The 72,089-nt window shown below is 38.5% G+C and overlaps 2 protein-coding genes across 8 annotated transcripts in view; one reads left to right on the top strand and one right to left on the bottom strand.

Moving 5' to 3' along the window:
* Positions 1–1,229: 1,229 nt before the first annotated feature.
* rusc1 (RUN and SH3 domain containing 1) lies at positions 1,230–40,511 on the top strand. 7 transcript variants are annotated; one of them, XM_039767249.1, is made up of 12 exons: positions 1,230–1,274; positions 2,964–3,115; positions 5,385–8,553; positions 11,383–11,952; positions 17,308–17,421; positions 20,791–20,867; positions 20,961–21,135; positions 26,245–26,350; positions 28,328–28,374; positions 30,970–32,101; positions 35,646–35,792; positions 35,970–40,511. In XM_039767249.1, the coding sequence occupies exons 3-12, from the start codon at positions 6,207–6,209 to the stop codon at positions 36,133–36,135; spliced, it is 4,881 nt and encodes a 1,626-aa protein (XP_039623183.1). In that variant the 5' UTR covers positions 1,230–1,274; positions 2,964–3,115; positions 5,385–6,206; the 3' UTR covers positions 36,136–40,511. The 7 variants fall into 7 exon arrangements, with proteins under 7 accessions (XP_039623183.1, XP_039623174.1, XP_039623200.1 ...); XM_039767240.1 differs by lacking the exon at positions 1,230–1,274 and adding an exon at positions 1,443–1,527; XM_039767266.1 differs by lacking the exon at positions 1,230–1,274 and adding an exon at positions 1,443–1,527 and having other exon boundaries at positions 38,441–40,511.
* A 20,867-nt stretch (positions 40,512–61,378) lies between these two features.
* ash1l (ash1 (absent, small, or homeotic)-like (Drosophila)) overlaps positions 61,379–72,089 on the bottom strand; it is a 282,409-nt gene continuing 271,698 nt past the window's right edge. Inside the window, 10 exon segments of the mRNA XM_039767304.1 lie at positions 61,379–62,571; positions 63,097–63,449; positions 67,135–67,175; positions 67,467–67,633; positions 67,879–68,051; positions 68,362–68,500; positions 69,428–69,518; positions 69,631–69,717; positions 71,765–71,970; positions 71,973–72,015. Of these exon segments, the coding sequence (XP_039623238.1) occupies positions 62,477–62,571; positions 63,097–63,449; positions 67,135–67,175; positions 67,467–67,633; positions 67,879–68,051; positions 68,362–68,500; positions 69,428–69,518; positions 69,631–69,717; positions 71,765–71,970; positions 71,973–72,015 (1,395 nt within the window). The 3' untranslated portion in view covers positions 61,379–62,476.

Here is a 72,089-nt window from a genome sequence, read left to right on the forward strand (position 1 = left end):
CCAGGCCAAGTGTGCTTTCGCATTGACCAGTCGCGACTCAAACAGTAAATTCTGACGAGTGCTGAATGCTGAGCTCATTTTTATTCATTCCAATGAGTATTCTACTGTCTTTGATTATAAATACATTTTTATCGTAATATGTTTAACAATAAACAAGTGATCCAAGATAAGTGTTTGATTTGATCACTATTAAGAAACATATAAGAGAGCGATACATGCAAGCGTCTCGGCTGTAATTGATATCTGTTTTATGTTTTGTTACTTTCAAAGTGCTATATTAAACATTCATTTTAAAGTTGCTGAGTATCTCAAATAGCGGAAAGCCGCGTCTCCGAACACCCTATCTGTTGGATTCGTCACCCATTATAGGAGCTATCCAGCAATTCAGCATTTGCCTGGCAAAGACATGCACAAGGTCTTTGCCGTAAGCATCTAATGGTGAAGTGAGTAAACATGTACAGCTTAGTGTAGTGTCTATTTCTTATTTGATTAAAATTATATATTCAATATTCGGTTACCAAAAACAGACTTAACGGGTCGTTGGGTTAACGGATTCAGCGTTTTAACAGTCAGTTTGTGTGTATCTTCGAGCAAAGGTTTGAAAATTCTGTAGAACAGTTCTTAATGAATGTGGCACGTTGTCTGACACTCTGTCTGTCCTTAAAGCGTCTCCAACACCTTAAAGTAAATCCCAAACCTACTGCACTCTAAAAATGATTACATGTTTTCATTATTCGCTTGTGATTAATCTTGATTTTTTTATTTCCTTTTCTTTTCTTATAATTATTCTGAGCTTTATTCATTGATTACTGATCTACTTTAATATTCTGAATCATTCAAAAGATTATACTGTAGTTGCTAATATTATATTATGATAATGCAGTTACTTCATATCTACAATTTTATTTAAAACTATTTCAAATTATGCTCCTCTATCATTTTTAAACCATTAAAGTGCAGACCCAGAGACACGAACTTTTAGGGAAAGTGCAGAAAAATGTGTAAAGTTCATTCATTATTGGGCGGCGATCCGCTAAAGCAAAGCCCTGCATTGGACTCTTACCAACTGGTCCCCCGCCTTCAAGGTTGTTTTTAATCCTTCTCCTAACATAACTGAAGAAGCTTCTGGGGAGTTCCCCTCATGAAGCTGACGCAAGAACATAAGAGAAAGAAAGGGTGGGGAAGAGGAGAATGCGGTGTCGGGAATGCCAAAGGGTGGAGATAGACACTTGGTGGGAGGACGCCCGTCTTCTCCGTGGACTGGGCTAAGGAAGGTAAGCCCCCGTGCCTGTTCTTTTTAGGTTCTGCACACACAATCCATTACATGTGTAGAATTGTTTGGATGCGTGCACGGACGATGACATCCACGTCTATTATGATTGGACGGCGCGCTCCTGCAACTCTTTTCTATTCTCAGCAATGACGTAATGCGCGTCTCCGTGCGTTCACACACTGCGGTGCGGCAGCCGGCGTGTCTGAAGGAGCGGAGCGCGTCAGCTTGTGTCCAGCATGGCTTTGTACATTTCGGTAGGTTGATGTTTATTTTGCATTTGTTCTCGCCTTCATGGTGGAAGGGATTGGTGTGACGTGTTGTTGTTCGTTTCTGTTTTTAGGGTTTCCGCTCAGTAGACGGTTTCTGCAAAACATGTATATGGCCAACCACTAACCTGTATCAGACATATTGGCTATAAACTGAATGGCTGCCACCCAGTAACCACTGTCAGGTAGCGGCGATGGAAATGGGTACTGGTTTTTGACAGACCGTTTCCGACGCATATACAGATACTGTATGCTTGACAGTGGAGCCATGTTGAATAACGTAATTAACATTAGATTGTTAATATTAATACTAAAGACGATTCAAGTGTATTTTTCTGTGTAGTATGGAATGTGCCATTGCCATATTTTGTGGATTTGTTTGTGTTCTGGTTTGAGGCATCATGATTTCAATTTTGATAAGCAAAAAATTATTTAAACTGAATAATTAATGTTCTCTTTAAGTCAACAGCACAGTCTTGCTTATTTGGTGTTGCTGTTGAAATTGCAGTGTTAGTTAATTCGTCAGTTTGTTTATGACAACACTCAAAATGAAGAACACTGTAAAAATTAAGTCAAGCTTATGGGAGAAAATATAAAATGCAGATTGAATGAGTAATGCTAATTGTAAACAATGCATTATCTTATAAGTAAATATTGTATAGTTTTAGTTGATTGGCTATTAACCAAAATGTTTCAATCGAACAAATGTCTACTTTTTCACCAATCACAGCCGTTTTGTGTGTGTTTTCAAACGACTGTATAATTCATTTAGATGTTCTTAATACATATTTACTAATGACCAAGACTGTCTTTCTACTCAGAGATGAAAGTGTGTAATAATGACCTTGTAAATCAATGGTCAACATTTGTACAGTTTAACAATAATTTCTGTTCATCTGTACTTACCAGCAAGTTTGAAATGTGTTGCTTTTATTCAGACCCAAGAGGAGGACCTATATTGATCTGAACTCCTGGATGGTCAAACTAACTGGTCAGTTGTGAAATTCATGTGGTTAGTCTCTGCAGGCAGTCAGAGGGGAAAATCAAGGGTTAGGATTTCCACTGCTCACAAAAGCTGGTTTTATTACAGTGAGACTGACCGCACCCATTAGCTTCAGTGTAAGGAGAAATGTAGACAGATGAATAAGCCTGTGAACTAGAAATAAACACAGAATATTACAATACATACAATTATTATATGTTCATTTTGAAAATATACTGTCTATATATACACATTTACAGTATCTGCTTAAGTTTCCCCCAGAGACCCTGTTTTTATTTTGTTCACAGTCTGGGTATACCGTCATTCATCAGTAACAAATCTGCATTTGCCCTAACTGAGTATGAGTTCAGGAATTTGTGTGCCCTGCAATGAAGTGATGCCTGTTCAGGACTGTTTCCTAATTTACTTCCATTGCTTCTAGGATGTAGGTCTAATTCTTTGAGACTGTGCACTGGAGAAAGCAGGCCCAGAAAATGGAGATACAGATGGATGGGGATTAAAGATATGCCATTCTTAGAGTGACACTTTTGTAAAGCCCACTCTCCCAAGAGTCCTTTACATCAGAAGCTGGAGGTGTGCCATGTATTTGATCTTTTTTTAACATGCCAGTATATTGTGGAGATAGCAATAAAAGTTGTAGTAGTTAATGCTAAACTAGTAGGAGCCTATTTATTCCCTCTTTTTCATTGGTAAAGTCATTCCGTTTCTAATATTTCATGTGAGGGTCAGTCTGTATGAAGTGATCCAGTTGTTAAAATAATTAAAAAAAATGAAAATGCTTTTTTTTCTTAATTGTGTGTAAACCTCAAGCAAAAAGCTAAAAATCTTCTTTATGAATTCAGTATTATTAAAGATAAGCAGCGAAGCCTCCTTTAGTCAAAGTGAGTTTAAAACTGGCTGACATTTTATACCAGGGATTTCCAACTCTGATCTTGGAGGATCGCAGTGGCTGCAGGTTTTCCTTCCTGCCACTTTCATGATTAGTGACCAGTTTCTGCTAAGTGACTTCAGGTCTTGTTCAAAAAGCAGACACCAAAAGCCCTTACTACAAACCCTGAACTTAAGGTTAGTGGGGGTAAGGCCAGGTACACCAGGGTCCCTAATCTTAAAATTTAGATTAGGTGCCTAATCTTAAAATAAGTGTGCCTAATCTTAGAGTTGATCCCTGGTGTTTAACTGATGGTGTCTGCTTTTTGAATAAGATCCGTAACTTATTTTGTCTTGATTTTAATTGACTTGCTTTTTGAGACTCAAACCCCCTAATTGTTTCTTTATTCATTCACTAGCAGACAAACAAAAATGCCATGCAAAGCAAGGCAACAGATGACCGGTAAAGTCAGGAGCTCAAACTCCAGCCAATTTAACTCAAAGCCAATCCTTAATTAGAAACTGATTATTATTGTGAATTAAACCTGTTATTTAATTCCATGGCATGTTGGAGCTTTCATTTTTCCACAGCAGACATTTTCCTGAGGGCACTGTCAAAATATTTTGTGGACCAGAGTAGATTGATATTTCCCAGATCTTTCACTTTTCTTTATTTTCCAATATTGCTTAAGGGGCACAGGTTAACTGTTGGCTCACTTTGCATCTCTTTATTGTTTGATTGCTAATTAAGGAAAAAAACAATTAAGGGAGCTAAATCTTACAAAGCATATTAGATCAAATTAAAAAGAATTGGTTAGCATCAAAATTTGGGTTCTAATTAAGAAAATGGTTGAAATGAGAACATGTAGCCACTGCAATCCTCCAGGTGCTGAGTTGGACAAACTTTATACCAAAATACAACATGTTAGGGAGAGATTTAGTAGTCAATTAATCTCTTGTTTAGCTAATCTTTTTTTGAATTTGAAGTATAAGTCAGGCCTCTGAATTTATGGTTGGCGCCAAAAAGACGTTTCCATTTTTTTTTCAATTAAAGGCGGTGGGAAATTGAAGTACAACCTGGTAGCACTAATATATATATATATATATAAAATCTTTTTAAAAACCATGCTTATGTTAAGTTGAAAAGTGTACTAAAAAGTAAAAAATAAATCTCTCACACATCACTCTCCAAATAAAATTAATATAAGCGTGGTTTTTAAAAATATATTATTTTCAACTTTTTAGTCCTGGGTTTGTTTTAGTATAATTTTGTAATCAATATTTTAACACTTCCTTTAATATTTCTATCCGTTACTTGTGCTATCTATTGGTGAAATCTTTAATTATTCTTCATATGAAAATTTCATTTCTTAATTAACATGGATTAATTGATCAATTAGTGAAACTGATTATTGATTCAAGTATTGTCATCAGAAGTGAGTAAGTGTGCAAAATTTCAAGTCATTTGGACAATAGGAAGTGGGTTAAAGATCAGTTACAAGATTTGTACCAGACAACAAACAGGTGAAGTTAAAATAAGCTTGGTAATAATAATAATAAAATAATAATAAACAGGTGAATTTAAAATAAGCATAGTAAAAAAAAAAAGGCAGGAATGAGTCTTGAACAGGACACCTGTCTTTATAATGGAAACATGGCTTGCACGCCCAGTGAGCCAATTTAGGTTTACCAGTTAAATTCACATAAATATTTTTGGGATGTGTTAGTAAAGTAAAGCACCTACTGCAGACCTATCTAGTCATGAGAAAAACAAGTATAACACTTCACAGTGACAGAGTCAGGAATCAAACCCAGGTCTGTAATAGCAGTTGCACTCCCATTGACATGGAGCAGATCTTCCAATCATTGTAATCTCTTTTAGTAGCAGTTTCTCTATAAAATGCTTTAAAATAGTGCTAACTCTAAAAGGTATTATATAACCTAAAATTTAACTTTTTTATCTTCCTTTTGGCAGGTGGTGTGAAGGAAGACTACATTTGTTGATCCCTGCACCTTCGCTGGCATGTTAAGCCATTTATGATAATTTTTCTGCCAAAATAACAAAAAAGGAAGAGGCAGAATTTCACATTACATTGAACTGAGTATCACTGTGGCTCACAAAGCAAGTAGTTAAGCAGTATTCAAGTTTGTTCTGTTCAGAGGTCATTTCTAAAAACTATTACATCACCTAATTTGAAATGGCATGCATACGGATTTTAGAATACAGTATAACTCTATCCAGACTATGGCTTGCAGTGTAAGACACTTCAACCTACAAAATGCCATACTGTAATGTGAAGTGCTGAGCTCAGAATTGTGGAGAACCCCATTTACAGCATAGCATCCTGCCAGAGGTTGTCTAAAGCACATCTCTGTCAGTTCTGTAGCTTGTGAGATATTCCTGTTAATAGTATAGAATATTATTGTGTGCATTACCTTCCTGTTCACTCTGTTGTATTAACAGGCTATCCCCTATAATAAGTGGTGCGCACCCTTTCAAGCTAACAGTTTTTAGATATTAACGTACAGCACTACCTGGCTTTTGTATTGTACATAGTAATAGTATTAGTGTAGCATTCAAATTACACTTCAGACTTGAAAAGTAAAAGTTTCACCAAAAATAGTGTCCAGTGAACAGGGGTCTTTTTAAAATCTGCATTTGTCAGGTTATAATTTTAACCACCAACAATAAGCATCACTACGGTTATTTTCTAAAACAGTGGAGCAGATGCAGCTTCAGAAACTTTGCCACTGAATTTTTTTACAGTCCTTACAATTGTCTATTTTAGCATTCATCATGATCTCATCCCTGGCCAACCTTTTTTCTTCTACAAATTTAACTAAGTCACAAATACTGGACAATCATAAATGGGGAGAGATGGAAATGAGAAAGACTGCTGCAACTGGCATCCAGGGGGCTTCAGAAACAAACAAATCTGACAGCAGTGCTGCTCCGTCTCTGTGGCAAACACTAAACCCAGGTGCGTGCCAGGAAGACAAGAGTGATATGATGAATGGGGAGGCCCAGAAATGTGTGCAACTGCTTGTAGGTGAAAATGCCAAAAACCCCATCACACTAAGACAGAGTTGCTCCCACTGCCTGAATGATACAGGATGCATGGAGCGAGGTCAGTGCTTTCAGGACAGTAGGAATGATAATCAATTAGTTGACGTAGAAGGACAGGTAGCCGAAGAACTCGATGCAAATTGTAATGAACCGTCCAAGGCATGCTTATGTTGCCAAAAACATGATGTTGCAGACAATGGTAATTTTCACCTTAGCAAAGAGATAAAGGAAGATACTGAATTAGCAGAAGAGCATAGTCTGTCAAGGAAAAGAGGGCATCGAGGGTTGCCCCCCCCCTCAAGCACAGACAGACTGTTATCACCAATGGAATTCAGGCTTTCGGCATCCAGTTGTTCTTCTATTAGTAGTTGCTCTGACTTTGAGACAGATGTCAGTCCTGAATTACATCTGCATTGTTCCCAAGATAATGTCGGAATGATTAACATCCTTTCACCTGATGTACAGCAGCAGCCACATATTGTTCCACTAGATGATGAGATGAATACTGAATTTTTGGGAAGTCAAGTCAAGCAGATGAGAGATACTATGATGCCATGTTCCCCTGATGAAGGTTATCCATCTGGGCACTGCTCCCAGTCTTCATCATTTCCAGAGCTGGCAGAAGATGAGGCACTTGAGAATGGGGAATTATTGGATTCTTTGGCTGGCAGCCCAGAAGAAGTAAATGAGGTGAATATTCATTCATCCTCAGGAATGTCTTCAAGCGGAGCTTCACCCTGCTCAGACCAAGAGTGTTCTCCCAGGACCAGCAACAGCAAAATTCAGGTTCAATGTCCAGATTCCTCTAAATGTTTCTTTGATTATCAGACTCAAGTGCAACCACTTTCTGGTTTTCTGGACACTTCCAAGAACACTCCAAAAAATGTTACTGTAAAAAATTCAAGTTGTGAATTGCTGCAGTGGAACGATATTAGGTCAAAAATGGAGATGTTGGTTTCTGAGGACAAATCCGGGAACATGAGTCAGTCAGGAAGGACATCCTTGGATTTTTCCTCCTCTTCATGTACAGAAACAACATCTAAGACTAACAATGGTGCAGATCCTGGCACTGTCCAAAGCAAAAATATTCACAATTGGGAAAAAGAATTGGACCCAAATTCCAATATGGTTTCAAAGAATCACTCTTTAAGGAATGTGGACAGATCGGCATTGACCTTAGATTTTAATCCACAGCAACCTCAATGTATAGCAGCAGATGTGGATTCTGAAAGGAAATTAGCTGTAACTGATCCATGGGCCTGTTGGGCAGATGTCTTGGGTGGTAAAGAAGATGATAAGGATGAAGAGAAATCCAGTGTTCTGAAGCCCATCGGAGGTTATGTGGATCGTCTCTTAGGCCAACGACCACCATTGCTAGATTGCTGCACAGGCAGCTGTGAAAAACGCAAGAATGTGACCTCGTTCCATGAAATGGCTAGACGAAGGAAACGTGCTTCAAATCAGAACTCTCTGAATAATGAAAGAGCAGATTGGCTCATTATCTTTTCACCGGACACTGAATTTCCTCCAAAGTCATTTAGCACTGGCTTGGGGGGGTTTGACCAAGCAACAGTAGAAGAAAGTCTACAAAAATGCTCTGACCAAGGAGGTTCTAAGGTCACCACATTTAAAGAGCTACGATATAAAAGTAAGCAGCCCCATAGTACAGCAAACACTTCTGGGTTGACCTTGTCTGACAAAAATGAGAGGGAGAGCCTTGCACATCTGAATTCATCAAATCAAGGGTTAAACAGCCTACCACCCAATAACTGGATGTCCAGTCAGTCCAAAACAGAAAATGATAGTATTCCACTCTGCCTTGAACCAAAAACATGCACTAACTTCCAGAAGCCCCCTGCAGGATTGTATTCCCAAAGTCAGTCACAGTCGCCACTAGTTCGGAAGCCATCCCGGTCAACACTGCAGCCAATTGCTGAAGGTGTCGGAGAAGGAGATGTTAACCCAGTGAAGATAGGAACATCCACCAGCGAAAACAGTTTTCTGGCATCAGGATGTGACCCATTGGTGAACCGCGGGACTGCTGATGGTGCAAGGAGTAAGGACCATTCAGCTACAGGTAAGGCATTTAAACTTATCTTTCATTGTATTGTAATTGGCTCTTTCAGCCCTAGATTTATAGTCAACATGCTTAGAATGCAACTGATGGATGAATGTCTTGATCCAAACCTGTTATGTGGTACTTACTGCCACATTGCTTTGTTTTAGCTCTTGATGACATTATAAATTGCATTGAGTTGTCCACATTTGCATGGTTTGCAGGGCTGAGTGGCTTATAGTCCACATGAAAGGTTCTCAGAATCACTCAGATCCAATTTGTATGGCCCTGAGAGAATGACAGTATTATTTTCTCATTAAATGGATCTTTCATTTATTTGTTACAATGATATGCTGGTCTTTTTCTGTTCTGTTTCTTCATTTTACTTCTTTTTTGTGTAATGTATTTCTTACCATTTGTATCTCTAGTGCCCTTTTGTTTTTTCTTTATGCTGTATGGACATCTTCCCAAGGCAGACAGTGGTAATGGTAAATGTGCTGGGTTAGGGTCAATCTGAGACAGTCTGTTATAGATTTATAGGTTTATTGGATCATTATTGTGATTAGACTCCTTGTTTTTGATACTTTTAAATATTACAGTTAAGTTCAATTTATAATGCATTTTGTAAAACATCCATTGAATTATCCCAGGATTGTCTTAGGTAATGAACATAGTCTAACATATTTTAAAATCTCCAGAGCTACTGTAGATGGCACCCACTAGAAAAAGATTAAAAGCCCACAGCGATGGCAATATAGCTACAGAGGGGACAAAGAGTGATCCACCCTATGTAATAAGAGGTGGGCAATGTGCTGTAATGCATATTGTGTATGTTCCTGTATTGTATGTGTTTCCATGATTGTGTCATATGTGCATTTTTGCCTATTTTCATGGAATTTTTGAATGTTTCAAAGATTCCCCAGTCACATTCTGCATTTCAAATAACTGATTTATATTGTTTAAGTAGAAGTGCTTTGGGATGGATTTCAACATAAAAGTTAATACTTCAAAATGTTTGTTTGGCAGTCCTTCATTTTCATTGCCCAGGTAGTGAAATCATGTATGTGTTGTTTTTCTATACAATGGCCCATATCTATAGTGCTTTATTTTAATTTAGATAGAGTAGACAGATATACAGTACATATATATTAAAGTGCTTCAAATGATGTTTTAACTTTCACACAGCCCTCTTTTGTTAGGAAGTATATCCATGAAGAGACGTTTTGTGTTCTTGTTGTCCTGGAAACCATTTATTTGGAAGTCATAAGAGTAGTGGGAATAGTCCTACAGTCACCCCAGGGCAATCTTGTGAGACGCAATGCAGATACTGAAGCATTGCAAAATGCAAGGTAATATATACCAACTAGGTTGCTGAGCCGTTGTTATTTAGTAGAACCCAGAAAGGGTTCAGTGTTTCAGTTCATGAGACATCATATTTATCAGGAAGATCTGATCCATCTTTCACTCTTTCCTAAGTTTAGAGTTTTAATCTCCCCTGAAAAAAAAATCAGTTATGGCAAATAGATGAATATGAACAAAAATTTCAAAAGAACAGAGAACTTCTGTAATGGAAAACTTGACAACCTGACAAAGAGCAGTGAAGCCACAGGTATTGTTTGTGTGTCTTTGAATGCCTGTACTATCTCATCCGTGAAAGGATCTATAGGGAAGATGAGAGAGTTGTCATTAGAAAGAATGGCATTAATCTGTTTTATAAATCAAATGCCACAAGATCCATGTTAGCTGCCTGAAAATGTTGTGACAAGATACTTATCTTCGCATGAGGATATCACCCATAATGAACACAACTTATGAGAAGCAAAGAGCAGACCCTAGCCATTCTGTAAATGACATGCTTCATATCGACAGAAGGGAGGAGCTGTGGGTTGAATTGAGTAGATGTGGCAGAGGGCAATCTGGGGAGCTAGATACTGACTGACTGACTGATCCTTTAATCAGCAGAGAAAGTCGCTGACACAGCCGAGGTTCACAGTCTGCACTGCGCAACCTGCAGCGCTTGCTCATTACATTGCCTCCCGGGCAGGGACCCTTCCAGCCCTGCAGAGCTCATGTGGTACTTTCTCCCTCCCTCAGGATTGTGCTGCTGTTTGACTTTTGATGTGATGGACTTTAGAGTGTCTGCTTATTGTTGTCCTTGTTGACTTTCCTTCCTCTGTCAGGACTGCCATGGATACATATGCCAGAATCTCCATCTACCTCCCTTTTCTACAGTCCTCAATTCGGTAGATTCTAGTCAATGTTGGACTGCTGTGTATTGGCAAGACCACAGACATACTTTTTACAGGTCTTCTCAGCCAACTGTAATCCAAGTAAGCTATCGTAGTTCTACTCTGCAAGGCTGCATATGCAGGTGGGGAGACGGGAACACTGTCTTGTGTGAATACGCAGGTTTCAGGTATCATCTTTACAGCTGCAGCTTCCACGAGATCTTTTCACAGTCACTTTTGTGAATGTGCCATCTTTCTGTCATCTGTGTTAAGGTACTAACATAATCTTCCACTTTTTTTCACTCTCTCTCTCTGTATTTCTCTCGGTCTCTCTCTCTACATCCCTGACCCATTTTCCTGCTGTACACCTGCCTGTGTTCCTGTGTGATTGAATGTCTCCCCTGCTGTGCTGCACCATTTGCTTTTTTGTGAATGCTTCTTGAAATTTCTTCTTCTACCTACTTGCCAACTGCCATCCTTCTTTTTTTTTCTCCACTTCATTTTCCCCCTTTACTTCCATTTCATTCCTTTCCCCATCTTCTCCACCCGGTCCCCGTTTTCCATTTCTTTTTTATTCTTTTCCATCCCCTGCTTTTCTCATTACTCCTTGGGCTATCTGCAGGCACTGCTCCTATTCTGCCTCAGCAGCTTTCCCCTTACTTTCTGCACCAGTACCAGAGCAATGTCAGCCTGTCCTCTCTGCCATGTCGTCACCAGCGCCTGTTGTTTCGCCACCACTTGGCCTCCACAGGAAGTCAGCTATTGTTTGGCACTGACTCTGATCCAGAACTCCAAGTTCTGGGGCCCAGGCCTTTTCTCTACTATGGACAGCTTGGGGAAGCCCTTTTTGGGGCTACTACACCTCCCTTTGACCTGTTCTCTCCTGATGATCCTCTGTTCCTTCCCCCAACTCCCCCCCGACTCTCTCCTGTAGGTGCCTATTCCCCTCCTCTAAGGTCATCCTTGCCCATTCTAGGTTCTGACCTAGCTAGTCTCTGCCAACCAATGTTCCCTCGCAGTTGCACCCTTCCCAGCCTAAAAACTGTCCACCTTTCTTCCCCGGACCCCTCATCAGCTCAGGACAGGACTGTCTGTAGAGATGCCACAGAAGGTAGCCACCCAGAAATGAGCGGAGAAGGCCAAGGGACCTGGGCATCAGTGTCTCCTTCTTCTACTAGATCATGTAAACAGCGTAAGAGTCTCCTTTATTATTATCTACTATTTTCAAAGGTACTTAATTCGTAAGGATGAGAAGTATATATAACATCTTGATTCATGTGAGAATTGTCACATCACTAGCAGCACAGGTATGTCCATAAAAGTGGGTGTTTCATTTAATGTAATAAGTGAACAGAGGTTTATTTGAAGCAAAGCTTTGGTTCATATGATCTTTATGTTCTGAGTAGCTTTTGTTCACCAGTTTGCTTATTTATTTTCATTGCATGAACTGGAATGATTTAAAAACTAGAATGACTTGACGTGGTGGGGTTAAACTAAGGCCCACAATAACTAGGCATTGTGCAAAGTTTTGCATTTTACCAGTTGCTTTTGAGCAGGTCATTTAATCTGCCTTTGAGTCACTGTTAAATTGTTTATCAGCATCTGCCAAGAAATTTGTCTGCACAGCACATTACAACAAAGTGAGAAAATAGAATATAAACAGCTTAAATCTAAATAACTGACATTTACCTGTGACTGACTATTAAAAAGCCTGTTAGCACTAGGCGTAGAGTTTTTGTAAAACACTCTAAAATATGTCGATTTATGCCTAGGGAAAAAAAATGTAAAACATTAAAACTTTGTCAGTCCCAATCCACAGATGTTGAAGGTACTTTATGAATTATGGTATGGTTGGTAGTGTTGGAGATATTACAGGGGGAAATTGCAACCCAGATATTTTCTACAACACACAACTTTTCTGCTGTGATTTTTACAAAATATAAAAATATACATACTTACATAGTACAGAGTGATTCAAAAAGATGTATCCGATTTCAAAGTGCCATATTTTTACAACCGTGAGGCACCTAGGAGCCAATCACATACCAATTGAAAGAAGGTAGTCATAAAGTTTCTGACTGTCACTGGAAGATGGCTCCCTTCAGTCTGCATGTAGATTGCGACCCCTGAGCAGAAAGCGTTTTGTGTTCTCCACTTCAATAAGAGTGAATCTGTCATAACTGACTATCACGTTGATTTTGCCCGTACAGCTGCAGGAGGTCATATTGAGCACTTGTAAAATTACATAATAAACATTATGCTCACCTAAACCATTTACAATTTACAGCATTGTTCTGTAATGATTTACAAGTGAAATAAATCATTTTGAAATCGGATGAAACTTCTTGAATCACCCTGTACTTTATTGTCACAAGGTACAATTTTGCATTTACAGAAGTTTACGAAATCTAGAAATATTATAATATACCTTAACAACAACAGTGACCCTCAAACACACACAAAAATTTACAAAAAAAGAACACAAAACAAAACCTCTAACTTGGCTAAAGATAACAGAGCAGTCACAGTGAGCCAAGATAGAGGCATATTGCTATAGGTGTATGAAGGAGTCCCAGTAGCGATTCTTGACACACTTCTGATGAATACTTTGGCTGTAAGCACCCAATAATAGTTACTCTGAGAGAGGGTAAGCAGCACAATGGCCATCTGTTTTGTCTTCATTCTCTCCTTTGCCACAACCACCAGAGGTTTGAGACTATCTCATATTAATAAGCCTGCCTTTTTATTCATCTTGTTGATTCCATGGGCTTCTCTTGAAGTGATGTTACCAGCCAAGCACATTAAAGTGTAGAAAATTAAACTGGCAATCACGGAATTGTAGAATATGTATAGGATGTCACTACACACATTAAAGGAGCACAGTCTTCTGAGAACAAGGAGCCTGCTCTGCCCTTTCTATATAGTTAGTCTGTGTCAGTAGACCAGTCTAGTTTGTCACTGATTTGGACCCCTCAAGTACCTGTACTACTGTGCTACCTCCACGTCCACTCCCTGAATAGTGATCAAGTATTCAGGCTCTTTGGTGCTGCAAAAGTCAGTAACCAGTACCTTGGCTTTGTCTACCTGACTCATATATTCTGTCTCACCCTCCCTAGTCAATACACCCCATCAGTGCAAAGTCATTGGGGATTTCTGTAAATAACATGACCTGGTGTTATATTTATGGTCTAAGGTGTATTAGGGTAAACAGACTAAATGACCAGATATTTCCCTGTAGTACTCCAGTGTTGCTCACATCCACAATCCTTGAGCCTCAAACTGTGGTCTGCTAGAAGACAGTCTATTATCCAGGATAGCTTAAGCTCATTCCTAAACCTACTCCTTAACAGGGATAGCTTGATGGTATTAAAGGCACTGGAAAAGTCAAAAAACATAATCCTCACAGTGCTTGCAGCTTTGTCCAGATAACGGATAACACAATTAGGATAGTTTGTCAATATAGAAAAGACTCAGTTTTACAGAATTATATGACTGTCAATTGTTTGTCTGGTAGTAGTCAGGAAATAAAGAGGCATATTGTATAACTGAGGAAAATCTGTGACAGGGATTCATCAGTATGCCTTTTAAAAGCGGGTCAAAATACCTGCCTCAGGGACATTAGGATTGACAGAAATTATATATGGTGGGAACAAAAGAGTTGCATTGAACTGTCCGTGTAAAATGTCCACACATTATCAACACAATATGATAAAATATTGTATTTATATTAGAATGTCATTATGGGTCCATTTACTGTAGTTGCTAATCTGTGGCCCACTGCAATGACGACGCACTAACAGTTCCATTTGGTCTAGCTTATTTTTAGCTTTGACAGATGAATGGCAAGCAAAATTAAAAGAAAGCACACTTAAGTGCAATGTTAAGATGAAAATAGGTATGTAACAAACATTGCATGTTGAATATGGCAATATTGTAGTTCTTACATTTTTAAGATCATGTGGCAACAAAACAAAAATACTCTTTCCCTCCATTATCACACCTGTTTAATCCAGTTCAGGGTCATGAGAGTTGGAGCCTATCTTGGCAGCACTGAACAAAATACAAAAATAAACCCCATTTGTAATAATTAAATTAAATATGGACATTACAAGTTTTCTTAGCACATTTTACAACAGTCTAATTGAAACTGATGGAATGGGGGCAGGTGGATACTTTTGTTTTAAAATGTTAGTAATATGTTGTTCAGTCATTAGTGAATTGGTTATGAAAAGAGTTTTATACAGTAACCCAGTAATACCACTCAATGTATAATTTTATGATGTTTATATATTGTTATATAAATCCATAGCATCTATCAATGCATAGCAAACAATAACTAATGATTTTGATTTCATACTTAGTAGATTAGATATTGTAAATGAATAAAGAAGTTTAATTGTTTATGCATTATTACAGAGTTTAGTAGTTTGAACAGACATTATGAAGGAATTTTCAATACAGTGAACCTAGGGCGGATCTGCTATCAGGACGTTCTGGGTGCATACCCAGGGGCCTGTGACGGCAAATAGCCTCCACTCGATGAAACACTATACTGTAGTAAATGAGCATCAAAATGACTGTGACAGAGCCAAACCACCCCCCAGCCCAATGAAACAATCAAGTATCCAGGAGTCGGAATAGCCAAGGGAACCGGCTCAAAGATGCAACTCAGTCCTGCTCCAATGTCAAGAGTGAGAAATACCATACGCTGCATTGTTAAAAGAATGATCATCTCTCTGTTAAGCAGCTTAATCACCCAGTGTCCTGTGAGGTTCTTAATCCGGGCTTGAGTGAATCAGTGCAGTGGTAAACCTGAAATATTTGTTCCGTGCATACTTTCTCTTACATAGCATTTCAAGAGACTGTTATCTTCTTTATGCCATGGTGAATATCTTTAAATTTTAACTAGCCTTTTCTTAAGATCAGCTTCATTTATGCCTTGTGCCTGAAGTTCTCAGAAATATCAAGTCCCAATGGTATTAACACAGCATGTTGTACTGCTTCCTATATTCACTGGCGAAAACAAGCCCAGAGGAAAGGTAACTGAATAATTTATTTGAAACAGTTGAATATACTGGATATTTAAATCCTACCTGTAATAATGGTTGAAACAGTGCTAAGTCACAGTGAGTCACAACTATAAAGGTGCAGTTTTGCATCTCAGCTCCAGTTACTGTCTGCAAGGACATAGCATGGCCTCTCAATACCATCATGTGTTTTTCCTCCTGCACTCCAAGAAATATTAACTATCAACTCCGAACTGACCGTGAGTTTGTACCCTGTGATACACTGGCACCCTCTTCAGAGGTGCAAATAGGTGGAAGCAGAGGATGTATTCCATGGGGCTCCATAAAGAGGACTGCTTATTTTCAAATGACAATGGCTGTTTACCATTCCTGGCAGATTAAAGTACAGGGCTCAGTCTTCAAGGGGGATTGGTCATAACAGATATTGCTCAGCCTTTAAAGGGGATGACTAAGTATACAGTACTGCTGACTAAGATGCATCACTACAGGGCCAAAAAAACAAAAATCTTGGATACCCACTTCAAAACAACTTGTGTCTCTGACCCTCGGCATCATTTATTCCTACCTAGTGCTCAGTCATGCCAGTTTAGGCTCCACCTCCTCATAACATTGAACTGGATTAGCAGTGAATGCATACATGGGCATCTGATAATGATGATAATATGAGTGATTGTAGTTTGGAGCTGTCAAAACACAGGTTTAAAAAACTGCTGTGGGTGTCTGTCACAATGTTCAGAAATGTATAGTACAGTGTATAATGAATGGCCACTAGAGGGCCGGTTTAAGAATGCCACTCTGTCTTAAGTACAAGAAATATGTTGTGTGAGGCTTCATACTTTATTTTCTTTTGGCATCTAACTTGTTCGCCTCAAAATATCTAAAATCACTTTGCATTTAAAAGAGATGTGATTATTTATAAGAATCAATCCGAGCAATCTTCACAGATTTCCAGCGCCGCCACGCGTCGATAAGTGACACGGTCCTAGATGCAACCACCGAGACATTCAAAGCCAAAGTTGTAAACGACTGTAATATACGGACGGTCACTCTGGCGCCACGCCCCATTTTGAGTCAGGTGTGCACAAAGTGCGGGAAGTGGACACTCAGACTCTCGTTTGCACCGTTGGTAGACGCACATCAGGTACGCGCAGAGTCGTGGCATATTTAACGAATGGGATCGTGTAGATAACATTGAAGAAGCCTCGGTATTCAAAAGGCTGTGCTCCCAAGGTTATGAAGTTGCCTTGAGTGGTGTTTTAGTGTAAAACTCAGGGAGAAGCGAAAGTGAAAGCGCCGAACGCATACGTGTCAGCAGGCCGCTGAGCCTAGCCGCTGACAACCCCCTGGTGCGCTGGTGCAGAATGACTCAGCCTCACACAGCCACTCGTGTGCGGGGTCAAACCAGACTTTCGTGACTGCCCTCTTTGTGTCAGTTTGGGAGCTGATAGTTCAAGCAGGGGAAATGTAGGTACGCGACCATTTTTTGTGCATTAATCAAAATTTCCTTTTTCTGTCCTTAGCAGCAGTGCGCAGCCTTTCTTTCGCTGGCTCGCTACAAGCTGGAGATGCTTGGATGGCCCAGTACGCCGGGACCTCTCTGTTGGAGCAGGAGGTGTGCCTTCAGCAAAAGAGAGGTAAAGGGACTGAACCGAACAGCCTTGGGGGCACTCTACGAATGACCCTTGCCTAGCAGGGCGTGGGATACGAAAGCTCTCCCCTCACTAGTCTCCTGAAGCACGAGTGGCTGCTAGGGGAGAGGCAAACGGGGCTTAAGTGGAGTTTTAGGTCCCCAAAGAAGGATAATAATTTGCTCCCATTGCAGTATAAACAATAGCACTCATTGTACCAAAATAATACATACACTGCAAAAAATGAAATCTAAGTAAGTGGAAAAGTATTTATATCATGACATTAAATCTTGTTTTCCTTACTGTAAGAATTATTGACTTATAATAATCTGTATTTACAATTATTTAGCCTACTTTAAGAAATCTTGTCAAGTAAATTTTGCTTACCCCATTGTCAGATTTTTTTGCTACATAAAAGCAAAACAGCTCCCATTTAAAGTTTTTTTTGTCAGTTTTTGCATAAGAATTTTTTGCAGTGTACTTGAATCATCAAGTAAAGATCAGCATGGAATGGTCTATATAGTACTTCCATGCATAAATTTTAGTTTAAGATACCCCAAGATATCACTCAACAGAAGATTATACAATACCATACAACTGATTGTACTGCATAATAATACTGTGTTCCATTTACTTGGGATGTCAGAGCTAGGAATGACATCACACCTGAGTTGACTACGTTCTAATAAAACATTCGGAAAACCAATGCAGATGCATCCAGGAAAACCAATGTTGTGCTTAGTCTTTCGAAATACAGACAACTACCGAACCACATATTACGCATTATTTTATGCATCCAAACACCATATCAGCATGTCCACAGATAGAAGTTGGATGGTATTCTGTTTATATTGTGATTTAATGATACAGAAATAGACAAAAGTGCTAATAAACAGTACAACACTACAGCTTTCCCTTACTGTTGATGGGAAGTGCAGGCATCTTAGATTTTGAGGGCAGGGTTGGTGAGGCTGTTACGATTTTCCGAGTAGGAAATCTGACTTGTGGAGGTATTCCAATTGAAACTTCTTCCCAGTCCAAGTGTAACACAGTATAATATACAGTCAAGTACATTACGTTTTATATTTATTATGTACACAAATAAATGCAGGGGTTGAAGTGGGCTGGTCAGTTTTTAGCACTTGCATACTGGCAGTGTTTGCTTCATACTACTAGTGTTTTCCACCGTGCTAACTCACATTATGCATTTCAATGCCACAACCCCTCACCAAACTTTGATTAGTTGGCTTTCTCTTCCCGTGCTTGAAACTCCAAGTGGGAGTCCTTTCTGCCCTGTTCTTGGAATGACTGTCAGTCAGTGTTTAGCAGAAATAGAAACTCAAGCTTCCCAGTCTGGAATTTAATAAACTAGTCTGAAATTTAAAAGTGCCATCACTTATGTATATCCTCTTTAGGCACTGAATAAATGCACAGTAAAATAAACAGGGAATTGAATCAAGTAAACACCTTCAATTGTATTGAATTTGAAATTAATCACATTGGGTCAAATAAAGTAAACAAGTTGAATAGATAGATTGATACAAGGGTGGCTTAATGCTTCTGTCCACCTCCACCTTTATAGATCTAGTTCTCTGTGTGTGATTTTTTTGTTTATTCATTTATTTCTCTTCATAATTCAGCACTTTATCTAGTACAGCAAGCAAGCAGTCATTTATCTTCACTTTTAAAGTTCTTTGGGTGTGTAAGTGTGCTTGTATCAAGCATGTGCTTGTGTGTGCCACCCTTTGTACATACATGTATATTTAGAATATAATATGTACCTCAAAAACTGCTCATGCAAATCAACAAGCCTGGTCCCATGACTAAATGGAGCTGACTGCAAAAGAACAAATTCTATATTAATTAAACAATTTCCATAGCAGTTACTGTTGGACATAGATCAAACATTTTTGAAGTATATGGAGATAAGTACTGGGCCAAACTGGACAAAAACAATAGGTCTGGGGCTTAGTTGTTTGAATGCAAGTTATTTGAAAATTTTTTTCAAAAGTTATCATTGTTCACAAGTCTCAGAATTATGGACAGATATCTTGAAAACCACTCATTCTAAATTTTTATATCTTTGGTAGAATGTAGTCTTCTTGGAGCTCCACACAACATGAAACGTCTTCTGAAGAAAATTGCAATTCTAAATGGAAAATAAATTTCAGTTTTCCACAAACACCATGATAAAATCAACTTTTATCAACATTTTGAACATCGTAGAATCAGAATATGAGCTTAAATCTATATTGAATTTTTGACTCTACTGCCAAACTTTAATTTGTATGGAAGTTAAAAGGAATTAATAAATAACATAATTATGTTAACAGCTGGAGCTGAGGTGGTGCAAGAACAGTGAGTTGTGCCAGTTATATGTGCACAGGATAAACTATTAGGAAAAGCATTTTTTTTATCTTTTACTTACCTCTTGTTGTTTGTAGGGATGGAGAAAAACATTTTTTATTTCATGTTTTTAAAAAGAATGGAGATCAATAATTTTTGATGCAATGACAGGAGAGGCCAATATTTAATAATAAAAAACAAAATTAAAACATCCATAGAATATAATTGTAATTTGTTCACGTTACACATTCTGTGTCAGTTATCCAGTCATATGCTCACAGTATCCAAAATGCTTACAGTCTTTTGTTAAATATTGTTAAATAAATACAGAAAATCACAGCTGTGCAGTTCAAAATCTCAATCCCATTTGAGTGGGATCCTTAAATATAATTTTTGGATTATTTTTAATTTTATTTGCTAAATAGGAACTGCTGTCACTTTAGCAAATACTGGATGTGAATCCCTTCTGTGTATCATATACTGTATGGTCTATCTTCTAATGCACTGCAGTACATGGACAAAGTATTGGGACACACCTCTTAATTATTGAATTCAGTTATTTCAATCAGACCCATTGTCACAGGTGTATTAAATCAAGCACCTAGTCATGCAGTCTCCATTTATAAACACAAGTGAAACAAAATGGGTCACTCTGAAGAGTTCAGTGACTTCAAGTATGTACTGTACTGTGACAGGATGCCCCCTTTTCAATAAGACAGTTCGAGAAATTTCATCACTGCTGGATATTCCACAGTCAACTGTGAATTATATTATTGGAAAGTGGAAACATTTAGGAATAACAGCAACTCAAGGTCTATCATTTTCACAGTGCCTTCGTTCAAACTGTTGTGTTTTTCCATAGAATCCTTAAGCTCATGGTGTGAAAATCACAGAGGATATGAACTTCAGTGTGGAGTGTGACTTACTGTTAGTTCTTTTTGTTTTGTTCCCAGCTGTTGTTTTACTCTGTGGCAAAGTGTTGTCTTACTGATGTAACATTTCTAATTGACCTGTCATGTGCCTATACAGCTCTGGTTGGTGCAGTAAGTGCAGCAGTGGAGGAGATAGTGTCTCATTTCAGCTCTTCTCGGACACTCGTACAGAAGGTTGGTAAATGTTACATTGCAGCAAACAAAATACTAATTCTTGCGTTTTCTCCTCCTGCCCTCTGACTCTCTGAATGACTCTCTCTGTCTAAGGCCCAGTCTGGAGACAGCAGATTGAACCCGTCTTTGGCTCGTGTGGTCCTCCAGTCCTTATGTCCTGCTCTACGCTGCTTGTTGTCAGATGGCTTAAAGCCGTACCTGAGTGACATCATTGTGGGACGTAGAAAAAATTCACCATGGGGATTGGTTGAAGCTTCCACTCAGCCAGGTGATGTATCTGTGAATAAAAAACCTAGAATATTGCACAAATGTCTGTTATTCAATGAAATTCAAATTGCTGTTTTAGTCTTGAGTCACTAATAAATACAGTTTGTGGGTAATAGGCTATTATCACATCTTCTGTATTATAGTACATGTGGACTTTCTTCTGAATTGAAGATCCACCATTCCTGTTAATGTCCATGTCCTTATATTGTATTGTGCAGTTTATTTACTGTCAAGCAGTGATGTCATGTGTTTTTATCCATTCATCTATACTTCATTGAACCTTATTAATCCAGTTTAGAGTTATGGGGCTAAAGCTTGTCCCTGCAGCATTGTTTAAGAGTCTGGAATGGAGTACCAGTCCATTTCAAGGCATGTTTAAACACTGATATTGAGTCACCAGTTAACCTAACCAGCATTCACTAGGTGCATCTTGTCAGTGGTGGCCCTCCAGTGATTAGGTACCTTCTTTGTAATAAGAGTTTGATTTTAGTAAAGACCAAAAATAACAGGAAAAATGAATGTGTCTTATTTCAGTCACTTAGTATCTCATGCACAGAATCATAGAGCTTTTCAAAGTTCTTTTGTATTACTCAAACTCTGGTTTAACGCGTGGCTGGGGGTACTTTGTACAGTCTTGTATCCTTTAGGGATTTCAGTGTTCACATGCAGTACAAGTAAGTGCTCGATGTTTAAAATGTTTGATGCTGGAATAGGCTCCATTATCCAGTGTCTCTAAAATGCAAGACATGGAAATTAAATTAAATTATTAAAATATTTCTAAATAATTTCAAATAAAAATTAATCACACACATTTTCAATCAATATTTTATTTTATGATTTTGAATGCACATGTACTGCGCTGCATGTGGGAGCAACCCAGACTTTAAACTCTCATTACGGGCTTGATTTCTTTATACAGTATACCAATTACAATTAGGTCCATAAATATTTGGACAGAGACAACTTTTTTCTAATTTTGGTTCTGTACATTACCACAATGAATTTTAAATGAAACAACTCAGATGCAGTTGAAGTACAGACTTGCAGGTTTAATTCAGTGGAGTGAAAAAAATGTTTGCATAAAAATGTGAGGCAACTAAAGCATTTTTTTTCACAAAATCCCTTCATTTCAGGGGCTCAAAAGTAATTGGACAATTGACTCAAAGGCTAATTGACTCATGGGCAGGTGTGGGCAAGTATGTCGTTATGTCATTATCAATTAAGCAGATAAAAGGCCTGGGGCCTCATGTATAACACCGTGCATAGAACTCGCACTATAACAACAACAACATTTATTTATATAGCACATTTTCATACAAACAGTAGCTCAAAGTGCTTTACATAATAAAGAATAGAAAAATAAAAGACACAATAAGAAAACAAAATAAATCAGCATTAATTAACATCGAATAAGAGTATAGAGTATAACATGGTGTAAGCACAAAAGTCGAAATGTGCTTACGCACAGAAAAATCCAGATGCAGAAATCTGTGCGTACTTCAACTTCCACGTTCTTCCGCTACATAAATCCCGATCAGCGTGAAAAGTAACGCTTGTGCACACGCCTTCTGTCCTGCCGCAACTCCTCCCAGAATTACGCCTCTTTGAATATGCAAATCAATATAAATCGCCCTTAAGCTCAGCCTTCTGTGAAAAGACAATGGGAAAAGAACGGGGGAAAATATAAGGATTTCAGCGAATACCAAGTGGAGGCAAAGGAAAAACATACTATTTGTTTAATTAAACCGTGGTATAATCAACAAAAGGAAGTTGATCGAGTGACATAGCGTGTTGGAGAAACTTGAAAGCTCACGTTCACAAAGTCGCACAGTGCCGGAAATAAAAAAGAAGTCACATATCTAAGTCGCCATGTAAAGGCGAGTCGTAGCCCACTGTCTGAGTGTCATATGAAAGCTTATTAGGGTACAGAGCAAAAAAAAGGCACACAGTGGGGAAAAAGCACGAAATGTCAACTTCAGTCTCGAAATTTCCACTTTAATCATGTAGTTTATTTTGTCATTAAAGTAGAACACCATAAACTTCATCTTAAAATCGTTTAATTAACCAGCTTCTCAAATCACATCGTAATTAAAGTAGCACGTTAAATGCTTTGTTTTGTATGTGATCTTCTATGTGCTCTATGTGTGTGAATCACTACTTGCTTCTTAAACCGGCTCTCTTCCTCCGACAGGACACAGAATCCATTACATTCGTGATATTACAGCTCTGAATAACTAAAATACTGAGATGCATATGTGATATCATTTTCATGATGATAGGAGTTAAAACACGTTATTAAACATGGGTTTCACGGCGCAGTGATTGTGTGCGACCTTAGATAAAATAACTTATTGCAGCAGTACTCGGGGTGGCTCTAGGCTTGTGGTGGCCCTGGGCAGAGGAAGAATCGGTGGCCCCTTCGCCGGCCAATGTCAATAAGGTAGCTTATGCACAGTGGATGGCCATGTCTGTTGCGGACACTGCATAGCCGCCTGCATAGCATTTAACTTTTGCCGAAATTTGTTGTGCGATTTTAGCTGTGTTGTTATTTTCTCTTTCTGTTTTATATTCAATATATATTGGCGTGGCCGCCCCTGAAATCCTTGCTTTTCTTTCTCCAAGTAACCGATCGCCACACAATCAGTTCTGTAATAGACGTTAAGCCATCTGTAAGCTTAGAGCGCCGATTCTTCAAAATGTTTAAGGAACATTGAAATATCTTCGTAGTACATGTTTAATTATTCTATCCTTCACGACACTCCCAATGAAGAGTATAGATTATTTAAATGAAGTTAAAGTTTTATCTGTATAATATAATAAACATATTTTGCTGCATTTCATCTTAAAAATGATATCGTCATCATATGTAAATATGCGCTCTATAAAGTGGCGCAGGTTGTGTAATATTATAACTGTAGTGCAAGTTTACAGTGAGGTAATTGTACTTATAAGTACAAACAGTTCTACAAGGAGCAATTGATTAAGTGCGTTTCAAGTTCTTGGGATGAAACTGTTTCTGAACCGCGAGGTCTGTACAGGAAAGGCTTTGAAACGTTTTGCCATGGCTGAGACAGTGTCTGCTTGAAGCTGTATACCGATAATTCTCTTTCTGATCAGCTGCTGCTGTGATTCACACTCAGATACAGTTATATAAATACTCCGAGTGGTGCAGTGAGAGTAATATGGAAAAAGATGATCCACTGTGACAACCCTTAAAGGGAGCAGCTGAAAGAAGAAGGTGCAGTTAGAGTAACAACACTAAAGCAGTTATGGTATTTGGAATACTATGGCTATTCCCTGGACCATTATATTGTTACAAGTTAGTTACAATCAGATGCGTTACACTAATAAACAATATGCGGTTAGTTTCAGTGTATTTATAAAGCCACGTCAGGAAAATAAGGTGTAACCACACAGGAACAGTAGCATTGCTTTGACACTGGGTGCCGCCAGTCTGCAAAACTGAGCGGAGAACTTGCGTACAACAAGGTATGAGGTACCGTGGAAAAGTGCGTGGCTTTACGCCAAGTGTAGGTTTTATACATCGCGATTTGAACGTGGAAAAGTTCTTAGGCAGCATTTTTGTGCGTACGCATCATTTATACACGAGGCCCCTGGAGTTGATTTGAGGTGTGGTGCTTGCATGTGGAAGATTTTGCTGTGAATAGACAACATGCGGGCAAAGGAGCTCTCCATGCAGATGAAAGAAGCCATCCTTAAGCTGCAAAAACAAAAAACCCATCCGAGAAATTGCTACAATATTACGAGTGGAAAAATCTACAGTTTGGTACATCCTGAGAAAGAAAGCAAGCACTGTTGAACTCTGCAACGCAAAAAGACTTGGACGTCCACGGAAGACAACAGTGGTGGATGATCGCAGAATCATTTCCATGGTGAAGAGAAACCCCTTCACAATAGCCAACCAAGTGAACAGCACTCTCCAGGGGGTTGGTGTATCGATATCCAAGTCTACCATAAAGAGAAGACTGCATGAAAGTAAATACAGAGGGTGCACTGCAAGGTACAAGCCACTCATAAGCCTCAAGAATAGAAAGGCTAGATTGGACTTTGCTAAAGAACATTTAAAAAAGCTAGCACAGTTCTGGAAAAGCATTCTTTTGACAGATGAAACCAAGATCAACCTCTACCAGAATGATGGCAAGAAAAAAGTATGGAGAAGGCATGGAACAGCTCATTATCCAAAGCATTCCACATCATCTGTAAAACACGGTGGAGGCAGTGTGATGGCTTGGGCTTGCATGGCTGCCAGTGGCACTGGGACACTAGTGTTTATTGATGATGTGACACAGGACTGAAGCAGCCGAATGAATTCTGAGGTGTTCAGAGACATACTGTCTGCTCAAATCCAGCTAAATGCAGTCAAATTGATTGGCGTTTCATGATACAGATGGACAATGACCCAAAACATACAGCCAAAGCAACCCAGGAGTTTATTAAAGCAAAGAAGTGGAAAATTCTTGAATGGCCAAGTCAGTCATCTGATCTTAACCCAATTGAGCATGCATTTCACTTGTTGAAGACTAAACTTTGGACAGAAAGGCCCACAAACAAACAGCAACTGAAAGCCGCTGCAATAAAGGCCTAGCAGAGCATTATAAAGGAGGAAATCCAGTATCTGGTGATATCCATGAGTTCAAGACTTCAGGCTGTCATTGCCAGCAAAAGGGTTTTCAACCAAGTATTAGAAATGAACATTTTATTTCCATTTATTTAATTTGTCCAATTACTTTTGAGCCCCTGAAATGAAGGGATTGTGTTAACAAAATGCTTTAGTTGCTTTACATTTTTATGCAATCGTTTTGTTCACCCCACTGAATTAAAGCTGAAAGTCTCCACTTCAACTGCATCTGAGTTGTTTCATTTAAAATGCATTGTGGTAATGTACAGAACCAAAATGAGGAAAAAGTTGTCTTTGTCTAAATATTTATGGAACTGTATATATCAAGTACACAGGTATTGCTTAGCATCTAAATATGGGTCCTTAATAGTGATTACCATTGTACTGCAGGCCCAGTTATTTGAAATCAGTATTTCTTGCTGTTGTTAGGTTGATTGAATTGGCTTATGGTGTCTTCCTCTGCTCACACAGGTCCTTGTACACAAGCACTGTATTCTCTGTATTGTCGGCTTGGGCAGCTGCCTCAGCTTTGCAACTCTACAAAGAAGTTCAACGCTTTCATCTTTGGCCTACTCAAGTAAGCTCCATTCTCACCTTTCTAAATGCCTGTCATTGCAGTATTCGGTTGCTTTAGCTAGAGAAACTTGGAGATTTTTGTAAAGTTGCCCGATATTTCCTTTTGTGCAGGTTTTACATTTAGTCCAGGGGTGTCGAATTCCAGTCCTGGAGGGCCGCAGTGGCTGCAGGTTTTCATTCTAACCATCTTAATTAGTCACCAGGTTTTGATGCTAATTAACTTCTTTAGCCTTAGCTTTAATTAGCTTGACTTAGTTGTTTTTTCCTTAATTAGCAGCCGGATAGTAATGAGACATAAAACAAGCAGGACATGACCAGCTCACCTGTACCCATCAAACAAAATCTGAAAATAAAGATGAAGGTCTCTGTAAGGTTGATCCCTCAGGTTACCAAAACATTTTAGGGGTTCTTAGAAAAAAACAGAATATCAACAGTTTTGGAAATGTCTGCTGTGGCAAAAAGAGAGCAGCAACAAGCCATGTAATTGAATAACGGGTTTAATTAAGAGCAAGAATCAGCTTCTCATTAAAGAACTGGTTGGAGTTTGAAGCCCCAATTTAGCTGGTCATCTGTTGGCTTGTTTCACGTCTCATTTCTGTTTGGCTGTCATTTAATGAAGAAAAGAATCAATTCAGAAGACTTAATCCTTAAAAGCAGGGCTATTAAAATAGAGGGAAAAGAAGTTAATTAGCAGTGAAAACTGGACACTGATTAGGAAAAGGGTTAGAAAGAAAACCTGCACCCACTGTGGCCCTCCAGGCCTGGAGTTTGACACCCGTGATTTAGGCAGTCAACATGCTGAGACTCATTTGTGAAATAAGTAGTTTCTAATAATTAAGAAAGAACTGGAGATTTTCATTAGTGAGTTGTGGAAAATCAACTTAAATTTTCAAACCAGGCTGACCCTGTGTATCCCCCACATTTATATTGTCTTAACTTGAACTAGGTTTCATTAAATTCACCTACTCCTTTTAGATATGTGTTAAAGTGCAGCTGTTCAGAAATATTGATGTGTCAGTTTTAATCTACAGTTTTTGAACATTAATAATTTGTGCCTATAATGAAGGAAAACAACTGAATATATTTGCTAAAAAACAAAATATTACCTGAAAAAGTGGTGTTTTTTTACTCAGCAGGTCTGCCAGCATATTTCTTTCTATTCATTTTAGTAGGTTTGTGATTTTGATCCAGTACACCAAAATCTTCAGGATCCTTCTTTGAACATGATATTGGTTGAATAAACTTTTGTCTGTGTATTCTATGTATCAAAACACTCTTTCTCACTGTTCACCATAAACACAAACCCTGGCCTCTCCCTGAACTAGTGAGGCTTTCTAATAAAATCTCCCTTGCAATAATTTACTCTTTCTCACTGTGGCTCTAAGACCTTTCCTGGGGTCACTAATGGGGTCAGGGATAGCTAAAGCCACACCAGGCTAAATCTTCCTTTAGTGGCTCCTGATGTCCATACACCTTCTGTTTAGGGACTGTGTGCTGCCTCCCATCTAGAAGTTGACTAGTGTTTTGACAGTTTTCTTGGATTTCAGTTGTGAAAGGGTAATAAATAACGTGGTTTCATTTCTCTCAATTATGGGCCGTGTCAGGCTCTGAGTGGCACACTTGCTCTTTCATAGACTAAGGAAGCATGTCTGTTTGCTTTAAGGTTAATCTTCTGTCTCTTTGATTCTCTTGAGCTGTTGCCTTTCAAGGCAACACACGCAACAGGCTCTGCTTCACCTCTAGTAACACCTGACATGTATGCCAGTATAATTCTTTCTGGAAACCTGCAGCATGCCCCTTCTCAAGTACCCTGTATGATTTCATGATCAGGTGCTCTCTAAAATGGCACTGGCCTTAATTGCTTGCATTTTTAAGCTTTTTTTTTTTTGGAATTTGTGATATGCAGTATTTAATTGAATAGGTACATATTCCTGTATATTTTTCTCATTCTGTTTTCCTTTGTGTTCACTTTCTGCAGTCTAAAGCTCTTGGATTTCTGGATTTCACACCTCCAGGGATGTGAAGGTAGGAATTTCATCTTCCAGTTTTTTTGCAGATATTACTGTAATCTATGTTTTACATGACTTTCTTTAGAACTGTTAGTTGGTAAGATACTTGTACCGTAAGCTTTGAAAAAGCAGAGCTGGCAGAAATTCAGTCCCAGTGACCTGTGTGGTCCTGTAATACATCTAGACCACATTTCAAAAGTGAGCTGTCCACAGCCTGTGGGAGCCATGTGAGACATGGCTGGTCACAGTTTTCAAACAGAGGCAGATGTTCAAGCAAAAAAGTGTCAGTTTCACAGTCAGTCATTAGATAACTAGGAATAACTTGAATTGAGCCGAATAACGGCAAAGTCTAGTAGCAGTCAAATTTGTCTTTATATGTTTACTCTCAGAATAATTAGTACAGGTGTTTAACATATGTAAAATACAGATTCTATATACTGTATTGGCATTGAAATGTTTAATACTGTATATTCTAAATAAAAAGAGGCAGGTGTAATGTCTGTTTTCATAGTTATATTAATGCAGACAAGAGATTCGGTCATACTTTGGGTTTTTTTACTTAAATTTACTCAGCAAACGTGCATTTTCATTCTTCTTTCCTGCACCATTCTTTGTACATGAGGTAAAAAGCCAACATTGACATGATGCCATCACTGTCATTAATTTGTATTACATTATTTTCTTATTAATATTCATTGAATATTTACACTATTTGTTTATAACCTGTTTAAATCACTGAGTCTTCCATTTGTTTTTTTACCTACTTTATCCAGTTTTATTTCACATAGATATTAAAATTACGTTAATTTTACAATGATCCACATTTCATTTTTGTTTACATATCTTTATTAATTGGATTTACATATTCATTGGTTAATTTGTATTTCAAATTATCCAAACGGGCAGCACGGTGGCACAGTGGTAGCGCTGCTGCCTCGCAGTTAGGAGACCTGGGTTCTTCCCAGGTCCTCCCTGCGTGGAGTTTGCATGTTCTCCCCGTGTCTGCGTGGGTTTCCTCTGGGCGCTCCGGTTTCCTCCCACAGTCCAAAGACATGCAGGTTAGGTGGATTGGTGATTCTAAATTGGCCCTAGTGTGTACTTGGTGTGTGGGTGTGTTTGTGTGTGTCCTGCGGTGGGTTGGCACCCTGCCCAGGATTGGTTCCTGCCTTGTGCCCTGTGTTGGCTGGGATTGGCTCCAGCAGACCCCCGTGACCCTGTGTTCGGATTCAGCGGGTTGGATAATGGATGGATGGATGGAAATTATCCAAACACTGATCAAAGGTAATGGACAAAAACAAAGTGGAATAAAATATAAATTGCTCAGAATTTGATAAAACCAGATTTACCATGTGTCAAGTTATATATATGTTGCACCATCAGGATGGCTGACTTTTGTGGCAGCTTCTTGTGTCTATGCTACAGTAACCTCAATGGGTATTTGACCTGCAAAATTCACTCATTCTTAGAGCATTTTGACAGTGTTTTTCTATTCTTTTTTCCACTTTTTCTTGTGTTTTAGTTGTTCATCTTACACTGGCATTGCTCTAATTGTCTGAGATTTGGACTTCTGAAATGATAGACTAGGATCTTTATTTGCATTGAGTTTGATTGATCCTACAACCACGTACAAAAAATGGTTTACATTTATAAGGGAGGGTCATACATAAAGATAGACACTATGTTTTATGACTTTTGTTGGTCTCTCATGGTTGCATGGTAACAAATAAATATTTTAGTTCCCATTAAAGTCAGTTTGCCAAAGGTTGAGTTGCTTCTCATAAAAGAGAAGAGGAACAAAATCTTCAATTTTGTGCTTTCAGTAGTCATTTAGTGCAAAATGGTATTCCTTTGATGATATTGTTATTGCTTAAAAGATTTTATGTTACAATCATTGTGAAAATCCTTTCACTTTCAGCTGTATAATAAATATCTATAAAGGAGGGTAATGTTCATGCAATTGTAGTGCACAGACACAGGTGAAACAAAGTAAACCACATGTGATGTTTTTGTTAAACAGAAGTCAACACTGCTGCTTCATAGTCCAGTATCCATCCATCCATTATCCCACCCGCTATATCCTAACCACAGGGTCACGGGGGTCTGGTGGAGCCAATCACAGCCAACACAGGGCGCAAGGCAGGAAACAAACTCCAGGCAGGGGTGCCAGCCCACCGCAGATAGTCCAGTATACTGGGTTCAAATCTAAGGCCCAGCCATTTTGTGGATGGTGACTTCCACTTGGCTCAGTAGGTGTGAGCGAGTGTGCACCAGTATACTTGCCCAGTGGACTTATGTTACATGCAGAACTGGGCACAAGATTGAAACCAGCTCTGGTAGGATGGTTGTAGGTTCTTTGCAGCCCTGAAGTTCAGTGAAGCAAGTAACTCTGCCAGGGTTGCAAACCTCTCTTTTCAAGAGAGACTTTTACAATTGTATCTATTAAGATTTGCTAAATGAAGGGGTCATAGTTCCATTCCCTGTATTTTCTGAATTATTCTTATTTTATAATATTGTCTGTATTGTTATGTCTTAATATGCCATTTCATTGAGTTTAAAATTAAAGTAACATGTCTTAAATTTTGTCTGTTAACTGGACACTTTGATTTTTCAGATGTGCTGTCCATACACTACAACACCAGCTCTTTCCTGCGACTGTCATATTCGTCCTGTGAACACCTCTTTGAGGAGCTGCTTCTCCTACTGCAACCACTTTCTGTTCTGACCTTTCACCTTGACTTGCTCTTTGAACATCATCATCTAGAGACTGCAGCTTTGCCACCAGCCAATCAGAGTGTACAGAGAGCCATCTCTTCCAGTTGTCTTCCTAGCTCAGCAAATTCAGTCACACAAGTTCCAAATGGAAAGGCAGTCACCAAGCTGGAGTGTCACAATCTCAACGTAACCAATTTAGTGCCCTGCAGAGAACGATCATTAAATAAATCGGTCTTGCCTAATGTTGAGCACAAGAGAAACTGCATAGCCATTGGTAATTCTGCAGATGTGGTGGATCACATTTCCAGTGGTGCTGGGTTTGCAAAGCACCAGGAAAAAAAAGAGCACCCTGCCAATCAGTGCAATTCCACTGGAGAAGTAAACCAAATGCCAACTGGCTTAACTAATCAGGAAATTACTGAAAAGGAGAAAGTAAGTCAGATGCCTGCAAACATGGTAGAAAAAAGTGACTGGCAGCGTGCATCTTTCCAAACTGAGAAGCCGGTGTCAAACAAAGCTGGCCAGGCCATACAGCGTAGTTGGAATCAGTTAATGCAGTTGGGTGGTAAACTTGGCCAGAACTGGTCTGGAAAAAACCATGATGATAAAGCCACAACAGAGAAGGATGGAACAGAAAGAGAAGATAGCTGGTGGGGTCAGTTGAGCCAGAGTTCAAAAGTCTACTTGTCACCTGCACAAAATAATTCATTTTTAGCCAAATGGTCACGAGGGAAATGTAGCAGTAAGGTGTCTCAAACCATCTCAGTGGGTAATTCTTTAAACACCCATCCAAAACATGATGACATCTCAGTTACCCAGTTGTATAATAATACAGTGCCAGTGTCTGTGACTGACCAGAGTGGCTTTGGGCATAGTCAACCAACAGAAGCACCAGCTACAAATCTGGCTGATTCTAATAACTGCATCAGTGGTGAGAGTCCAGTTTGGAGGTTGGGGAGGTTGTTTGGTGCATCAGTGAGCTCCAAGGTGTTAACCCAGGTTGATCTTAAAGGTGCCCATCAGAAAATCAGGTAGGTTCAACCATCTCTCTGAAATACCCCTGTAAGGTGTAGCAATAAAAAGTATTGTTGGTGTCAGAGAATGCAGGTGATACAGGTTTAACAGCCAAAACTTGATGATTCTATCCATTTTATTTAATACTTTAACACAGTAATGTAAAGTGATACTTTGTTTTGTACCATCAAGTAATACTCATATCTCAGAGTCTTGAAACTTCTCCAAACTAGGATTAGTCTTACTGGCAGCATATATGTGCTTCCTGGTCCAAATCTATAGATAATTTAAATTAACATTGGAAGCCATTTGACTAAAGTAAACACATATCCATCAACTCAGGTTATTATTTCATCTATTAATGATTAAACTCAGTGGAAACAGTGGAAAACAAATAAAAATAAAAAAAAATTTAAACCTTTTAATTTCTTACAATTTTTATTTTAAATTTTTTTGGAAAAGTGAAATTTTAGAGTTACATGTAGTAAAACTTTTTATACAAGGAATAATGAAGTTACCCTGAAACAGATGTGCAAAAAAATTTCAAATTTTGTTTAGGGATGCCAGTAGTGTGCAAGTCCCTTTACAATACTACTACACAGAAAACATGCAAGGCAAAGCAAATAAAATGGTTTAAATAAAATCAAATATCATATATATGTGTAGATATAGATATGGCAAATGCCAATGATCACTTATTATTATTATTATTCTCTTAATAACAAGATAATAATAACATGCGTTTGTAAAACGAACATCATATGTGGAGTGGAATCATGACTGCTCACTATTAATAACACAGATCAGAAGCTTTAAGGAGCCCAATTATAAGACATTCACGTGCATATGCCATGTTAGTCCTGATCGCCACAATTTAGAACTTGTAGACATCAATTGTCATAAATAAAGACAGGGTTTCTACATCAGAAGGTAGTTGGTCCCAGACTGTCACAGTTCCTTTTGTGTATTCCATCTCTATCTTTACAAAACTGCCCTAAGGTATCAGGCCAGTTTATGATTTACCGTGGAATTTAAATTTGTCTTCTCAAATAAATTTTTTTTTTTTGTTTAATGAGTTTTTTCTGCTTGTGAGTGTTATAAATGCCACTAAACCTTTTTGTCTCCTGTTTACATTAATTGCTACCACAGTCTGTAAATTAATAGTTACCAATACCACTTTCTGGTGATTCTCAGGTCAAGTAATTCTACTTTATGCTCTACTTACTTACCTGCCACACACCCTTTCCCAAAATCAAGATTGTAATATCCATGGACTTTCAAGTCATATTTGCAGTTACTGCAGGTCATCATTTCTTGGTGATGCATCAGCTGTCTGTCTATATTGGAGCCCTAGTGGGAAGCTTACCAACATGTAGTTATTTTTTAATAGAGTGATGTCTTTTATTGAAAGTAAAATATATAATTGATCCTCTGCCCATCATAACCCTAACCTGTGAAGGCAAAGGCCTATATTTGGCTTCTGAATTCAAGTTTCTGAATTACTACCACTTCAGTAGGTCTATCAAGTTGACCGTGGACAAAGCTTTTGTCTAGATAAGCTCCAGATAACCAGTGTCTCCTGACGCTTTGAACCAGATAAGCACTTCCAGTCATTACAGTGCAGGCTTTTATTCTGGCCTGTTTATGTAGAGTTTTCCCATAATACCAGTTAGATATAGTCTAGAGTGGAGATGTAAAGGTCTTTTGCTGCATGGCAGGGTCTCTGCACACTGGTGCTGTTTACACACTGAAGGCTGGGGGATATATGGCAATATCGAGTATATAAAGATTATATTATAGAATATATTATTATATTATAACTAACCTCATCATTGTACTATAGGTATGCATTGTGTTAAAATATGTATTAATTAAAGCAAAGCATGGGCAGCTAAAGTGTGCACAGTTACGGCTCTTTCAGCTGGCCACAAAGATGGAAATGTTAGTTACAATACCTTGCACATTAATTTAAAAAAAAAGAAAACTTAAAACCTATTTGTAGCTGCTTCTGCTATATGGTATTTGCTGTTTCCTTTCCTCTTATTCATGGTAACTGTCTGTGGTATTGCAGTGCAGTTACAGTTGTTGTTTTCAGACAGAAAAAAATAAAAATTATTTAAGTACTATATCCTGGGTGTTCTTAGAAAGCCATTACTCAAGACCTTAAAATTTGTTTTAAAATCTCAACCTACTGGTTATATTTATTTTAAGTCCCCATTAGGAGATGGGAATGGTAGTTCAGCAAACTGTCTAGGTGTTGGTTATAATTCCTCCTTAAATGCCTGTTGCAGCCTCTCCTGGAAAGCGCTGTCATCTTAAGTTAAAGATCACTGAATTGTCCTATTACTCTTCCCCCTTTATATTCCATTATAAGAGCGCTGCTAACAGCAGTAGGAAATGTGAGTAGAATAATGTGACAGGTCAGAAAATGCCCAACTTTGGCTTCACATGTGTAGGTGCACTAAGACCTTCTTCACCAGACTTGCAGGCCAGTTGAAAAGAAGCCAAATCTCACAGCAGGGAGAAATAATATTGTAGTTTTTGTTTTATTCCATTGAGACACAGAGAGGTTAAAGATAAAAAAATATTTATTTAAATATCTAATCTAAAGGATGTTTGTATTAAATATTATAAGTAAACTGTCTTAAATATTATACTTAATATGTGGAATACATGCAGTATTGTGACTTTTAAAGATTTTTATTTTTACAATATGTTTTTTTTGTTTCAACAACTGTAACTCAAATACAACCCTTCATCAACACAGTTCTCTTACTGCATGCAAATTCCAGACACTTTTCAAAATGTGGTCATCCTTATTAACCTTGCGGACGGAGTGGTGGCTCTAAGGCTAGGTATCTGTGCTTTCAATCAAAAGGTTGCCAGTTCAAATCCTGTAAACGGCAGGAGTAACACTTGAGCAAGACCCTTAACCTGCAATTACTTCATCCTGGGCATGATGTTAATCTGCATCCAGCCTTGCAAGCAGGTCCTCCAACTTGCAGGGAAAACTTGGGGGTTGGTGGCAAGATTGGCACTCTAGCCACCATAAAACAAAAAAAAAAAAAAAACTAGTGCTGAGGTGTCACCTGTTGCACGGCTACACTTGGGTCCCAAACGGTGTGGTGTATAGTGTGGTGGGGCACATACTCTCAACCTCTTATTAGTGATCTGTCGGGCAATCATTCTACTAAAACACTGAACTCAATAAAATAATTTAAAACCGAAGAAAGGAGCCAGAGTGATTTAGCAAACTGGAAAAACCTGTAGTAAAGTGAAAACATTGGCACCCTGATGGAGGTTTCAAAGATTCATTTATGTAAACATAGGTCAGTAATCCTTCAAAGAAGGGATTTGTCATTGAAGACAATGTCTCTTTTGTCTATTAAACAATCTAATATTCTGTTGTGTACCTGAAATTAATGTGCATACAATGTGAGGTGTCAGCTTTCTCTCTTTTAAAATTGCTCAGTGTGACTTGTGCATATATTCATATTTCTTATCTGTGTAATGATGAAGTGAGCATTTCTCAGTCTTTGTCTGTGTTAACATCTTTTACAGACGTCCGTCTAGTTGGCTGGCACCTAACCTGTCTGTCTTTAACCGCTTCCTCGGAGGTGCATCTCTAGAGCAAACTGAGTGGTTAAACTCTGCCCAGGCTAACATGCAATCATCCAAAACTGCTGAAGAAGAGACCAAACCCAGCAGGTAAGCACACTTTTAAATAGTAACTGACATGACTTTTGTTTCTGTCTATTGGTAGTCTTTCATTTTAGTCTCCCTACATCCCATTAATTAATAGAACTGGTTATTTTGTTAGCAAGAGTGTAACAGTGAAAAGTGCCTATAATCAACAATTGATCCCTCTTCCTGTCTTCATTTCAGGGCAGTTCGTGCAATTTGTGACCATGAGGGCTCCGGGGAGGAACTTAGCATTACCAAGGGGGAGGTACTGATTGTGGTTGAGGGTGTAGACGAGGAGTGGATTCGCTGCCAGCAAGGAGATCAGATGGGACTGGTTCAGATTGGCTACACTTCACTCATCATGTAAAAGCCAGCTTGCAGAGTTAAAATGTTACAATTATATAGAGTAAACAGGAGGTGAGGACCTATTGCGTCTTAAAGATTTTGGCTGAATATATACTAATGCTGCTTGGCAAATGATCTCCTCAACATGACACCCCTTTGCCTTGATGCACACATCTGCTAAGCAAAGCTTTATTTTGCACCTAATATGCAAGTGATAAAGACTGCTGGGAGAAGACACACTGGAGCTGAGGCTGATGTGGCACACCGTCTTATTTTGTGTTTTCTGACCGAGACTGAATTAAGTAGATGTCCATCTGTTTTGATGGCTAGCATATGTCCTGTTGTTTGTATGTGTAACACCATTATGAGCATAAAAACAAAATATTCATTAGCCAAAGAACAAAAATAATGACATAACCATGGTGTAAACAATTGTTTGGTCAACACAACAGGTTTGGTGAATGTCCAGAATCTGTTATGGAATGTTTTCCTTCAAGAAGATTCTGTCTCTCCAAAAAGCACAGAGTTTCAATATGTAAATGTGTCACAAAGAAAAAAAATATCCTTCATTGACAGTTTAAGCCAAAGTAGTGCTGGACAATGTGGTGGGCCCAGAAAGGCCTTTCAGTGAGACTTACAGAAAGTGAAGAATGACTCCTACTTTCAGATATTAAATATAAATGCATTCTGTTCAGTTTACTATAGTAAGATAATCTTTGAACTTAACAACAATGGCAGTGTGAACTAGAAAATATGAGGAATAACAAACATGGAGAAAGGTATGGTGTAGTATTGGTTAAAAGTTGTTTCAGAATATATTCATGCTATTCAAGGCAGCAACAGAATCATCTGCTTTACTGTCCATTTATAATGGGTTATGAGTATAAATGGCACAACCGCAGTTGGGCAAAGCATTCAAAACGTGCCTGCTTGCATATACCTATGATATCTTGGCAGACATCAACACCAGGGTGCTACTGACTTTTTATTTCAGTTTTGCAGATACAGATAAGTAACCCAAAAACAGGCAGGCATTACTAATAGGTAAAGGGGTTATCTCATAATGCAGTGGGGCAGCTAGCTCACTGTTATTCCACTTTTAGCTACCTCCAAAGGGGGCTGCTTACCTCCACATATTATCTGCTCTGTATTTTCTGCCGGTTTATGCTACCTCCATGCCTGTTAATACCCTGGTCCACACTTATCCCATGCAGTTATATATGTCACGTGTACAATGGAATTGTTTGTGTATGATTGGCCAATATATGCCATACTACAAGTCTCTGGCACTGTGATCATTGAGTGTTGTTAGTCAGACTTGCACTGAATCCTTGATATCTCTGCAATTATCTTTTTTCAGAAGTTAAAAAGATGTTAAAAAAGGATTCATCTTACCAAACTCAAACATGCACTATTTCTAATTAATGCAGAGATTACAAATATACAATCTGAAAAAACATTTAAAAGTGTTAAAAAGAATTGGGTCATCATGTAAAGCATGAGTCCCTCCATTAAGAGGCTCACACTGCCTTCCACTTCTCCTGGCCAAATAAGAATGGTGGTGTGTTCTAAACAGGCTTGGAATTGGATGAGTTCTTTCAGTGTTTCACTCAGGTTCCTATGAATAAATAGCTGTTCTTCTGAGCCTAAAGAGAGCATATCCCCCTGTAATAAAATGGAGTGTAACTCAACCAAGTGGGAGAATCTGAATGTGCATTTGCATTTATATGCCCATATTGACCTCACCATAGGTGGAGTTCACCATGTGGCGTAGTGTGGCTCTCATATTTCTGAAAAACATTCCTTACAGGTAGGCTTTGTAGATTTAATGTCTAGACCTTATTGAATATTAGTGAGAAACAAAAAATGAGAAAAGGTGAATTATGTTTATATGGACTTTAATAATGAGCAGTAGCACAAAACTCTACAGATCAGGTAAGAATGTGGAAGAACAGTAGGAATCAATAACAAATATGACATTGAGTGTGAACAGGATAGATAGAAGAAACTTTTAACTGTTTTTTATAAGGACCTTGGATGAGACTAGTGTAGCAATAAGGGTTAGTCAACTAGTGAGAAATTACTCACAGACCTGACCCTGTCCATTTCAAGTTCTAACAAGGAGAGGCTAGCTACAAACCTGGATCTCCCCAGTCAGTAAACTACAACTTCTCCATATACCATTCTTGGCTCAATGGCCCACTATAAACTGCATTCTGCAGGGGAACTTGTTATACAGCAGTAGTCTCTCCCCCTCTCCTGTCCGTCTTTCCTTGCTCATTTTTCCCAAGAGAGTCCTGGTAACAGCACCCTTTGTGTTTCCTCAGATAGTTGCCAAGGATAGCCCTCCTTCTCAGCTGTCCATCATCTCAGGAGCAACAGGACTCAGCTTGGGCCCTTTGGATTACAGAACAGAACAAATCTTTTGATGTAGATGCAGAGAGGAGTGCTTTGAAATAGGAAGGTTATGAGTTTGGATCCTGCTGCTGCAGTGTCAGAGTGTGCTGCCCTGGACAAATTTCTTTGAAGACAGATTTTAAATCTTTAAAAAATAGTATGGCTCTAACCAAGGACTAAGGGGAAAGTGAACCTATGCCAGTTGTCCTGGAGTAATAGAGGCTGTGACAAAACATTCTTAAGGGTAGGTAAGGTCAACTTCATGTTATTAAATGTATTAGGGGAAAAAATGGGCAGGTGGACTTTTCCCCAATTGCCCTACATAAGTAGGGCACTCTGTCTAAAATGCATTGATTGCATCAGACAAAACCAGACCACTGGCCTTCTTATAAGAGCAGGTTTGGTTGTCCTCTTGCTCTTGTCACTTGTAGTTTTTGTTAAAAGCCCTGGGCAATCTTTTCTGAGATGTACCTATGATGTGGTTAGTCTCATGAGGCAATAGTGTTTCTGAGAAAGTAATATAAACAGCAGTGAGACCTTTACATGGTGGCTCTTTCCAAGTCTCAAATGTTTCTCCATAACAGAGCCATTGTAATCATTTGTATTTTTATCCTTTAGATCCAAATACATGTGGCACGCAGGCCAAGTGGATGCATTTGGCCAGTTAGTGCCAGTCCATGTTGAACCATGTTGATCTCATGATGCATGATCTTGATTATCCCTCCAATCCTGTGCCACTATGCATACTTGATGACAGAAGCTAAGGTCCAAATATGTGGTTAAACTGTGAAGATCATTTGCTTAAAGGATCAGACATACTGTAAAGCAGATTATTGTTCAACATGTCTTAAAGACTTAAAATCTCATAGGAATTAAAACAAATACTGATGGGAAGTGGAGAGTAGTGGAAGTACTTGAGCCTTCTGAAGAAAGCATGGATCATTAAAGAGGCTCTGAATTCATAGTCATATAGCCGAAACCTTGGAGACCTCGTTTTGCTGGTTTGACACTCTGCCATTAAATATTTTTGTTGCCTTGTAGGTCTCAGTCACAAAGGACAAAGTTACAGGAACTGGGAATAAAGATTTGTGTGGTTGTGCAGCACTCACAATGAGGGTCCACCAGATTTGTACAGTCTACTCTTGGGATGCATTATAGCAGTGCAGGACGACCCTCCATTCCCTAATTTGCTACAATTCTTGCATGGACATGTGATAAGAAACTGGAATTTTCCATTTTCTAGTGGGCAACCTGAAGTGTGCTGTCAAGCCTTTTTGATCTTTTGGTCCCTGATACTAAGGTGCTAAACCACTTGTCTAAGTATTTATGGTTGTGGATACCAGTCCTCATTTGAAAAAAGGTCTTTGCAGATCCCAGCCTATTACAGCTACTTTTGCCATGCTTTTATTATTTACTCAAGTTGAACGAAACTGTCAGTGCACTAGAGGCAGTGCAGAAAGTGTGAAATCCACCCAGGTAGTAATCATGCCTGATGGGACTCCAGCCTTATTACCTGGAGTTTCATTACTAAAACTGGAAGACACCACCTTGGGGATGTTGAGACCCCTGATTTGTGCTGCAGGGGGTGGAGGCTTATCATTCTGCCATAAAATTCCAAGACATGGGTTAGTCAGGTAAATTAGCATGTGGGGGACAGAAGTACAACTTAAAGATGTGGGCACCTTTGGTGGCACATAGACACACTTTAAAGACAGCACTTATTTAAGTAATGTCATGTGTCAGTGAGCTTTTCTTGTGGATTGATGTCAATGCTGGATAAGAACCAGAAAAAGCCCTGGATCTGCTCTAGCGACCATCAGCACCTAGTACTGTACTGTACTGTATGTACCACTGAAGTCTCTGCTTGCTGACAAGTTGTGTTCCATGCAGTGGTTACTTCCTTATTGTGCGTCCAATATACATGCTTCCAAGAGATGGCCTCTGGTGGGTTTTTTTTGTTTTGTTCTTTTTCCTGTAAATAAATATTTATTTAATCTCAATGTCTGGCCTATATGAGTTGTAGTGCACTTTTATATTATTATTATTTGTACATTTGCACATTTCCTTCATTTTGGCCATTTTTTGTAATCTGGCATTTATCCAAATCCTGATGCTTATTTTGTTTACTTGATAAGCAGTGGCATTCAGCACACAACATCCCTGTTTGAAAAAGTCATCACCCCCAAGATTGGCAATCTGATAACAGCAAATACAACCAAAAACCAGGACCACCTGCTGACTTTTCAACTGTGCAGTCGTATTGCAGCCTCCCAGCTCTCTCTGTCACACTGTACAGTAATGGCCACGTAAAGTGCTCTGGAGCTGTGAACTCCATTAACATGAGAGATATTGGTGGGCGATTGCCAAAATCAAACTAAGTATGCCCTGAGCATGAGGTCGACTTTGCTCAATTCAGTTTGTTCTTCTTTAGCACCCTTGGCTGTATACAGGCTTGGAGAGGTAATGGAGATTTAGAAATGCAATTCAGCAGTCAAAAGTACTTAACCACATAGGATCTGCACATCTGTCTGTTTATGTGAATCCATACACTTTGATTTGAGGAGTTTTGCAACTGATTGCAGGGTGCCAGTTTACAGACCCTATATTGGTACTATTATGAGCCACCAATCCTTTAAGTGGCAGCAAAAACAAACAAAAATATGAATGACCAACAGTACACTAGCTATTGGAGCTAAAATAAAACACAGCACCAGAAGTAATTGATACATGTAAAAAATGGAAATTGGAAAACAAAGCAGCAGTATTTACACTAAAAAGCACCACACCACATAATCACAGATCAAAGTTCACAAACGTGAGGACACACCATTACTGAGTACATGACAAATTCTGCAAACAACATCCTTTATCCTACGTGGTATTAACCCCGAGAATCTCTTCAGTGCGATGTCTGTGTAATGGTTAAGCCTGAGTGTCTCACAGGATACGCTATTATGATCAAATGTACAACACGAGTAGTACATTAGACAATACTCAGCTGTCATCTAGTGGATAAATAAAATAACATGCTGCTGCAACAAAGTCAGGACTGTTTCCATGCATTCCATGGTAACTCATCAATATTCATGAGTGGGGTGGAGCCTTCAACCAAAACACAATGGCGTGTAAATGAGAAGCTGTGAGGCCATTTTTAAAACACACGCAAACTGAACCATTAGTCAAATCAAGAAACAGTGATGATGATGTGAATTGGATAGTGAAAGTGAGGCGTGATACAGCACTGCTGTGTTATGTCTGGTGACTTTGGTCACATGAAACTAAAGTGGGGCAAAAAGGCAAAAGGACTGTGGTAAGGGAAAGGTCAAGAAAGGCGTTAGCCCCCTAAGCACAGTTCATAACGCAGCAACTGTCAGTGTTTGTGTCTCTCGGGCTATGCTGGGGTGAAGCGATCATGCAGATCAGCCACTGATATTCTACCCTCTCATGCACAAGCGACAGAAACAATATTATAAGAGAGGTGCAGAAAGAAACACTTCTACTGTCCTGATTGTAATGTTTAAAACATGTCGCACAATGGACGTGTAACCAAATCTGCATCACTACAGCAGTGGGCGCGACACGTACCTTTTCTACTATTTTACAGGTTCCTGTTGCACATACTGTACTTCATCATTTTTTGGTTTATTTTTCCAGGGATAAGTAGAACACTAAGGAAGGCTACGTGTCTGCAGAAAAGTTCAAAGACAGGAATGTGTTTGGCATTGTCCCGTCATCTAGCCCCAGGTCCTCTCCCTAAACTTTGTGGCAGAATCCGTAGTTTTCCCAATGAGCCCGGGGGTTACCTGTTGGATCCCGAAGGTGGGGTCGTTTCTACTCATCATGGTGGCTTTGAGAAACTTTCCTCTCTTCTAATCTCGTCTCTGCTCCATTTTTTTAAGCACTTCCTTCCTTTGCTTGTGCCTGATTTGCCCCCATTGCTGACTTTTGGTTTCTGTACCAGAAGTAAAAGAGACTCTTTTTACAAAGAGAAAGTCATGCAAGGGGTGGTCCCAACAACAAAACACCTAGGAACATGATGCCATTTAAAGAAGCAGCACATACATAAATAATTCTAAACATAAGAAAAGCAAGAATATATCAAGCATAAAAAAATAAACACAAAAAGACAAACAAAAGGAATATAAACACAAACCAGGGAAGGCCAGTATGCAACAGGAGGCATCTCAAGCGGTTCTGTGACTCTGAATGAGCCTCCTTGGTCCAAAGCTGTATGTGGACTCCAGCGGTGCCACCTGGTGTGGAACTCATAGGGTTACCAACATCACAGCTCACCAGCTCTGAAGATGACGATGACCAGGACTCATCGGTCTGAAATGGTGCTCAAGTTCCAGTGGAACCAACAGGACAATCTCAGGAACTTTGGGCAGCTCACAAATCCTATCAATGATGATTACGATGAAGCTCCTGACTACCACTCTGCTCCCAGATTATTCCTCCATCCATTTGACTCAGTGAGTATTACTGCAATTAGGTCCTGGATGGGAGGACTTCCATGTCCGATCACGAAACACCAATATTCTGTGTTGGATCAAAACTCAGCAGTGGTGGCCTACAGCAGCATACGACTTCCACCAAACGTGCGGACCATCTGCTCAGTCCTGGGGAGTGGCAGGGACACATACAGTAAAATCCTGGAAAACATCCTTCTCTAGAAGCAGATTCAAGTGAATGTGTCATACTTGTGTTCATGAGGTCAACTCTTAGCAGGCGTATGACAGAACCAAAATGAAAATCAGGAGCCAACAGTTAGTAGGGGGACTGATCACTCAGAGGAAGAGGAGGAAGAGGAGGAGGCACCAGAACTTCAAGTTTACATGGAATCAACACTCGTAAGGCAGCATCAGGAAGGCTGGGGGTCCTCAGCATGGACTCACTTCTGTCAGCTTCCTTTTGGTTTAGGACTCAAGATGGGTGGGTGATGCACATCAGTATCAGGGGGGCCTCAAGTTCAGCCCAGGGTGTCGCCATAGCTGCAGTTTTTTTTACTTAATTACTTTTTTAGTTACTTAATTAGAAGCCAATCATCACCAACAACAGAACTCGTTTTATTTTGTGGCTTATTAGTGTTTTCATTCCGCCACACCAGATTATTTTTATATTATGGATTTTTCAATTAGAAGGATTTGATCCAACTGATTCGTTGCCTTGAGCAGGTCAGTAATTCTGAGTCCTCCATTTTCCCCCTTCATTTCTTTTCAAATAATTTTTTGTATCGAATGCTTCATGATGAACGCACACAGTGGTGTAAATCTGACCAGGTTTGATGGTGAGTTACTGACTACTCTATCCTTTGCATTTCATTGTTAACTGGCAGCTGGTTAAGAAAATAAAAAAAAAACAAAAGAACGCAACTGTTTAAGATAAAAAAGAGCAATTTGGGGAATCTTAAGTGAGTTAGCAGAAATTAAGTTGAAAATGTTGCTTGACTAATAACTGACTTTGAATTAAAGAGTTGGGATAAAACAAAAACCAGCAGCCACTGCGGCCCCCTGAACATCTCTGACCTGTGCAACTGTTTTCATGTGAAAGTTCAGTTCTTTGGTATCACTACAATTGAAATCGACAAGCACTAAACATAAGTTGCTACACACACCAGCTGAGCTCACTGTTAATGCTTGCAGTGCACCATCTGTTGGAATGTATTCTGAAAAGCATGTGGGAATAAACTGCATTGCACTTTCCATTCCAATAGATGGCGCATCACAAACATTTGTAGAGTAAAATGCATTATTATAAATATCTGTGACGTGCCATCTGCTGGAATGACAAAAGTAATGCACTTTTTCACTACAATTGTTTGTGATGCACCATCTGTTGGAATTGACAGTATATTAGGGCTTTTGAAGACACACAATGTGCTTTACATTGAGAGTGGGGGGCCAATTTAACTACCACCAGTCCAATGGCGGCACCACACATTAGCTATTAGGTGGTGAAGGGGTGTGAGATAGTTAGGCCGTTAGATTATGGGATGGGATGATTAGAAGGCCAGAGGCCATGGTGGGCAATTTAGCCAGGATATCAGGATACACCCTGCTCTTTACAAAGGATGCCCAGAGATCTTAATTGACCACAGAGAGTCAGGACCTTGGTTTTATGTCTCATCCAAAGGATGACACCATTTTTGCAGCATGGCGTCCCTGTCACTGCACTGTTGGCATTGTGATCCACACAGAGAAACAGGGTTAGCGCCCTCTGCTGGGCTCACCAACACCTCTTTGTGGTGTTATGGGTCCACAGCTCGTTGAGTAAAGGCCATTTTTAAATAAGTAATCAATGTGCTCGCGGCTTAGTGAGGGGACGTTGGGCCATAGTGGGCCGCGGGACGATCCGTAGGGTGTGGGCGTTTCTCACCTAGTGCACAGGTGAGGAACTGCCCACATTCATGATTGTCCTGTGGCTAATGCTGCAGCTGCGGTGGCCCTCGTCATTTTAAAAAGAAGCGCGAGTCGGTTTTAAAGGGGAAAAAAAGTGGAGAGAGAAAGGAAAGGAGAGGACGGAGGTTACCGGGAGCAGGAGAGGAAGCAGGTCGGTGAAAGAGAGAGAGAGAGAGAGAGAGAGAGAGAGCCGCGAAGAGCGAGCGAATGAGCGCTCGTGGACAGCTGCGTGGAAGCTGGCTGTTAGGCCGACACCCAGGTGTTTGTGTTGATGTCGCTCCCGCTGAGCGATCAGGTAGCGGGAGTGACCAGGGAAGGCGACTGGCCGCAGAGAGGCCATGGAAAGGCAGCGGAAGTCGGGAGACTTGGTGTTGGAATCCCCAACGTGGGCGACCTGGCCGTTGGTTGGAAACCAAGTTCTCCGGGACTGGGATGAGTGCCATACCGGAGCCAGGGTTCGGGAAGTCTCCAGTCTCATGCGTGTGTTTCAGGAGGGCAGCTGCAGAGAGCGTCTTGCCTGCTGCTTGGCCCAAACGGGATAGGCAGGTGAGACGCTAACAGAAACGATGCACCGGATTTGTTTGTTGTTTTAAGACTGCTTCCTAAAGAAGATTTTAACCTCTGGTTTTAAGGATTGTTTTTTTCTATTTATTGGTTTTACTCCCACGTTCTTTTTATGGGTTATTTATTTAATGAACCTTGAAGAACTGCACTATTTATTGGAACACTGTTTTTTTGTGTTTGATGGACAATTTTTAATAAAAGCACTTTTGCACTTTTTACCTTCCCCTTGCTGGAATTATTTGCCTCCACTGACTGGCTCACTCGGTTACATTATCGACGGTGTTGGGTTCAAGGGTTCCCAAACAGCCATGGGAGCGTGGAGCCAGAACCTACATCGTCACACTCTTCCAGCAGAAACTCAAGTCTTTCTTAGATGGTCTAACATTCAAGAGCACACTTAGATGATCTGTTCTGAAGTGCAGCTGTAAAAACCAACCAGCCAACCAAAGGGACACAGAGACACTTGTCCTTTTATTAAGGTATGGATATAGAAGATATCGCACAATATGGCCACGTTCATCAATTATAAAGGCTGCATTTTTGCTTATGTGTTTATTTTGCCAAGTCAGAATTGCTCAATGTGGCCTCAGCTTTATGTGTTCCAGCCATCCATTTTCCAACCCACTATATCCTAACTACAGGGTCACGGAGGTCTGCTGGAGCCAATCCCAGCCAACACAGGGCGCAAGGCAGGAAAAAAACCATGAGCAGGCACCGCAGGGCACACACACACACACACACACACAACTTATTGCCCAATATTGATTTTCTTATATACCTTCCAGAAACAGCATTTAATCCTTACAGTGCCAAGCTTCAAATCTTACATTTCATTTTCTGCTTTCTGAATGACATGGACATGCTGGACCTTACAGATTGCAGTAGCCAAGGCTCACGGAGGGCAGACCGACAGAGCGCTCACTCTGGGCTTGTGGAGTTCTGCTTATTTACTGAAAACACTGAAAGGGCATTTTTAAATTGGCAGGGTTGGGGGTCTGGACCTAGCTGATGTCCAGGAAGACTATAATATATAAAGTTTGACTTTTCCAAAAGCTTTTTAGTCCATGAGGTCACTCAGTCAGTGAGCAGAATTACTAGAGATATTTCTGCATGGAAAGAGCAGGAAGTGCCATCCAGTGGTGTAGTTAGAAGGAGACGGCCTGAGTGAGGGGGCAGATGGGTGGAGGTTGTGTGATGCCCCCCCAGTAGCCTTTTATTTTACCTAAGACAATGCTGGGAGGAAGACGAGGGTGCATCAGAGTAATTTGTATTCCTCATTGATTTTAAATGGTCACAGGTCGTCCGCTATCTGCATTTCTAACCTCACTGTGTCGTTCTGTATGATCCACAAGGACTCCACCCAGTGATGAAGAAAAATAAAATTAACTAAAAAACATGAACACACCTGAGGACACCCCTTACAAGGATTTGTTACTATGACAACAGTTCTCATAGATACAGGCTTGGCCACGGAGGTTGTTGAGGAGATGGGCTTGTTACCATGGCGACAGTGACAGGCACAGAATAACAAGGTGGGAGTAAACAAAGACGCTTTGTTCAGCAGCAGTGGAGCTGCTCCTTCAGCCGATGAAAATTGAAAAATGAAAAGAGAAAAAAAAAATAGAAAAGGGACAAAATGATTCAAGTTGTTCACGCATGTGTCACAGCTCAGTGAACGAAGGCTCATCGTCTGATTCGGATAAGACACGGCACTGCCACTGATGCCCGAACGTCACATTCAGAAAAGTGAACCCCATTGAGCGTCTCTTGACTCGGCGGCCCGTTTCTGACTGTTCAACGTTCTCCTTGCTGTTCATTCTTACATGACATTCATGGCGCCTAGCACAGCAGCAAAGGTGCGATGCCAGAACCAACCCTGAACAGGCCACTTGTGAATCATGAGACCAAGTTGGACACAATGCTGGGGATGTGGGAAGAGGACCAAAGTACTTGAAGGGAACGTCATGCAGCCAAACTAACACAGGCATATCTGGGATTATGAATAGGGGAGACAACAGCGCTAACTGCTGTGCCACCAATCCACCCGCTGCGTATGCTGATGCTTGCTCATTAAACACGATAATAATCCACGATTGTACATAACCATTCACTGCTAAGAAGGCTCTTGTTTGGACCTGGCAGCTCATTTAGTGTTTTATCTGCAGAGCATTTCAGGCGTTCAATAGTGTTGGTCTTCACTTTGCTACGGTCAGCACGGACCACCTGTTACACTCACACAGACATGCAAGTTAAGGACGAATTGGTAGGATGTGTGGATGGAAGACGGCAGCTTGCAAGTCAGGTAGTTGTATTCACTACTCAAGGTGATGTGTTGAATGTTGTCCAGCACATGGAAGTAACACGCTCTCTGTACACGTGACAGTAATGGCCGAACAAACTTATAACATTCTGTACAAGAGAACAGCCTGGCATCCCAAAGGCCACATGGTTACTCGCATTCAGCAGCAGCCCACCATTGAGCAGGTCAGCGGTTAGCACTGCAGCCTGGGTGCCCCCCCATATGGCATTGGCATGTTCTTCACACATCAGCCATGCCACCTGAACTTCAGAAAAGCTAATCTACCAGAAGATAAGCATGTTTGGGAGACCATCAAGGAAAAACCTTGGAAATGGTGTTGGAGAGACCATCAGGGGGCATTCACGTCACGGTCTGTGTGGATCTCATTGCCTCAGCGCAGTAATGCAGGCACCATGCTGAAAAAAACGTCCTTCGTACGAGAGGTCCGGACTCTCTGTGCTCATAAAAGATCCTTGGGCATCTCTTGAAAAGAGCGGGGTGCAGCCCAATGGTTTGGCTGAAATGCCCACCACGGCCTGGTCAGTATGGCCCCTCTAATCATCTCCTGTCTTTAATTGGCTTACTATCTCTCACCCCTTTGCTTCCTAACAGCTATTGTGTGGTCAGCATGGTGGCACAAAAATGGCTGCCATCGCCTCATCCAGGTGGATGCTACACATTGGTGTTGGGGTGAACACACTTTGATTGGCTTAGAAAGGCGCTATATCAATGCAAAGTAATTTGTTATTATCTGTATGGATTTTCCTCCAGATGCTCAGTGTTCTTCCCACATCCCAAAGACCTGCATGTGATAATAACTGGTAACTCAATGCTGGTCAGTGTGGGGGTCCGGCCATGTCTGGTGCTCGTTTCAGCCCTCAATTTGTTGCTGTTGCTCCTTTACTCAAGAAAGGGAAAAAGTGGATCATGAAAACAGAAATCCGGTAACAAGTGATCACTTAGTATGGCAGAAAATGTCTGGTCTGTGGGCCTAACTGCTTTACAAACTGGACACCTCGATATGGAAAGCAGTTTGGGTTGAACTTCATTTGTTCACTCTTCAATTCAGCTTCTAAAGGAACAATCTTAAAGTATTGAGTTTTAGCAAATGGAACAAAATGGTAGAGAAAAAAAATAATCAACCACCGTCAGCTCCATTCCAGTGAGGAGTCAGCAGAGTTCAACGCCGTTGTCTTCTGTAGCCTACCGTTCTGAGGGGCTGCGTCACCAGCTCTGGATGGACCGCACTTACGAGGGCCTGACCTGCACACACACATGCTATCCGCACACTGAAGGAACATCAAAGTGTTACGTTGTGCTGATGTGACGGCTGAACTGAGGACACCCCATCACGCGTTGTCCACCAACACCAAAAAAAACAAACGGATCATTTTTCATTAAAAATTAACAGATCAGAACGTGTTAGATGCAAACAAACGTGTTATATAAAATAATAAATCAAAAGGGAGATGTCAGATAAGATTTAAACGCGATGGGAGGCAGAAAGATGGAGACTTTTCACAAACGGCCACTTTGATATCATGAGTGCAGGAGACGTCGTGTGCTACAAAGGTGACAGGTTGACCCACCGTCTACTCGCAACCAGAAGAAAACCGAGAAAGAAAACGCGTCAAGTGCGCTCAGCATACAGCAAGTTGGACGTGTGGATTATTTTTGTTCTTTTAACTCCTAATATTTGCCCTGAAACATTTGAAGCTCAGGAAGGACAGCCAAACATTTGTGCTTTTGTACTCAATCAGCAGGACCAAGATGGCCACTGGGGATCCTGCTGCTCCATGGGCTTCCTTCAGCTGCTTTTGTTTGGGTGTGTAAGTCAATGTTCAGAATAAGCAAATCAAACCGAGGACGTCTTAGATTTAGTCTTCTCACTTCCATCACTGCCGTGGCTTCAAGTTTCAAAGATCGGGATTGTGCAACTCTAGATGAATACCACCAAAAACTTTGCCTGTTTTTTTTTTTTATGTGCAGAATTTAAAAAAAAAATGACATTTTATTGTATCTGTTTGGATGCAGTGGTTCCTATCTTCAGAAATAGATACAATTAAAACGTTCATTTTACTAGGAAACACACTAGGACGACTGTGGCTTTCCCACCTTATTCAACACAATTCTTCCAAATCAGATCTCTTTGTCCTTCCCCTCGCTCGTCATCTTTTCTCACCTAAATCATTTCTAAGATGAAAGGGTCCTGACCTCTTAATACCCAGTGACACGATCATGGAGGGGGCACTCGGTGTTCAGACTGCTGCTGTCTATTGTCAACAGGCCCCTCACATGAAATACAGCGGGCACATGTGACACGGTCCGGCCGATTTCATCTCAAAATGGCTACCCATACTGATTGTGCTGTTGCTTCCACCCTGAAAAGGATCTACACAGCGATGTATGTGAATGGATATTCTGTGATACTGAATGCCTTAAAATAATGTGAAAAACCGCCACGTCACAGCGGACTGAAGCAATCAAAGCGCCCAAGTTGAAGCCTGCAGCTAACGTCAGACAGTCTGCACAAACTGCTCAGGCTGAGAACTTTGAAGCCTGCAATCAAGGAATAAAAAAGAAGAAATGAATGGCATTACAATACAAATCAATTTATTTTTGTATAGAAGTGTAGCAATGGGCTTTTACAGGCCCTGCCTCTTGACAGCCCCCCAGCCTTGACTCTCTAAGACGACAAGCAAAAAAATGGAAGAACCCTTGGGAGAGGCATTACCGTGCGCAGCTTGGAAACAAACTCCAGAAAGCTTGACAGCTACCAATAAGTAATAATCATACCTGTGTGTTTATCGTGTATAGTACTGTGAATAAGAAATAAGTCAGTTAAAAGAAACAAACAAACAACTGCAGCCCAGAACAAAGCAGAGTAGCCAGTAGCTGGTAAGTAAAACCGACATCCTGTAAATAAGAACCTGAATTCAACAAACAAGTGGCGGCCATTCAGTCCATCAAGCCTGTTTGTTTGGCTGATACAGAAGCGAAGCTGCCCCAATATCTCATCCCGATTCTTCGGCTTCAGCCACAAGTCTTATTAGTTTGTCCCAGAGCCCCACAACTCTTTTGTGTAACGAAGAGCTTCCTGGCTTCACTTTCCAATGCACTTCCCCTTAACTTTCCAGGGATGTCCTCGAGTACACAATTCACTTTTTAAAGATAAGTTGGTATTTTTAAAATGGAAGCTATTTTTCCACAAACATGGTATATGTGCACTTGCCACACAAAATTGTGTTTGAATGTACCGTTTTCTAAAAAGGTAAAAAAAAAAAAAACATACATAACCAATCCTAGCATTTTATAATGCACCCTATAGGAAAGCAAAAGCAAAAAAACAGCAAATACATCCTATACGAGCTTCAATAAAAGAAAACACGCCTTCCGTGTGTCTGACGCCAAAGGAAAGAAATCTGGAAACAATCTTTTTATCGCATATTCCTGGTACTCTTTTTCTCAAGGTAAGGGCTCGTTTTCTATTCACTTATGCAAGTTAAAATTGTGAGTACATCAAAGCCAAACCAACGACGGGACACAAAAGGCTTACTGTGATTTTGAGCTTCAAGAGGACGCTACGCAAACGGGGGAAATTGCGGAAGACGACAAACTCTGGGGTGGCGTGCACGGCTGGTCTTCTTTTAAAATGGCTGAATCTCACAATACTCTTTAATTGTTCAAAAATGATATGCATAAACTATTTTACAATGTGCATGTAATAACAAATTGTGGATGAATACTTGGCAACTGTGTTGGCTGGAATAATTCACGTATTTGGGAAGTTTTAAGGCTTTTATTGTCTGAGTCTTCCATACCCCATATGGTTAAACTATAATACAGTAAGTTTTTTATGTATTTTTTTTTTAAATTATAGAAATGTTTAACTTTAGTATATAGTTTTGTCTGGCAATTGTATATATGCCATGTTTGTGAAGAAATAACTTTGACCTGGGGGAGCAAAAAAATAGCAAACTTACCCTTAAAGCTAAAAGAATGTTTCTCGATCTACTTTCTCAATGCCTGGATTGGGTCTCCTCCGCTCAAGACTAAACAGTCTGTCACAGCAGGCCATGTCCTTAAGTCCTGGGCTGCACTTGGTTGCTCTCCTCTGCAAATCGTCAAGTGCTGCTATGTCTTTCTTGTACCCTGCTGATCAGAACTGCACACAATACTCCAGATGCCATCTTACTGGTGCATTAGATAGCTTAAGCAAAACCCCCCTCGATTTACATTCAGTGAAAAGCAGACTTGTGCCAAGTGTGCCAACTGAACATTATTCACCATTCGAGGATATCTCCTGTAAAACTGTCGAAGATGTGCCACAGGTAAGAGCCAGCTTGTGAGAGACGTCATTAAGTGCCAGAATTGCTAAGTCGCATTTTGGAAATGGCCTGCACTCAAACAATTATGGGCCAAAACTTTCATGTTTCTCTCTCAGATAGCATTGGATTTAAACATCATTCCTAACCCCATCGTATAACTCGGAACTGGGCCTGGACTGCGTGTTCAGTTTGATGGATTGTCTACAGAACATATTTATTGTACTTTGTTATTTTTTTTGATCGTGTTATCTACCTATATAAAAATGATGTAAAGCTGACTGACTGACTCACTCATAAACAAAAACACTATTTCCCATTTATTTAAAAAGCTGAATTTTGTCAGGATGGTGCATCTTCAAAAGTAGGTATCCACTAAGAAAGAACATTTTGATATATCAATATTTAGGGGTAAAATGCTCTAGCGAGTAGGACATTCTAATGCACCGTCTCACCATTTTGTCACAGCACTGACAACGATTGCATAGAGAAATCTGGTGTGCCATATAATGCAGTTGAAGAGCAGTGGCTGCGAGGATAGTAAATTACGTGCAGCTGCTCCAGTAAGAAAGGACTAGTTTAATATATGTTACCAGCCCACCCCTTTCATCTTATCTGTAACCTTGTGCCTATGCCAAAGTGGGGACTACAATTCCCCTCAGCCAGTGCGCTGCTCCAAACAATTTCATAGGCGCTCACAAGGTTGAAAAGTTGAAATACGAACATCAATAAAACCAGCATGCCATGAAAGGTAGTATCGGCTGCATTTTGTTTTTCTCAACCACTTTGAGATAGCAATTTCATTGTCTTGCTGGATTACACCATTCATCGTAGAGCAGAGTTTCCCAGGCTTTGTGGCCAAGTTTTACCCTTTTAAGTTACTTGATGACCCACAGAAAGCATCTGAAGAGCAGGTGAACCGAGTGTCAATCACTTCAGAGGACCGGGTGTGGGTCACATGTGACAATAAATCTGAGATAATCAGATTGCACTACCAGTGCATAGCTTTGTGTTTTTGAAAAAGCAAACAAAGGTCTCCATCTATGTATCATCAATAAATTTTCAATACCGATCAACAATGAGAATTAAGTGCTTTTTGAAGTTACAAGAATAAAAAAAAAAAAGCAAAAGACAAATTAAGTAAAGGAACCAAGCCATGATTGGACAGAATGAAGCACGATTTTCTCACAATTTCTTTTTATTGCTGTTTTTTCCAAAATGAGATAAGAAGATAGCAGTATGGTGCTTTTGAATGAGTAAAGGTAATTAGTAACTTTTTTTGTTGGTAGACATTTTCTCAAATTCAATGTATGCTGTGGTGCTGGTAATTTTAGGTTTTGATGCTAAAGGAAATCCAAGATATATTTTTTTTTTAGCAGTTTTGATCTTTGAAAGAATTAACTTTAAATCACCTTTGTAACATTACCAAATATTGTTTTAATACAGAGTTCTGCTGCAGTCTATTCACATCAAAGCTGCCAGAAACCCCCCCCCCAAAAAAAACAGAAACAGCAAACACAGTGAGGGTCAGATCTGATTCCTTATTGTGTCCCCCATTCAATCTCCACTGAGAATATGTTTACAGATAACCAGCTCTTATCCAAATAATACAATTTTGAGTGAACTTTCAGACAAACGATAAAATTCCACAAAAAAATGGAACATTATTGGTTCTGTTTGCTGAATTGATCATTTTACTGTATACATTTTCTTTAAATTTGACAGCAAGACGGGTGCTTGGCGTGACATCTGGAAAGAGGAAGGAGGAAATGGAAACCTTGTGGAGGAATGACCAAATACAGGAGAGTATACAGAGGAAGAGGATGGAAAAGAAGAAGTGGGATAGTCAGAGAGATGCAGAAAGTAGACAAGAGTACAAGGAGATAAGGTGCAAGGTGAAGAGAGAGGTGGCGAAGGCTAAAGAAAAGGCGTATGATGAGTTGTATGAGAGGTTGGACACTAAGGAGGGAGAAAAGGACCTGTATCGATTGGCTAGACAGAGGGACCGAGCTGGGAAAGATGTGCAGCAGGTTAGGCTGATAAAGGATAAAGATGGAAACATACTCACAAGGGAGGAGAGCGAGTTAAGAGTACTTTGAGAAGCTGATGAATTAAGAGAATGAGGGAGAGAGATTAGTTTGGATGATGTAGAGATAGTAAATCAGGAAGTGTAATGGATTAGCAAAGAGGAAGCAAGGTCAGCTATGAAGAGGATGAAGAATGAAGGTGTTTAGGAGAAATGGCAGTGGAGTTTTTAATGGAATCTTGGAAAGCGAGAGGATGCCTGAGGAATGGAGAAGAAGTGTACTGGTGCCGATATTTAAGAATAAGGGGGATGTGCAGAGCTGTAGAACTACAGGTTTTGCCAGTATGGTTTCATGCCAGGAAAAAGCACCACAGTTATAATGTTTGCTCTGAGGGTTTTGATGGAGAAGTATAGAGAAGACCAGAAGGAGCTGCATTGCATCTTTGTGGAACTGTAGAAAGCATATGACAGAGTGCCACGAGAGGAGTTGTGGTATTGTATGAGGAGGTTGGGGATGGCAGAGAAGTACGTAAGAGTTGTACAGGATATGTATGAGGGAAGTGTGATCGGGGTGAGTCTGTAGTAGGAGTGACGGGTGCATTCATGGAGGAGGGCGATTACATTAGGGATCAGCTCTGAGCCGTTCCTTATTTGCAATGGTGATGGACAGGCTGAAAGATGGAAGCAGGTTAAGGAGACCCTGGAGAGGTGGAGATATGTTCTAGAGAGGACGGGCAGAAGGTCAGTAGGAACAAGACAGAATACATGTGTGTGAACGAGAGGAAGGTCAATAGAATGGTGAGGAAACAGGGAGTAGAGACGGCAAAGGTGGACGAGTTTAAATACTTGGGATCAACAGTACAGAGTAACAGGGACTGTGGAAGAGAGGTGAAAAAGAAAGCACAGGCAAGGTAAAATGGGTGGAGAAGAGTGTCAGGAGTAACTTGTGACAGACGGGTATCAGCAAGAGTTAAAGGGAAGGTCTACAGGGCAGTAGAGAGACCAGCTAATTTATGGTGGCAAAACACTGGAGGCAGAGCTAGAGATGCCAGAGTTAAGGGTGCGAAGATTTGCATTGGGTGTGACGAGGATGGACAGGATTAGGAACGAGTACATTTGAGGCTCAAGTCAGGTTGGATGGATTGGAGACAAAGTCAGAGAGGTGAGATTGCGTTGGTTTGGACATGTGCAGAGGAGAGATGCTGGGTATATCGGGAGAAGGATGCTAAAAAAAGAGCTGCCAGGCAAAAGGAAGGCCTAAGAGAAGGTTTATGGATGTGGTGAGAGAGGACATGCTGGTGAGGAGGTAACAGAACAAGATGCAGAGGACAGCAAGATATGGAAAAAGATGATCCACTGTGGGAAACCCCTAACGGGAGCAGCCAAAAGACAAAGACGACTGCAAGTAGAACATTATGCTTTATTTTATTGTCAGAGTCAACACCAGTTTCATGGAATTTTGACAATCAGTAAGCCACACCACAGTTTTTCTTTTTACGTGTCTGTTGGTCATTAAAAGCACAGTAAGTACCAGGCTGCTGGGATCACCTCTGACCCATCACGATCCTGAACTGGCTTGAAAGTGCATGTAGACATATATCCATAGTAAGTGACAAATGAGTACCTTGACTAGTCACTGTGCTCTTTGGTGTCATCTCTAAATGTAGAAAGGTGAGACGGACACGGCTTATAAAACTAATAATTAAATATTCTAGTGGACCTCACAAGATACACAAAGGAAAAGAAAAACAAAATGTTTTATTTTCAACATGTTCCTCTATGCATATACTTTTTTGCCATTCTCTTCTTCTTAACAGTGTAGGATTAGTCAGTACCATACTGAAATTTGGCAAAAGCCCTACATAAGTGCAGTTAAGTACACTGTGAGGACTTCATTGATTTCTCTGTAATTTTGACTAACGTGATCACAGAACTAAAGTTGGTCTGACAAGATTATCCTTTCAGAATACAGCACCAGGCACTCTGAATAAAAATACATCTTTCCTTAGAAATGTGGCACTGCAACAGTCACCCACTGCCATAAGTCTTAAAAATCCTCCAATTGTTGAAGTGACTTAAAATAGTTCTAGTAGTATGAATGCATACAAGATCTTGATTAAATTATGCTTGTAAAGAGACATCTAATATATACTTTATTTATTCCCATAAAACTGGACAATATGATGTCCTGAACCTTTATGTATTCGGAGGTGGCATGTATGCTTTATGCTGCAGACAAAAAGTGTTGAGTGGTGCCAAGTAATACTTCATATGTGACTTAAGAGAGAAAAAAGACAACAGTGGTTAAGAAATCCATACTCCTACATCTACCAACATGCTGTGGAAAATTCTGTTGAATTAAAGCAAAATACAAATATACAAAAAATTCCAGTAGTATTTACTGTATTTCTGCCAATAAGTTTAAAGCATCATAAGTGGCTTTTAAAAAAACTGTTGAAAATTGCCTAACTGAATCGGTTTTTGTTTTCCCTTTTAAAATTGTTTTTTGGAAGAATTTCCTTTAACTCGTGGATTAAACAAAGCTATATAAGATTGTAAGTCAGGAAGACATATCTGGCATATCAGAACTTTACACACAAGACATTTAAAGGAACGGCCGATGATAATTTCAGAGCCCTTCTAAACTATTTACCACTCCTTTAAATTACAATTAAAACAAATATACTGTATATGGTATAGAGGGAAATGTAAAAAAGTATTTCTTATGCACAAAAACTGTTTCAAGCAAATTAATAAGTGGAGTGTACTTGTGTATCTTAAAAGTGAATTTGTTTTATCTTTTTGTTATAGGTTTTGTAAAATGATTATCTTGACATGAGCTACATTTTTACAATCAACACACTGCATATACATCGTATTGTTGGATGCCAGGATTATTGAGTAGAACTGCCTTACCTCAAAACTTACCTCTGCTTTCCTTATCTGTGGCTCCAGACGTCTTGTCCAATACATGTTTTACAGCTTTGTGTTTCATTTTCATATTTTCTGTTTTTGGGGATTTGAGCTAACTGCAAAACATGATTTTCATTCCCCATCTGAGCATGACAAATATATTTTCAGATGAATATGTATGTAAATAAATAAGTATATTCATAAAGAAAGCAGGGACCAGCATGTGTGTGCATAGCGCTGTAAACATTGCTTCTGCTACCATTTTAGAACTGCTTCCATTTGGCCCTTCTGTTATCGGGAGGGCAGAATGTTTTCAAATATCACCAGAAGATTTAACCGTCTTTATTAACATTTAATTAACACCTTCTTTTGCATGTATTATTTTCAGGATGTGAATGTCTAGCATTACTCTTAAAAATAAAAAAAAAAAAACCAATGTGCCATACTAATACTGTACTGCTTTCCATTTCTCCTACATAATTTCAAATAACTACATAAAGCAGACATGAAAAAAAATATTGTGTACCCAAATTAAACCTGAACCTAGAGTGAGAAATGATGTCTTAAACTGTGAAGGAAAAAAAAGAGGATGACACAAAACAAAACTTTTGAAAAAGATCCTTCCATTTAACACCATGATCATAAACCATGTCAAGTTCTTGGGTCCTCATCTTACACTTTAGAAGTATTGAGGCCCAGAGTCAGTGTGACCATAAGTAAGAAAAAGTGTATTTATTGCCCAAAAAAAAAAGTAATATTAAAAATGAAAACAAATATTTCAATAAGTAAGATGAAGAAAAAAAGCAATGTTTATTAAAACCACAAAAAAGATTACAACCACCATATGGCACACATCCATAATAAAAAAAAAAAAAAAAAAAAAATCTCCTTTTTAGTGGGCTCCTAGTATTCAACTCTTAAAGAAAGAAAGAAAAAACTTCTTTACAGGCCTTCTCTCTGTAGCCAAAAAAAAAAAAAAAAACCTCAAAGGGAAGGCTGGCTTTTCTGGTAAAAACAGCAACAACTGTTCACTTACCTGTGAATCACCCGGCAAACGCTTCAGTCCTGAATGTAACTAAAAGGAATGCACCCAACCTTCTATTGGTCTGAACTGAACTACCAAAGCTGGTGAATAGAGCGGTTTTAATCCCTGGTCAAACATCACCTAACCCGAGTGCAATACTGGTCACGCACTTAGCCTAGATGATATTAAGTTGAGATTGTCACACCGCGCACACACACACACAACGGGTTGACTCCCTGCTAGCCCAGACTCCCCCAACAAATGGCCTGATTCTGAAGTCTGCCATGTTCACCTGTGGATCAGTGCCCACCACAAGGCAGTCACCTTTATAGTGTTTCCTCACAAACACGTACTAGTGTTATAGATCAGCTGCAATGAACTAGAATTCATATATGAAAGATAGTTTAATGTTCCTTCACTCAAAACCAATTAAAGTGGAAAAGGCTTACTGTGTTTAGTTAAGACACACACACTGTCTGAAATTAGAATGCTGAAAATTCCAGCATAAATGGATATCAACCAAACTAAGATTACCAGTCTGCATTGACTGAGAGTATCAAGATGATTACTAATTTGGGTTAACCGTCAAGTTTTATTTAAAGAAAACAGCTAACATGACAAAGAAGAAATTTGAACTGTAATGTAAATTCCACTTAATGGTAACAGCAATGCTGTTGTTTAATCGTGAACCAGATAAAATATGACTATAAACTGAGTAATCAGCATCTAGATCTAACAATGCTGTATCACATCTTGTCATTTCTTGCATTTAAAACCTTAGTAAAGCTGAATTAAAGACTGAACAGGACATTTTACACTTCTGTAACAAAACATATTATTTGTCCATTGAAGCAAATTCCAAATAGTCTGTTGAAAAACTATAGATACAATTAACACATTTTTATTAAAACTGAATTTTCCCTGATTCCACTTTGTTACAACTTTATAAAAGATTTTGGCCTGAGTATACTTAAAAATGACAGATTATTTTCAAATTATAAACTATTTTAAATTATATACTAATGTATTGTTTCCAAACCTTTAGAAAAAATTGCAGTGTCACAGCTACAATATTACCCATTAAAATGCACTCTTCATTAGAAATTTCAGGCTGACCTTTAACGATGATTACAATGCAGAGACAGATATAACTCTTTTGGAGATAACATTCTAATTTTCTCTGATGCACTGAATCATTGTCATCAATATGCTTTAAGGTTGAAAATTTTGATATTGTTGACTAAAATATTTGTCTACACAGGTAAAAAATGCAGAAAGCATTTTAGTCAAGCTTCTTTCTTCACTAGTTGCAGTGTCAAAACTATTGTTAGAATGTAGAAAACACTTTTTTTTGCATACAGCTTTTTTTTTTGCTATTTCAGTATTAACTTTTCATTTCCCTGTAACTGTGCATTATTTTCTAATAGTACCATAGTCATAATTACCTTTTAAGTAGAAAGGCACTTTAAATGAGAAGAGAATGAAAGCCTTCCTGAAAGGATTTAAAAAGATCATCCTGGGTGATTGAAAAACAATGTCACTGACATCCTGGTACAAATCTTTGACATTAAGACAAGTAAGCATAAAAATGTTAAAAAAATAAAGAGGTAAGTACTGTCCAACAAAGTAAAAACAAAATGTAAATGAAGAAACAAGACAAAAGTTTTGGAAAAAGATCTCTCCATTTAATACTAGACTTTATCATGGAGATGCAAGCTTTGTTTTTTTCTTTTCAGATTTTTCTTTATAAGCAATTACATCCAATGTTAAAATTCATAATAGATAATTTACAAAGATTAAAGTCAAAACAATCATCTATTTAGATATGCTTTCGTAAAAAAGAAATGTATTAGCAGCATTTCTGTCCAGCACAATCATACAGCGTACACCCATGCAGACTAGTGAGAATATAATCTATTTGCAATAATGTAGTGCTTTTTATTTCAAAAACTAAAAAAAAGTTTGTTTTTTTTTTATTTCTGACACATAATTAGAAAAATAACAAAAAACTAAAACTTAATTGTTTTCCTAACTTTTGATTGTCTAAAAACATGATCTTCCAGCAAGTGGAATAAAAGAAAACCAATTCCTACGCTAGTGTTTTTCTCAACTGTATCATTTGCTTTTGTCCTTTTTAGTGTTTCACACTATTTATCAAGGTCTGTTTGCACAAGAATTCAGTCCGCCTAAATGAGGTCCTGGACATGCACTCAAAAGGTGTCGAGTATCTGATACCCTGCTCTTCTTCGTGCTCTCTACACTGTTTCTTAACAGTAAGAAAATATTCCCAACATTTTCTTTTTTTAATTATTTTAAAATGTTCTCAGTTTTTAATAAAATATTTCCCACATTTTTTCCATTTAGATTTTTTTGTCTTTATATCATTCAGACAAGTAGTATTTGAATTAGATGGAATGAAAAACATTTCCACAAGATTAAAGTAAAAAAAAAAAACATTAACAGGAACAAATGACACTAACAACAATAATATTAATAACAATAATAATAATAATAATAACAATAATAATAACAATATTATAATAACAATATTATAATACATTTAGGACAAGGTTGGTCCAATACAAAAAAAGAATACGTAATCAATGTATTGCTTTCACGCCACACAGCGAGTGTATATAGGAGTATATACAACTTGGCACATCTTATTTTAGCCTCTTATAACAGTTTAAACATACCTTAAGCATAATTAACTGGCTAAAATATTGAGCATTTTATTAAACATTGAATAACTAAGGAGCTGCAAAATGTAATAGTTTGAGTTGGTTTGTTTTGGTGTGCAGAACCTAAGCAGTCTTCAAAATTGTTAAAAAGGGAATTTTTCAAAGCACCCTTCTCATCCCATTCAGTACAAAAGGGACTTCCAGGCTTGTTTACTGTTTTTTTGAAGATCTGTTCCTACTGGATCATAGGCTAAATTTGAAATCGAGAGGAAAAATAGCGTCCATGCTTCCTTTTATACACTGACTAAAGTACAATTTTGTACCTGATGTAACAAAAAAAAGTAATAGTCCTTGAAGTAGCGTTTCAGCTTTAACGGATCATTATTAAATAAACAGTGAGCCCGTGTATGAATTCCTGCCCCTAGATCCAGCTTTTGTGTTTAAAATATTGATATGCAGTATATACATATACACACGCATTACATAATTTGTATGCATATATACGTATGTTGTGTGTGTGTATATGTGTGTGTGTGTATATATATATATATATATATATATATATACACATACATATACAGTATATTTATATAGGATTTCTACAGCACACAACAATACTTGGCTTCTATGAATACTGATTTTTTTTTTTTTTAGCAGTGGATGCTTAAGAGAGTTTTTTGCTTAAACCCATTTGTTTATTATGCACAGCACACTCAAACACTACTGTAAAACCACAGCTTATTAATTCATTTTTTAAGTACAAAAAATGACAGCAATATTGGTGTATGTACGCAAAGTAAGAATATTATTTTTAAACTATGTTTGCCTTTTAAATATTTCTGACAAAAAATGTACATATTATATAGAAACAAATATGACTTAAAAGTCCACATAAATCATTCACAGCTGGCCTTCATACAGGTGAGGGCGCAAAGTGCCATGGGCACTGTCTATAAATACTACTGAAACAGCAGTAGCAAGGGCCTGGGATCATGAGGGAAGAGATCCTGGACAGGATGCTCAAGTATCCAACCAAAAATAAAGTTAAACACTGTTTTATACTAAAACTGATTTTCCTAGTGGTATGGGAAGGAGGGGCTGATCAGGGAAAAACAGGCAAAGCCCAAAAAAAAAAAACAAAAAAAAAAAAAAAAACAAACCTGACATTCTAGACAAAAGAGAAAAATGCATCAGTTTCTCTATCTCAGGTAGATCTTTTTGGCGATTATACATTTGTTTTTACATCACTGTCAAACTATACTCAATAAATAATAAAAAAAAAATAATATTTCCATATAATTAATTCCTTGTTTTGAGTACTTTACTTGTCGAAATCAGACTGCTCATTCATTTGCCCATCTTTAATATTCAGATGGATATATATGGCCCCAAATAACATCTCAACATCAAATACATAGTACCTTCTCACAGAAAAATAACATACCAATAGACACACAGACATAAGTACATGTGCAAACACATGCACAGCGTCACAGCATCTTGTGGCCAGATGGGAGGCAGATCAGTTGTGCTCAGAAGCACATCCAGGATTCACCTTCTTGTTCCCCAAGGTAATCATTTCCTTCCACCATGGATAAACCTCCTTCTCATTTTTCTAGACCTTGGGAGTTCTCTCTCTCTCTCCCTCTTCATTTTCTCCCTCCCTCCCCTCCTGATTTTGATTTTCCACCTTGCATGCTTGCTTGATGTGGCAGGTTTCCTTATGCCTTCTGTCTTCATTTTCTGTAGATTTTGCTATCCCCAAATGTCAGTGTCCGCCTGCGTAGCTTACGCCCCGAGCCTTCCTCTAACAGGTAGGTCACATCAATTGCTGAGAAAGAAGATTAAGTTAAGAAAGAGATACAGACAGATGTCATTTATGACAATTTAAAAAATCCTTACAAGATTAACTGAGTAAAAGATAATACATTTTACTATGAAGATAAGGACAGCTATGACAGTCACAAAAGTACAAAGGACAAAGCTATCCTTAAATGAAGGACTTGCATTAGCGTGTTTCTTGACTGTATGGTGAAGTATTAGAGCTTGTACTTTATGTTGCATCTTTCAAGTTAATAAATTTTCATTTTCTCAAATGTTTCAATAAATTAACTACTCCCCACTGTTAGAGCATCCAATCCTAAAAACAAGAATTAGTTTATCCTACATTAGTTTACTTTCCTAACGATGCCTTGAGTGTTGTACAATGCTTGCATATGTACCTCTGCTTTAATTGGTTTCAAAGACTGGAACTGTAGTACTATTTAAATGACAGATAACTATCAATCTGCCACAGTAAATTAAGCTGGAATTAGGGCAGAAATACAATTTTCACCTATCCAGCCCCTTCTCTCACCATTTTTGCCCGGGATCCTTTTGAGCAAGTGCAACAGTATCTTGTTGAGCCTTTCTCTCTGAATTGTCCGCTTGTCTCCAGGAGGGCCACAGTCAAGTAACTCTGGGGTACTGATCCCCGCATCCTCCTCTGGTTCCTCTTCCTCCAGCTGTTGTTGCCTCGGTTGGGGATGGACTTCACCATCCCCAGCTTCATCTCTGGCTTTTGAATCCTCCTGTAGCCTTGGGGGTATTTCAACTCTGGTTGACTCCATATCCATAGTTAAGTCACTCATCACAGGACAGGAGTCCTCTTCAGAGACACTCAGCACTTCTTTACATGTCAACTTGGGCCTTTCACTTTTCCAAGAAGACCTACATAATTAAAATAGTATTTATTATACAGAGAGGAAAAAATGCTTTACTTATAAACTTAATACTGAATAGCAAAATTGATAGATACAACACTCTATTTTGAGCCATATGCTTGCTGAGATAGGCTCCAGCAAACCCACCATCCCACCAAAAACCCTCCCCATCCCAATTCCATCCAATGCCCTGCCCCACTCTAGCAACTGAATCTCTGCAGCAGCCATGTAATTAAAATCACAGTTCACAGGTAACCAGGAACAATTTTTTGCAATATAGTAATTCTTATTCAGTTAATATTGTATGATATGCATTTTTCATTATGTAACAAATTTACTAAAACATTGATGCTATATATGTATAAAACTGTTTTTTTAGGAAATTATGCTGCTGGTGCAAACTTGTTTCGATTTGGAGCCCCCCATCATACTGACCATGCTTCAATGTCATTTTATTAAAATCGATTACTTATTTTATCTGTAAAATAAGTAATAAAACATTAAGTATTTTCACCTATTTTCCAGTTGTAAACATTTTTCAGTTCCAATTTACTTAAAATTGGGTTACCAATGTCTGTAAGAACAGTACAGAAAAAATATTGATTTTAAAAATGTATTAATTCAGTATTCCTTTCTTCCTGCTTTAAACATTAACAGATTTCATGTCTTTATTCCAACACTGGTTTCACTAGTCTTTTTTCTAGATTAATGTTGAATTAATTTCAGAACTCTGCTGTTGACCTATAAATTTGTCATTTTAAATACCCTTTCCTGCGTATCATCATTGCTTTACTTTACTTTTTACTAACCTGTCTTGACACTTTAAAAATTTTAATATCAGCTTTTTTACTATTATACCTTTATAGTACAATTTCTAAGGAAACATCTGAATCACGTGGCTCCAAATCTTAGAAATGTTTGGCCACGTACAGTTTGACAGTAAACCAGATTTATATTTCATAAAATTCAAAATCCTTCATGAAAACCCAAACCTTTTTTTTCTTACATTTTACAATGGCTACTGTATATCAGTGTTTATTTAAATATCGTTTTGATTGTTTTACTGATTTCTAAAATAAAACCTATTAAAATTTTCACTGGGTACTTCTGAGCTGTCATTCTGACCATGTCTTTATTCAAACTAAAATACCGTACAAGAAATGCTTGTGTTTTTAAACACTTGCATAATGAGATGTTTCGCTATTTGTTTAATGTATCACTGCCAGGGATGGGCTTTTGTACTCCTATTAACTTGCTCTATATTGAGTACTCTGTACCATATTTTGCTTAAATATAAAAGCTTAATGTTACCGCTAATCAAGTGTATTAATGGTTACAATTATCTTTAATTGACATCAAAACACAGAGGACTTTGCTGCTAGTCAGTTTATTCTGTATAAACTGCTATATAATAAAACACTAAAGCCTTTGTGTCCAGTCCCTCAGAGCAATCTGATTGGTCCGTTTGACTTTGACGACGCAAAAAAAAAAACAAAGACGTACGAGTATGTAACACAGGAGGAGGAATAAAGACACATGCTGAGAGAATCACCTTCAAAGAAGGAAAGTATAAAATCAGAGAAGTGGTGGGAAAGATGCCATGAAAATAATGACAGAGTCTGAGAAGCAGGCTTTATGGGAACATGCTCGTGAAAGGAAGCGCCAGTAACGAGACATTCAGACATACACAAATACAGAGGAATGGTGCTGAAAGTACGTGTAATGTAAGAGACAGGAAATATTTTTTAATTATTCCGGCACCTAATCTTAAGTAAAACAGACAGCAACCAGTAGAGAATGTTTGCAAAATATGTAAACTGTGACATACCATATTCCATTGATATGTGGGTTGCCCTCTCTATTAAATCTTTCTTTCTCTCAAACTTCCAAAGTCCTTTACATTTAAAAACAGTCTTCCTGAATCACAGATCCTTTTTTTATTATTAGTCTGACAAAGATGCCATCAGAATTAAAAAAAATGCTTTGAAAAAACATCTATTGTTCATTACCCTGATCGCAAACTATGAGAGGAATCCAGCCTTTCACTAAGGTACTACATTCCACATTATCATAGTGGAATGTTGCATGCTTGTTGAACGTGCAACCAAGAATTTCACTGTATTCTTCACACATAACAATACCCTTAACTATTAGTACTGTTTCTCACAGGTCAAATCCCATTAGTCATCCATCAACATGTGTAAGACCAGAGCATGCAGAAATGAAATGATACAAAATGTGGACCTTCATGCAATCAGGTAATGGCAATAGAAAATAACAAAGATGATCAGTGGTCAACCTGGACAACGATGCAAGAGGAAAAACTTTCTTTAAGGATCATAGTTCAACAACTACACCAGCTGACTGCATCCTGGGATTACCCATTTTCTGACATAGAAGTAGACACCACCTCCATGCCTAAAAACCACAGACAACCCTTGCTGACGTTATACCACATATTTAAGTGGATGGAGTTTGCTAAATGTTACTATTATTTTGATTGTACCTGGGTTTTATAGTCAGATGAAACAATAATACTGTAGAGCTTTTGGCAACAAATGTCATAGGTGGATGTGACATAAAATGAGTTAAGATCATGCAGAAAAGAACCTAATCCTAACTGTGAAATATTCCCAAGGATCTGTGATGATGTGGAACTAGGATCTAGGAATATTTGCAGGAACACAATGGATCATTAATTCTATTTAAGATCAAAATCTGGTTGCCCCTGCCAGGAGGTTAAGATGATGTCATGGTTGGATGATCTGCAGCAGTAATTGATCCAAAACATACCTCAGAATTCACATAAACTGATTCAATGTTCTTAGAGTAAAGGATATGCAGTGCCCACTTCAATCCCCTGACCTAAAACCATTTGAAAACTTGTGGGTGAGCTGAAGAGAAGAGTTTCCAAGTGAAGGTCAAAGGAACTCTGACAGATCTGTAAGGAATTTGTATGGGGGAATGGTGTAAGATCCCTTTACATATGTTTTTTCATCGCATCCAACATTTCAATAAAACACCTAGTACTGTTATTATGGAAAGGGGAATGTGTCAAATGTATTAAATGGAGACGTGCCAATAACTGTGCTTTGACAAAAGAGATCAATTTTTTATAAGTATGTTTTTTGTGAATAGCTTGTCTCAGTGAATGATTACCCTGATAATTTGTGTACAAGATCATGGTAATGTCTTTATTCTTAACAGCCTTTTTGATTTTCTTTACCAACAATAATCATGAGGGACACAGTAGATATAAATTGGGGCACTTCCTGCTTATCTGTTTTAAACACACCCACACTTTAAATACTAAAATGCCAGGATCTGTAAAGTGAAATCAATCAGTGGATAAAAAGAAAATAAAGTCCACACCTCAGCAGATCTTAACCTATCCTTTTTGGTTAATACTTATCAGAAAGGGGAAATGTAATTGTTTGTATATTGCATCTAACCGAAACACTATCCAAATGTGCTTAAGTGGGCATCAAAGAGGATTATACTGTTCTTGAAAGACATTATGGCATTTTTCTATGTGTGAAAGAGGCTTCAATAATAAACATGAAATGCGATTAATATTCTGATTTAAAGAATAAGATTAAGACCCTAGTAAGTAAGAGTGAGACCCTAACCTCTGATTTACTGTATAAATGGCATACAAATACAGAAGTAACACTAGCAGAAAAGTCTCTCACCTTCCTCCGTTCCTCTTGTAATTGTCAGGGACATAGTGAGGCTGTCAGTGATTAAAAAAAAAAACACAAATATCATCACTAAAGCAATTTTTCCAAAGAAAATATAGATGGATGAGATCACTTTTAATTTAATTTAATGAAATATGTAATATAAAGCAAGGATGGCTAAGGTAGTCAGAGGGACAGACACACTAAAGATAAATGCAGAAGATAGCAATATTTAGGACACTTGTTTCTTTAATAAATAGTATTGCGTGGTATTAAAATGTTTAAGAAACACATGTCTAAGATTATGTCAGATATAACTTTTGTTTAAAAGCAAAGAATCTTACTGAGAAATCTCTCTTTGGTGTGAGTCTTTTGGGAAAGTGATTGAAGGCATATGATTTCGTACAGACAGGATATCGGTTGCGATGTATCTTATAAAAAAGATGGGCAGATTTGTCAAGACGATAATCACAGATGTAGACGTCTTGTTCTTTTACCCCCTTTGGCCTTCCTGCAGCAACATACAAGAAAAAACAAATATTGTAAAACAAAAATAACTGCAAATTTATTTTAAAAAGCTCATTAACACTGAAAGTCACCCATGGAAGATATACAAATTTTACTACATAACACAAGATGGGAATTAAATTCATTCACAACTGCTATGCAAGAACAAACCAGGCAGATCTGAAAAATCATTGCTTGTATATCAATTATCTACACAAACTTAAGCAAAACAAACAGATAATGCCTAACCTTTACAGTAAGTATAGAGGTCCAATACACAACATGTTCCAACCACAGCTTCCAGTGGGATAATCTCATAAAGAGGCACACGAAATAACTCATTATGGTAGAAACGCCGAGAAGGTGAATGGTGTGTTTCATGGGGACGGAAATAATGGTGTCCAAAGGCAAAGCGTTCACCTCTATAAAGATGAAAATAAAAAGAATAAAATAAATATCATCGCCTAATTAGACAACAGTCAGACTAAAACATTCCCGAATTAAATACTGATCAATATTTAAGTGTTTACATCACATTAAAACAACAGTAAGATTGAACCTTTGTACATTACCATATTGATAAGTTTTATATCCTTTCCTTTCAACAGCTGTTCAGATGCAAAGTAACATTCATACTTTTTTCACAGTAGTGACTTAACTGCTTACCCACATATTTAACAGTTGCTCAGTCCACCCAATTTCAATTTATATATGTAGTCTCTTTGTACATACTTGTCATTCTTCCAGAGTTTTTCAATTCGGAAGATGTCCAGTTTCTCACGATTAATATGTGAGAGGAGACGGTATGACTGCCTAACAGGCTGACCATCTGGTGTGCGACGGCTGTCTCTCATCAAGTACACACAATCACCTATTAAATATATTAATACAGAAATATCATCAAAACTGTTATTTTTTAAAATTCTAGGGAATGTAATATGCAAACCATACAAAATAAATGATTTACATCATTTTTCAAAGTGGCTTATTTCAGTACCATGCGACAAAGAGCTGGAACATATTCTGATAGAATGTGGTGCAAGGTAACTGCAAGTCCTGCATATTGGACTAATTTAGGATCAGTAATCAATTTCATTTTCAAATGTACAGAAGAAAAATGTAAATAGGAAAACACATTCACATTGATTTACAGCATGCACACTACACATAAATGGTGATCAGGATTTGATCTGGAGTTGTGACGTAGCCCCACTAATTATTATTTCACTTTTAAAAAACTATCAGACTTAATTTAAAACATTGGCCTTCATAATACTGTCAGTTAATTCTGACCGAAAAATGGCAATGTGACTGTTAGGTTTTTTTATTCAAGTTATACACTACGTAATACTTCATAACACAAAAAAACATTCTTAAATGTGCTTAATCCAAATTAGGGTTGCAGGGGGCTGGAGCCACTCTTACACTCACATTGGGTCAGTTTGGAATCATCATTTAACCTAAGCTACAAGTATTTGTATATGGATCTCATTCAATATGTAATTTTATCAACATGCCAAAACAAGAAAATTGCACAGCTGCTGAATCTAAAATATGATAACACTCTCAGCTCACAAATGCATGGCAATGATGTAATGTATTTTTTCCACGCTGGTCAATTTCATAGTACAGAGTAATGTAACTACTAATTATTAAATTTTACAATGAGACATACCTGTGACAACTTTTTAACCAAAATATCTTGGTTTTTATGACATTTGTAATATTCGAAAACACAAATATGAGTATAAATCTATATATTTATGTGCAAATTTATTTATCTGAAAGACATACATACCCTGGTGAAGCAAGAGTTCATCCCGCAAAAGGCAGATGTAGTAGATGAAACCTGACTGAGCATAGCTGGGCTGAGGAATCATTGGAACCTCCTGTCACCAGAAAACATTAAAAAATCAAAAAGAACAAATTAATCAAACCGGCAGTCACAGGATAGTATAACTAATTGGAGCTGAGTTAGTGAAGGAAATCAGGAAAAATTACCTTGTCTACAGGGCGTGGGTCACACTGCTCACACAAGTAGTGCTCAACGTCGGCATTCACTCCCATACAGTCACAGTGCTGCCACACCTGCAGAGAGACAGACAGGAAAGGAGACACTGAGCAAGTAAGCCAGAAGCATTATAAAGAGGGAGAGTGAAGTTTTATCATAGATTGAAATCTAAAAGCTTTTCTAGATGGAGATAAAAAAGTTAAAATCTGAAAATCACGACTGCAGAGAGGTAAATAAAGCATGATACTATGATTATGAAAGAGCAACAGAAGTGTCAAAAGGAAGGCAGGCAGACAAAAAGGCAGGCTAAGCACTCACTCTCATACAAGCAAGAGTGTCATTGTCAAACAAGTACTATGGATGTTATCATTATAAACCATATAATCTGATGAATTAAATAATTAAAATTTCTGCTGGGAACTTAAATTGTCTTATGACATTGCCACACCTGACACAGGCTATCATAACTATCATTATCTGTATAGGCAAAATGGTGTCTTTTTTAAATGATACATCAGTTAGTTTTACATCCAAAAGAACAGATGCTTCAGTGAAAATGAAATGTAGTTTGATTAGGGAGATTTCCACAAGAATGGTTACAATGTTTACTATCAACTTGTAGAAAGTTGTGCAGAAATATAAAACCAACCCATTTATAACAAGGTTCCGCATAAAAGCATTGCTACTTGCATTATCAGGCTGCAGCAATGTACCATATACAGTGGGGGAAGTAAGTATTTGATCCCCTGTTGAATTTGTAAGCTTGTTCACTTATAAAGAAATGAACAGTCTCTTAATTTTTATGGTAGTATTATTTAATGGAGAGAGACAGAATATCAACAAAAAATCCTGAAAAAAAACATTACATAAAAGTTAAAAATTGATTTGCAAATCATTGAGTAAAATAAGTATTTGATCCCTTACAACCCAGCCAGAATTCTGGTTTCCACAGATTGGCTCTGAGCTCATGCTAGTACTTAAGAATGAAAGGAAAACAAACACATTTTGCCTGTACTGTATACTTAGGCACAAGCATATCATGTCTGCTGAAGCATGTAGGAGCCCTGACAGTTAATAGGGTGTCCACACAGTTGCCTTCTGAGTATGTCAATATAATCCTATTCCAAACAAAACTGCATAAAATGTTTTTTTTAGTCAAAAAAACTGTTTGAGACATGTTTTCACATAAAGTTAAAACAAATTCATATATGCATAATATGAATGACTATAATATATTCTTATTATTTCCATGTTATTAAGCAGTGTCTCTTTTTAAATATCAACAGTTATGAATTGATCAAAGGAGTGTTAATGATTTATGAAAAGTTATCAACATTTGTATCACTAGCTAGTATAGGATATACCAGACTAGGTATAGAAGGTACTGTCCCATGTTATATCTCAAAAAGTTACAACCATTCAAAATTAAAAGTAATTACTAAATTTTTACTGTATTATCGGCAAATGCTAGCTCTAAACAAAGTTTGCATAAGATTCTCTTTTTTCTAAAGCAAGATGCCTAAGCACATTGGGGAAAAAATGAAAATTATCCTCATTTGATCATTCTTTTGCCCGAGTGATAAACATAATAATACCTGTTCTACAGAATGATGAAACAGAATGTCAATAGCATTACAAGAGCATGTGCACAGAGACATTTTCTGTGCTAACTGGCAATGTTTAGCTGTAGAAGTAGTGGTAGTAGAAACCAATTACAAAACAATTAAACAGCAAATACGTATTGCTGAAAAACATCTTGTTTGGTTTATAGTGGCAAAAATTGTGATGTTCATGTCAGAAATTAGGTCCATGGTCAATGAACTAAAGATAAAGATGTTTTAAATTAATGGGGGAATATTCCAAAGGAAAAGAATAAACATATTGTGCATACAATAATGCTCTAAGTTTCAGATGTTATTGATATGAAGCTAGTATTCCAATTGTATATATTTGAATTTTAATACAGATAAATAATTTCTAAATGTGCATATGACATGTCAATAGATGTCTGTACTTAATTTACTTAATACTTGACTTTGGGTAGAATGCACAATACACAAAATGTAGTTTATATTCTGTTTGACCTTTCACTAAAAGCATCTACTGCAGATCAGTGTTTCTCACCATGCATTTTTCACATTGGATCATGAGTCCTTCATCTTTATACATGCCACAGATGCAGCGAATAACATCATCATCCTTGTCATGACCACCACCATCCTTATCGCAAATAGATGTTTCACTGCTGTCGGCCTCACTTCCAGTCTCACCAACAATTTCATCAATCTGCACTGCTGCCTCATGACGTGCACTGTAGTAGGCCTTGCGTAGCGGCACACATCTCTTCCTGTGGGAGATTTCCGCCCATAGTATTTCTGCAACAAAGGGAAAAAAGGATTAAAATAATTAGAAGAAAACAAGCACCTTTGTTTAAAATAATGTCAGAACT

This window comes from Polypterus senegalus, chromosome 1, assembly GCF_016835505.1.
Source record: "Polypterus senegalus isolate Bchr_013 chromosome 1, ASM1683550v1, whole genome shotgun sequence".
Lineage (NCBI taxonomy): Eukaryota > Metazoa > Chordata > Cladistia > Polypteriformes > Polypteridae > Polypterus > Polypterus senegalus.

Bases quoted from the DNA above. Each gene is read 5' to 3' on its own strand.
- rusc1 (XM_039767249.1), top strand. From the start codon at position 6,207: ATGATCTCATCCCTGGCCAACCTTTTTTCTTCTACAAATTTAACTAAG. The intron at 11,953-17,307 runs GTAAGAGTCTCC...TTCTGTCCTTAG, and splicing joins TACTAGATCATGTAAACAGC to CAGCAGTGCGCAGCCTTTCT. The intron at 26,351-28,327 runs GTAAGCTCCATT...CACTTTCTGCAG, and splicing joins TTCATCTTTGGCCTACTCAA to TCTAAAGCTCTTGGATTTCT.